Source organism: Macadamia integrifolia, chromosome 5 (genome assembly GCF_013358625.1).
Source record: "Macadamia integrifolia cultivar HAES 741 chromosome 5, SCU_Mint_v3, whole genome shotgun sequence".
In the NCBI taxonomy this organism is placed as follows: Eukaryota; Viridiplantae; Streptophyta; class Magnoliopsida; order Proteales; family Proteaceae; genus Macadamia; species Macadamia integrifolia.
In genome coordinates, this window is record NC_056561.1 from 42006269 (window position 1) to 42078357 (window position 72089).

The 72089-nt window shown below is 37.7% G+C and overlaps 1 protein-coding gene, 1 non-coding gene and 1 pseudogene across 2 annotated transcripts; 1 reads left to right on the forward strand and 2 right to left on the reverse strand.

Moving 5' to 3' along the window:
- Positions 1 to 2284: 2284 nt before the first annotated feature.
- Positions 2285 to 2391, reverse strand: LOC122080418. Its single transcript, XR_006140714.1, has one exon. It is a non-coding gene; the product is annotated as a small nucleolar RNA R71 (small nucleolar RNA).
- Positions 2392 to 12716: 10325 nt separating this feature from the next.
- Positions 12717 to 28999, forward strand: LOC122078085 (annotated as a pseudogene).
- A 6764-nt stretch (positions 29000 to 35763) lies between these two features.
- On the reverse strand, positions 35764 to 38432 carry LOC122078086 (putative disease resistance protein RGA4). The gene is made up of 2 exons (XM_042643950.1): positions 35866 to 38432; positions 35764 to 35815 (listed from the first exon to the last, which is right to left on the reverse strand). The coding sequence occupies exons 1-2, from the start codon at positions 38430 to 38432 to the stop codon at positions 35764 to 35766; spliced, it is 2619 nt and encodes an 872-aa protein (XP_042499884.1).
- Between the last annotated feature and the right edge of the window lie 33657 nt (positions 38433 to 72089).

Sequence of the window (72089 nt, forward strand, 5' to 3'; positions counted from 1 at the left end):
AAAATTCTCTTGCTCACCAAGAGGTCTCAAGTTCGAATCTTATGGTTGTTTTTTTTAGAAGATTTTGTTGAAGATTTCCTGCTTTTCACTCAAAAATCGTGGAAGGGATGGAGAGGATAAAAAGAAAAAAAAAGAGAAGCAAAATCGTGGAAGCAAGAAGAGAAGAAAAAAAAAGGAAAGAGAAAAAAATGGGAGAACCAAAAATTGTCCAAATCTTCTCTCTCCTCCACATCATCACCAAAGATTGTCCAAATCACACAAAGGAAGAAAAAAAAAGTCGTCCCTAGGAGAGAGAAAAAAAAAGAAGAAAAATAAATTAGAAGAAAAAGGAAAGAAAATAAGCAAAAAAATTTTAGGAAATTTCTCAAAATTTATTTCTCTCTTCTCTCTCCTCCATCTTAGCACTTTTGGACTCAAAAGATCTCACAATCAATTGTGGGTTTCTCTCTTTTAGGAAAGAGAAAATTGTTACCCTACCTCTCCATTCCCTATAAATACAACTCATGTAAGAGGAGGGGAGACAATTCATTCTTCTTCTAGTTTTTTTTTTAGTTGCTCTCTCTCTCCCTCTCTCACTCTTTGGTTTTAGTTCTTCTCTATTTTTCTTTAATCACTTTTGTAATAGTTTTTTTTTTTTCAATTAATGCAAGTACTCTTTTATTTTTATTCAGTTCTTTTTATGTTTATGATTTATGCAATTGAGTTGTAATTTTTTAAGTTATAGTTCTAGGCTTAGATCTAGGTGACAAGATCATGAGCCGTGGAGCAATTTTTTTTCAAGTTCAAGCATTGATTCAAGTAAGTAGGCTCCTTTAGTAGTCTTCTCTCCCCCCTCTCATTCCCTCTTCTGACTACCATTTCTTTCTTAATTTAGGATTTTTATTCAGTCATTACATTATTGCTATCCCTCTCCCCCAAGGTTCATGGCTAGTGTATGTGTTGGCTTTGCCCCTCCTAGCCATAGAACCATCAATTTATTGCTTTTATTTTAATTGTCTCCCTTTCCCTAAAGCCAAGTAGAGAAACCCTTGTAAGAGTAACTCTCTGGTCAAGTAGGGAAGCTCATATTATGATGCATCCCTCGGGCTAAGTAGAGAAACCTGCTTGTGAGTCTCTCTCTAGCTTTATCCCCTTTCTTTTACTTTATTTTTATTTCAGCATTTTTTTCCTTTATTTATTATTTTATTTTTTTTTAATTGCGTGGGTTGTTTATTTTTAGTTATTTATTTATTTAATTTTAATTGCGTGGCTTGCGTCTTTAAATTCTTAGATGACGAATGGTTAGGACGTTATTTTTAGGACGGTAATTAGAATTAGATCACAACCTTTAATCAGTTCACTTTCGCATTATTAAAAGAAATAAAAAATAAAGTGACTGCTCTCCCTGTGTTCGACCCGTAGCTACACTGATCCGTACGCTTGCGGTTACATTTTAAATCTCAACAAGTTTTTGGCGCCGTTGCCGGGGAGACAGTTCCATGTTATTTTTCACTTTCTTTTGGTAAATCGGAGTGCTTTATTTGCTTTGCTTTATATTTTTCCTTTTCTTTTATTGAATTCCTGAGAAGAACAACTTGCAATAATAGTTGTATCAGTGGAGGTCACCATGCCTCACAGTATGATAAAGACAGGTTTCGCCCTGTAGCAGTACCTCAGGAATTGACCTGAGCAACCCCGGATCCCTGCCGGTAAACTCCCAAAAAGCAAAAAAAAAAATAAAAAAAATCATCAAAAAAAAGTTTTGCTATCCATTCTTTTGTGCTTGTCTTACTTTAGTTGTGGAAAGTTTTTCTGTTGCATGAGTGTTAAGTGGGTACGTAATACTAAGAATCGGTTAGAAAGAAGAGATCCAACAAGTAGTGACCCTATACGTTTGCTCTCTTTAAAACCCTTCAATATGGGAGACCAACAGCAAAACCCTTCACCTAAATCTCTGAAAGATAGGTTCTACCCTGCTAGAACAGCCCAACCTTCCTGTATAGTTCTACCACAAGCCCAGGGCAATAATTTTGAACTCAAATCTCAATACATCACTATGTTGCCCCACTTCCATGGGTTGACCTCTGAGGATGCATACCTATTTCTAAGGGAATTTGAAGAGGTATGTGTTCTAATTAAGATCCAACAGCTTTCTGATGATGCTGTTAAGCTTAGGTTTATCACTTTTGCATTGAAAGACCAAGCTAAGAAGTGGTTGTATGGATTACCCACAAATTCCATAACCTCATGGGAACAGTTCACAGTTGTCTTCCTTAAGAAGTTTTTCCCAACTCACAAGACCAATAAGCTTAGAAGTGATATCCTTCAGTTTAGGCAAAAGTCTAGTGAGTCATTTTCCAAACTTATAGAGAGATTCAAGGATCTACTCTAAGAATGCCCTCACCATGGCCTAGACCTATGGCATTTATGTCAAATAATTTATGAGGGTATTGATTACCCAACTAAACAAATGATAGAATCTATGTGCCCTGAGGGATTCACATCCTTTACAGATGAAGAAAAGGCATGGGAATTCTTACTTGACTTAGCTGACAAAACCCGTGAATGGGAATCAACCCAAGAGAGTGAAAGAACCATAAGAGGAAAAGGATATTTTGTGGATGGGATAGTAGCCAAGGAAGCCCATTTGGATAGCCTAATCAAGAGGATTGAGGCTATTGTTCCTAGAGAGTCATAGAAGAATGCCCTAACACCTCTGGGGGCACTTCTAATGATAGTGTTAATGCCTTATACCAGAATAATCCATATAGTAACACATACAATCCAGGATGGAGAAATCACCCAAATTTCTCTTGGAATCAGGGCAACCAAGCAGGACCTTCCAATTTCTATAATCAAGGTCAACCTGGACCCCAAAGGCCTCCCTTTGCACAACAATCTTTTTCTCAAAATACTTTTCCTAGGTCAAATGTAGGACCTCAGGCGAGTTTTCCTAGGGCCCCTCTTCTATCATCTTATCAGCAACCCCCTGGGTTTACCAACACTGGAGAGGCAAGTAGAATAAATGACTTGGAAAAAAATATGGCCCTCCTCATGACAAGCCATCAAAATCTTACGAGAGAACTTACCCAAGTTGTCTCAATTATGCATGAGAGGAAGAAGGGAACTTTACCCAGTCAACCAGAGCCTAACCCTAGGCATCATCAACCTGTTAGTTTACAAGGACCAACTAATGCACCACTGAATATAGTACAAGGTCAGACTCAACAAGGGCCCTCTAACCAATGTAATGTTGTTTATGCCCTTAGGAGTGGTAGAGAGTACCTACAGAGCGTTCCTAAATCTTCCCCATCTATTACTCCTGTTAACTCTTCTTCAGTTGAGGACACAAATGTGCCTCTTGCTCCAGGTTCGTCTGATGAACCTAAAGATTTTTCTGAAACTAAAGATGATTTGGTTGAGGAAACCAAAAATGATTCTTCTGAACAGGGGCAAATCCCTAACAGTCCTTATGTTCATCCTGTCCCATTTCCTAATCGCTTGGTAAACAAAAAGAAGACTGCTTCCATGGACAAAATTTTAGAAGTCTTCAAAAAGGTAGAAATAAACATCCCTCTTTTGGATGCCATATCCCAGATCCCCACCTATGCAAAGGTACTGAAAGATTTGTGTACTCACAAACGTATCACTAGTGTGCCCAAAAAGGCGTTCTTGGCAGGTAACATTAGTTCCATAATTACTCAGCCTATAGCAGCCAAGTATAAGGATCCAGGGAGCCCTACCATATCTTGTGTCATAGGCAACACCTATATTGAGCATGCCTTACTTGACCTTGGCGCAAGTGTGAATCTTTTACCTTACCATGTGTACAAGCAACTAGGATTGGGAGAATTAAAAGCCACTGGAACTACTCTTCAGTTGGCAGATAGATCTGTTAAGATTCCTAAAGGGATGGTTGAGGATGTCTTACTAAAGGTGGGGGAATTTATTTTCCCTATTGATTTCATTGTGTTAGATACTAAGCCCTTCTCAACCAAGGATGAGATCCCAATAATTCTAGGAAGACCATTCTTGGCTACCAGTAATGCATTAATCAATTGCCGGAATGATTTCCTAAGATTATCTTTTGGTAACCAAACTGTTGAGTTTAACATGTTTAGGATTGGCAAGCAACCACATATGGAAGAAGAGATCAATATGCTTGAGGATTTTTTGGATTTTTCTGATGATTTAGTTACCAACTTTGATATTGATTTTGATTCAGAATTCCAACAGTATATGGATGAGTTGGATGATAAGAGTGAAAATTTCTTTTCTGAAGTCTTGAGTCTTCACACACTTGTGGAGCCCTTAGGACCCCTTTCCAATTCCATTCCCAAACCTTCCATAGTTGAGCCCCCTAAGCTAGATCTTAAGGAGTTGCCATCTAATTTGAGATATGCTTTCTTAGGGCCTGACCAGACTCTTCCTGTAATAATTTCTTCAAATTTGACTTCTAGCCAGGAAGAGGAGTTACTTAAAGTGTTAAAAGATAATAAGGAAGCCCTAGGTTGGACCATGGCTGATATCAAGGGTATAAGCCCTTCCATTGTGCAACATCATATACATTTTATGGAGGATTCCAAACCATCCACGGAACCCCAAAGAAGAGCTAACCCAGTGATGATGGAAGCTATTAAGAAAGAGATCCTAAAGTGCTTGGATCATGGAATAATTTATCCTATTTCTGACAGCCAATGGGTAAGCCCAGTTCACGTAGTGCCTAAGAAGTCTAGTGTGACTGTAGTTCCTAATGCCAATAATGAGTTGATCCCTACCCGTGTCCAAACAGGATGGCGTGTGTGCATTGACTACAGGAAATTAAATGCGGCAACCTGGAAGGACCACTTCCCATTGCCATTCATGGACCAGATGTTAGAGAGGTTAGCTGGACATGAATACTATTGCTTTCTTGATGGATATTCCGGCTATAACCAAATCCCAATTGCTTTAGAGGACCAACATAAGACCACTTTGACATGCCCATATGGAACATTTTCTTACAGGCGTATGCCCTTTGGGCTTTGCAATGCCCCTGCTACGTTCCAACGATGCATGATGAGCATTTTTTCTGACATGGTCGAAAAATTCTTAGAAGTATTTATGGATGACTTTTCAATTCATGGGAATTCCTATTCTGAATGTCTTCATCATCTTTTCCTAGTTTTGAAAAGGTGCATATCTAAGAATTTGGTTTTGAATTGGGAGAAATTGTCATTTTATGGTTAAATCTGGTATTGTTTTAGGCCATGTAATATCCAAGGAGGGAATTAAGGTAGATAGAGCCAAAGTGGATTTAATTGATAATTTACCACCTCCTCAATCTGTTAAGGATGTTCGGTCTTTTCTAGGGCATGCAGGCTTCTACAGAAGGTTTATTAAGAACTTTAGTCAGTTAGCCCGACCTCTCACCTCATTACTTGTCAAAGATCAGACTTTTGAGTTTTCCAAAGAGTGCCTAGAATCCTTCAAGAAAACTTAAGAAGGAGTTGACCAATGCACCCATTGTTCAACCACCTATTTGCACTGAACCTTTTGAACTGATGTGTGATGCTTCAGATTTTGCCATAGGAGCAGTTTTAGGTCAAAGGATTAATAAGTTACCCACTGTCATTTACTATGCTAGTAGGACCTTAAATGATGCACAACTCAATTATACAACCACTGAAAAAGAATTTTTAGCTGTTGTGTTTGCATTAGAAAAGTTTCGGTCTTACTTAGTTGGCTCACATGTGGTGGTGTATACTGATCATTCTGCCCTCAGATACCTAGTTCAGAAGAAGGATGCCAAAGCCCGTCTCATTAGGTGGGTTTTACTTTTGCAAGAGTTTGATTTAGAAATTAGGGATAAGAAAGGAGTTGAAAACCTAGTTGCAGACCATTTATCCCGGCTTCCCAATTCCTTGACTGTTGATTCTCCAGTCAACGAGAACTTTCCAGATGAACAATTATTTGCAATGTCCAGTGAACCAAGGTTTGCTGACATTGTCAACTTCTTAGTTTCAGGTGTGACTCCGGATCACTGGTCCACCCAAGATAAGTATAGGTATCATTCCCAAGTTAAACACTTTTTCTGGGATGATCCTTATTTGTTTAAGATATGTCCAGATCAGATTATCCGACGATGTGTTCCTGATAATGAGCAACATTCCATTCTCTCTTTTTGTCATGATCATGCATGTGGTGGACACTTTGGACCTAAGAAGACTGCCGCAAAGGTTCTCCAATGCGGATTTTATTGGCCCACTCTTTTTAGAGATGCTTTTGATTTTTGCAAGGCTTGCCCTGCCTGCCAGTCTTTTGGCCGTATCAATAAAAGGAACATGATGCCCCTCAACCCTATTTTGGTAGTTGAGATCTTTGATGTATGGGGCATCGATTTTATGGGACCATTCCCTAATTCCTTTGGGAATTTGTACATACTTTTGGCCGTTGATTATGTTTCTAAATGGATAGAGGCCATACCTTGTAAAACTAATGACCACAAAGTGGTGGTCCAGTTTCTCAAAGAGAACATTTTTTCCCGCTTTGGTGCACCACGTGCAATAATTAGTGATAGGGGTACTCATTTTTGTAATCGGCCTTTTGAGACCCTAATGAAAAAGTATGGGATCACTCATAAGTTATCTACCCCTTATCACCCCCAAACTAGTGGCCAAGTGGAGGTGTCTAATAGGCAGATCAAACAAATCTTGGAGAAAACTGTTAATCCCAACCGTAAGGATTGGTCCCTTAGGCTCATTGATGCCTTGTGGGCCCATCGGACTGCATTCAAGACTGACCTTGGCCAGTCTCCCTACCGTTTGGTGTATGGAAAAGCTTGTCACTTACCAGTTGAGTTGGAGCATAAGGCCTTTTGGGCCATTAAGAAGCTTAACTATGATTTGTCTGATGCAGGAATTCATCGTAGGCTCCAACTATCTGAGTTGGAGGAACTTAGGAATGAAGCCTATGAAAGTTCTAGAATTTACAAGGAAAAGACCAAAGCTTTCCATGATAAACACATTCTGCGTAAATCTTTTGCAATTGGTGATAAGGTCTTATTGTACAACTCTCGATTGCATCTTTTTCCTGGTAAGCTTAGATCCCGATGGGATGGCCCATTTATTGTCCATAACGTATATCCCCATGGGGCTGTGGAGATTTTGAATCCAGGAACAGGGGTAATTTCAAAGGTTAATGGTCAGCGTTTGAAACCGTTCCTCGAGTTTCCTAATACTAGTAGTGAAGAGGTCATGGATCTCCATGAACCTCTTTACACTGATGACTAATTTTTAATCAGGTATGACCCCCTTGCATTGTCTTTGCTTTTAATTTTTTCCATGCATTGAGGACATTGCATGACTTAAGTGTGGGGGAGGGAAACCAGTTTTTGTTTTTTTTTCTTTCACTTTATTTTGTTTGTTTTTCTTTTTATTTTTGAGTTGCTAAGGATGAAGTCCTACTTTGGTTTTTGGCTAATGATCATACCATTCGGTTGCTTGATGTATGAAAATAAAATTTTTGATTAAGGTACCCATTTTGAACGTATAAAAACCCTGTTGAGAAGAAAGAAACAAGCATGTGTCTTGAGATGGGACTTTCTTTTGAAAAATAAGAGACCCCTGTTTTATGGTGATGGACCATATGTAAGTCTGTGGGTTCCTTGTACTTTTGATTTGGAGTTGAGACCTTCTTTTTAATTTGGCATGGGTTGACAAATGCACAATTTTAAATGAAATGAGAAATGTGGTATAAAGAAGAATAAGAGTTGATTCCCTTGGAACTAGACAGGGCATTGCGCCTCAGGAAGCGTGGTGTCTTGATCGAAATTCCTTGGGAGGAAACTTCTGAAGTAACTCTAGCATCACTGCCTTTGTGTACATATGCAAAAAGCGAAGCTACATAGTAACTTGGGTGTCTGGTGTTTGCTCCACCATGTCATTCAGGCCAAAAGTAGTGGAGTAGAATAGAGTTTATTAAGAAAAAAAAAAGAGAAAAAAAATGTGCAAATGTCATTATTGCTTGGTAACATGTTTGGTCAAAAACACTCCAACGCCTTAGTCATTGGTTCCCTATTTCTTCACAAGTGGTTTTACCTTAAGATAAGGATGTTTTGGAAGAGACGAGGTGAGTTCCAAATTAAGAAATATGCTAGTGCCTGGAATTGATAAAGGGTAATAAAAGTTCAAGTGTGGGGTCCCTTGTAAGAGAAATTATCTTTGCTCCGGATAGGTATGAGCCTTACCTTTAGCCAAAGTTGGGATTTGTTTATTCTGAATTTTGGGTGTATATTCACTGCAAACACCCACGAGACACAACTCGTCCACTAGCGGTGACCTAGGGGTTTAAAGACTTGTTGCACATGCTAAGTGCAACCGTGATTCCTACGAAAGTGAGTTAGGTTTTTTTTATCTTTATTCTTTTCTTTTTGTTTTGCTCGAGGACTAGCAAAGTCTAAGTGTGGGGGAATTCTGATGAGCACATTTATGTGTGAAATCTAGGGTAGTAAAACATGCATTTTACATATTTAGAATGGAGCTACCTTGGGTTTTACTCTCTTTTTGCAGGTTTTATATTTTCAAGGCCTTAAGGACTATCGGGAACTATATCTTCAATTTTACACGTAAAGAGGTCCTATTTCTTTCCATGGTTGCGAAGAGGATGAAATTCTGAGCAAGATGGACGTGTTCAATTAAAAGTACACATTCGTTTGGTCACCCGTACAAATGATTATTCTTTTTCGGGTCAGAAAAAGAATAATGGATCAGAACTGAACCGAGATGCAGAACCAGCCCGTTTGCAATTGTCCCAGAGGTACAAGGAATACTCCAAATGCCAACAAGGATCGATGGACCACATCCTTAAGTGATTAAAGATTTGTTTTTGGTAACAACAGCTACCTAGCTTAGTTGGTGAGCTATGGTGTACAAAATTCCCTTGCTCACCAAGAGGTCTCAAGTTCGAATCTCATGGTTGTTTTTTTTAGAGGATTTTGTTGAAGATTTCCTGCTTTTCACTCACTTAAAGCACTAAGGGCATGGAGGGGATTTCCACATCAAGTTAGAAGCAAGCAAAATCGTGGAAGCAAGAAGAGAAGAAAAAAAAAAGGAAAGAAAAAAAAGGGAGAACCAAAGATTGTCCAAATCTTCTCTCTCCTCCACATCATCACCAAACCTCCACATCATCACCAAAGATTGTCCAAATCACACAAAGGAAGAAAAAAAAATCGTCCCTAGGAGAGAGAAAAAAAGAAGAAAAATAAATTAGAAAAAAAAAAGGAAAGAAAATAAGCAAAAAATTTTAGGAAATTTCTCAAAATTTATTTCTCTCTTCTCTCTCCTCCATCTTAGCACTTTTGGACTCAAAAGATCTCACAATCAATTGTGGGTTTCTCTCTTTTAGGAAAGAGAAAATTGTTACCCTACCTCTCCATTCCCTATAAATACAACTCATGTAAGAGGAGGAGACACAATTCATTCTTCTTCTAGTTTTTTTTAGTTGCTCTCTCTCTCTCTTCTCTCTCTCTTTAGTTCTAGTTCTTCTCTATTTTTGCTTTAATCACTTTTGTAATAGTTTTTTTTATGTCAATTAATGCAAGCACTCTTTTATTTTTATTCAGTTCTTTTTATGTTTATGATTTATGCAATTGAGTTGTAATTTTTTAAGTTATAGTTCTAGGCTTAGATCTAGGTGACAAGATCACGAGCCGTGGAGCAATTTTTTTTCAAGTTCAAGCATTGATTCAAGTAAGTAGGCTCCTTCAGTAGTCTTCTCTCCCCCCTCTCATTCCCTCTTCTGACTACCCTTTCTTTCTTAATTTAGGATTTTTATTTTCAGTCGTTACATTATTGCTATCCCTCTCCCCCAAGGTTCATGGCTAGTGTATGTGTTGGCTTTGCCCCTCCTGGCCATAGAACCATCAATTTATTGCTTTTATTTTAATTGTCTCCCTTTCCCTAAAGCCAAGTAGAGTAACCCTTGTAAGAGTGACTCTCTGGTCAAGTAGGGAAGCTCATATTATGATGCATCCCTCGGGCTAAGTAGAGAAACCTACTTGTGAGTCTCTCTCTAGCTTTATCCCCTTTCTTTTACTTTATTTTTATTTCAACATTTTTTTCCTTTATTTATTTATTTTTAATTGCGTGGGTTGTTTATTTTCAGTTATTTAATTATTTAATTTTAATTGCGTGGCTTGCGTCTTTAAATTCTTAGATGACGAATGGTTAGGACGTTATGTTAGGACGTTATTTTTAGGACGGTAATTAGAATTAGATCACAACCATTAATCAGTTCACTTTCGCATTATTAAAAGAAATAAAAAAATAAAGTGGCTGCTCTCCCTGTGTTCGACCCGTAGCTACACTGATCCGTACGCTTGCGGTTACATTTTAAATCTCAAACAATTACCTTTCCTTTCCCCATAATAGGGGCACTATGGAAATTTTTCATGAATACCTTTTCGTCTCCCATACTCATGGAATAAGAAGAGAACATATTTAGATCACCACAAATATGCCTTATAGCACCAGTATCCCATACCCAATCCTTTGATTTTTCAACCAAATTTACTTCTATGACCATAGCTACAAAGACGTCTTCAACTAGGTTCACATTTTCAGATTTTTTCTTCTTGAATCGGTAATCTTTCTTGAAGTGCCCTGGCTTACTGCACATATAACAAGTGAGTTTCTTCTTCTTAAAAGAAGGCTCATCATTATATTGACAGTTCTTCCTTTTCTTGTCATGTTTGTTGGTTTCTACCAAGTTCACTTTTAAGCGTTTCTCCCCAAGGTCTTTTTCACCCTTGTCTTTGTTCCGATTCTTTTCCTCAATTTTGATCTTTACAACCAACTGGTCCAAAGTCAACTCCGTCTTCTTGTGTTTCATTGACAACTTGAAAGTATCCCAAGAAGATGGAAGCTTTTCAATTAAGGCACCAGTCACAAATTCTTCTGGTAGAACCATTTTTTCCTTTGCTAGCTTTCCAACCAAGATTTGAAATTGATCAATTTGGTTTAAAATGGTGGCACTATTTTTCATAGTAAAATTTAGAAAGTTAGCCACCAAGTACTTCTTTGAGCCAACATCCTCAAGAGAGTACTTATTTACCAAAGCATTCCAAATCAAATATGTATACTCCAATGAACTATACACATGGTATAGGTCATTGAGGAATTATGCATTCAAGATCCAATTTTTGCATTGGTAATCCACTCGAATCCAAACCACCCTTTTGCCCTTCTTTGTAGGATCATTGCTTTTTTCTAGCATAAGTTCAGTCAAGGTAAATACCATCCCAATTTGGGCTAATTCAAACAACATCATTTGCCTCCACCGTTTGAAGTTTTGACCTCCAAACTGCTCAATTTTGTCAAATTCAATGACAATCTTCATCTTACCCAAATCCGGGATAAGATCAGTTACTGACGGGATAACATTGGTGGAAATTGAATCAATGGTGGGTAAATAAAGAACCCCCTTACCATTGTGGCTAACATGAACCCTGCCTCCTTGGTTGTTGATTGTACCTTCAACATTGATGTTTGAGGGATCTCCTCCATTGGTAGTTCCATTTACGACACTATTGTTTGAAACATCACCTATGATAATGATTGAAGGACCATCATTATTGTTGGAGTCATCACCTCTGTTGAGGCTTGCATCTCCAAGATCAGCCATGAAATCTTACAACTATCAATTACCTTAAACTTGTTAGGTAATTGTATTATAATTTCTTACAAAAATAAAATAAATTACAATACAAAGTTCTTGCAGTAGAAACTACTATAATGTTGTAGTATTGATCCTTGACTGAAATGAGACGGAGATAAAATTCAAATAGATGTTAAATCACTACCACAGCAACTGAAGAAGCTTCGATCAGAATTGAGGTTGAGTCACACTTGTAGTGCTGCCTTTAAGGTAATTGATGCCATCTACTACCAAGATTTGTTCTGTATCTCTACCTCCAAGATAAAACAACCTTCCACTAGAAGATGGGACAGTTCTTCTAGTCCCTTATAGGAGCAAAAAGCTATAGCACAGCAGCCCCCTCTAACCTTACACAAGACTTAGAGAAAATAGAAGAAAGAGAAAGACTTGTATGATTGCAAAGAGTAAAAATAGATGGAGTGTCAATATGTGAATATGTATCTTTGCAAGGTATTTTGTTGGGTTTATATAGACCCAAAACCAACCCTTGCACCATCTTGGATTCCCCAAGAGTAACCTCCAACTAATGGCAAGTTAATTGGAGAATAATGTCATATGGACATGAATTGGGAATTAATTCAATAAATTGAATTAATCTTAATCAATTCCTTAGCCCACCTCCCACTCTCGGTAATGGCCATGAATGAAATTTATAGCTCTCATAGGGTGTTATTGATAATTTTCTAGCCCACCTCCCCACTCATGGTAGTGACCGTGAATGGACTTTAGGGCACCCACATAATGACATTGATCATTTACCTCCATTTGGCAATAACCTATGGCATAAATTAAGAATTAATTTCGTAAATGAAATTAATCCCAATCAATTTTCTTTGCCCACCTCTCCACTCATGGTAATGGTTATGAATGGAATTTAGGGCACCCATACGGTGTTATTGCCCTTTTTCCACTACCTTGACCCTAAGGGTCCCACACCATTACAAGTCATAAAACACATAAAAGAAAAACCTCATTTTGAAACTTAATTATAATAAAATAAATATAAATTCTAACAAGAAAGGCTTGAATTCTATCCCTCTTACATGGATATGACTCTTGGGGCTTCGACTGAGAGGGCTTTGACTGAGAGGGCTTCGGTGAGTAGTGACGGTTAAAAAGGAAAGTCGCCTTTGTCTTCTCGGTGAGCGGAGATGGTGAGCAGCGACGGGAGAGTCGCCTTTGTCTTCTCAGTGAGCGGCGATGGTGAGTAGTGACGGAGCAGCAATAGTCAAGTTCTTCTCGTTGGAGGAAGACTAGGTTGTAAGAGAGACTGGCTCCCTCTTCTTTCTTTTCATTGATTTATTAGAGGGGTAGTTTGGGTATTTGAAAAAAATTATTAGGCACTTAACAGTAGAAACTAACACTCACTAATGAGTGATAGAATCTTCTGATTTGAGGGGAGGGGAGTGAATTACTTCAAAACCGCAAGGGAACTTGATATTTCCCCAAAGTTCAGGGGAGGGGAGTGATAATTCCTCGTATATATATAATATATCAATTCCAAATATACATTATGTCTCGTGGGTAGGAACCATTTTATTAGAATGGCACATGACTTTCACTTTGGAATTTTATAATGAAATTCCAGCTTAAGCCTTGAACTGATTGTCCACCTTTTTTTTTTTTCCTGCTAGAAGATTCAAAATTTCATTAAAATAGAAGAAAAAGAAATACAAACTATCACTCTCTATACTTGAATCTGTCAAATCACACACTTATTATACACCTACATATATGGTTATCGAATACCCATGGAGAAGCACATTATAGCACATGTATGCTTTTAGTTAGAATCTTATTAAAAATGAGTTGATTTGGTTCAATATGGTATTATTACCCCATGGTCATTCGTGAATGATAGTAGGCACAATGCAAATAATCTATGTAACTTAAAAGTTCAGCTTTTAAGAATCAGCTCAAGTACTCTCTTATAGGATGGGTTTGTGATATTAATTAAGTATATTACGTCCTAGGATGAAGGTGGCCTTACAACTCGAAGGATAAGTGATGTTAATAAAGTTTGCCTTAGTAAGCTTGTTTGACAGATAAAGCATGAAAACATTGCTATGACTAGATTTTTCTAGAGCCCGATTTGTTAATAGAGATAGGTTGCTCAAAGATTATCATCCTTCATAAGTTTGGCCATGTCTTAAGAAAATGTGGGATTTTGTCTCATCAAAGTAATTAAATGTGGCGGGTGGGTAATGGAGAAATCATTCTTTTCTGGTCGGATAAATGGTTGAGATTCCACGATAGCGAAAATGTCTATTTTTTTTTTTTTTCAAGATAAGAAGCTACAGGTTTCTAAATTCGTTTCAGGCTATCAATGGGCCTTCCCTCACATGGAATTAATAATAATAATAACAATAATAATAATAATAATAATAAATAAATAAATAAAAAAATAAAAAGAGATTTTCTCTTTGACTATGTTTGGTTGTAAGGGGAATTAAAGGGAAAGAAAGTGAAATTTTCATACTTAAAAGAGAAATATATGTAATCATTACCCATGTGACTTTAACATTAACTTCAAATCATTTCATATTTGGTTATAAAATTTCACTTTACTTTGCATCCAAAACCCTTTGCTATAATATGTAAAATAAAAATTATATGTAAAATATATCATTACTAAATATGATTAAAAACATTAAGTAGTTTATACAATCATATGGAGTAATGATTATAAACATTTTTTTTTAAAGTATGAAAATTTCACTTGCCTTCCCTTTAAATTCCCATTGCAACCAAACGGAACCTTTAGTATCAGGTATTGAAATCACTTCATTTCGTGTGGATGATGCCCGCTACATTGGAGTTTGTCATTTTATAGGTTCTTCTCTATCAAATCAGCTTGGGAAGCTTTGAGAGATGAAGCCAAAGGTGAGTGGTCCAAGTTAGTCTAGGGTAATCATCTTTCGCTTTGTCAAGAAAATTTTTGATGGAATTTATTTCATGGCAAGCTATCAACTGATGAGTAGGTGCATAGTAAAGGAATTTTTTGGATGTCTGGATGCAATTTTTGCTGCAAAGAAAAGGAATTAACGACGCATATTTTCTTGAAGTGTGACTTCGAGAGGTACATGTGGAATTCCTTTTCTAGCTGTTTTGGTGTGGCTTGGGTGTCCCAAGATGGTTTTGTTGCTTTGAAGGGGTGGAAGAAGCAAAAGGCTAGATTTTTTGCTCTTAAGGAAGCATGGCTTTGCCATCTGGTGGTAATCCCATATATTTATGATTTGAGCGCAATGCTAGGCGTCATGATGGAGTATCGAGAAACCCCCATCAGGATTTCATCTTGTGTCTGAGAGAAAATCAGATCTTTGTCTTCCAATTTCAAAGTGGGAATATCTTCTATGGTTGATCTAAGTTGTGCTAGAAATTTGGGTGTGTCCATTTCCTTCTCATTGGATGCTTTGTCTATCAGAGATTTTTTGGAGCTCTCCCCAAAGTAACTGGATTAAGTTCAATGTTGACGGGTGCTCCTGGAAAATCTAGGTAAATCAGGTGTTAAAAAAAGAGTCTTTAGAGGTGCCCAAGCAAAGGATTGTTTCTTCATTTGGATTTTTCCTGGGTGTGAAAACAAATTATCAAGCTGAGATTCAGGCTCTAAGCATGGGTTTGAAAGCGGGGAGGCTATATTGTCATCTTGAAAAGAATTGTTCCATGCTTCATTTCACATAAATGGATTGCCCTGTAGTCTTACCTTGCTTCCATCGAATGGAAGATCTCACATTGTTACTGTGAGGCTAACCCGGATGCAGACTTCCTTGAAAATCAGCTGTCAAGTATGAAACGTGCAATCCTCTCGTCTCTTGACCTATTCTGATAAAGAATGAGCTTCTACTGGATACCCAGGGAAGATCTTGATTTCAGTTCAGATGGTATTTTTATTCTTCTTTTGCCCCTTTTCTAGTAGGGAACGCTGGTCTCTCTCTTGTTGATGGCAATGCCAAAGTTGGATTAGGTTTGCTTTGCATTTCTTCTTTTTTGACGGAGCGTCAGCATTGGACTTTTTTGTAGGTACATTCTTTTTCTTTTCTTTTTTTTCTCATCTTTTAATATAAATGATATTTTAGTGGGAAGAAAAAAATAAAAATAAATAATCAAATCATTGTCTTCAAACTTCGGTCCATATTCTCCAAGGCATTCATTACTCAAAAAATCTATTAAGGTGGAAGAAGTTCATGTTGTTGATGAATCTCAAAATCGTTTTATCATCAAATTAATTTGAGAAATATGTGTTGTATTCTTCTTGCTAAAACCTTGGATTTATTAAGGTCATTCGCTTCTTCTTTGTCCTTTGAACCCTGAAGTTTCACCCACAAAATTCATTTTTCCAATATGCAATTATTTGGGTACAACTTCATAAACTCCATTGGATGTTCTACAAGTACGATATTTTGGCTGCTATCTTCTCAAGGTTGGGTATCTGTCTCAAGATTTGGGTGTCGCCAAGGTTCACGTAGTTCAACCAATGTAACAGCTGCTCGTATATTCATACAACTCTCCCACTAAGTTGTCTTTTTGTTTCAGGTTGAACTGGGAAACTTAGAAACCACAAGAGTTCAGTTCAGTTAGTAGAGATTGCCTCATTTAATTTGTCATAAATTTATTAAATTTTGTAATCAAGGCTTCGAATGTCCTTAGCAACCTAGATTTGGGTTCTTGCATGGAATCTCATGAAGAGCATGCATAGGAAGCCATTCCTCCTAGGCGGAGTCACTTCCAGAGGTCTAACAAATCTACAATGATCTCTTCATCATGGAGCCTTAACAAGTGGCTGTTTCTAAGGTGAAAACAAATCCTTCTTCATTTTCCATTGCTGGTAATAATCAAGCTTCAAACCCGTATCAAGACCAACAGTTCGATTCATCTCCATTGAATGAGTCATGGAGTCATACAATATTGTTTTATGCTGGTCCTAGACCAAAATTTTAGGTGGCAACTCTTACGATTTTCCTTCTTTTTTCTTTCCCCTTGAGAGAGGATTGAGGTAGAGGACGGGTGGTGATGTAAGGTAACGACTGTGATTCGGATCCTCTTTTTGGGCATCTGCAGGGCTCAGACGCTGCATCCCCGCTTGGAGATACGTAGGGGTCTATTTTGCAAATGACCTCTTTCCCTTAGGGGTTTTAAAATGAATATTAATAATGTAATATAGGCGGTTGAGAAACATAAGATTTGTAGTTGCCACCTAGGGTTAGGGCCTAGGACCCTCTAGGTAGGTCCAATCCATAAGGAAATGGCACAAAAATTGATCTGATCCAGAGATGGGGGTAAGTGCCAAGTTTTGGAGTTGGGAATGTGTTAGGCACCCACTCCACCCGGTTGAACCAGTCTTCCTACTAGACGCGTAAAAATGAATATTCTCCTTGAATTAGTATTATACTGCATGCTTGGCTAGAATATTTCTATGCTACTATTTACACTACCACATATGGATTAAGAGTGTATATCGTGGCTATTGAGTTAAAAAGAATATACTTGAGTTTGACCCCTGTTATTGATCGAGAGGGGAGAGCCCCTGTTGTGTTGGACACGAACTTCGGTGACTCCCCCCCTAACTCAGGCAGGGGTAGATTTGATCTTCTGCTTTCCTTCTTCAGAGAATCTGTTCTTCTTATGAACTTTCACAACTTTGGAGAATTTTTAAGAATTTTTGAGAAGTTTTTGGCAAAGTTCTAGGAGAAATCTTAGAGAATCTGAAGAATCTTAAGATTAGTAGGGCTTTAATGGAGCATGTCATTCAGAAATTAGGAGAGCATTTAATGGAGTATGTCACACTATTATAGGGAGGGAAACATGGTAGCTGATAGATTGGCTAAACGCGCTACATCAACTCGATTAACAAGAAGCTAGAATTCTACGCCATCATTTTTTTCCATGACATAAGTTGGGACTTGCAAATGAGGTTGTGATATAGATTTTGTTAATCAATTATATTTCTTTGTTGATTGGGTTACCTCTTTGTTGATGGCAAAGCTGAAGGTGGAGTGGTAACTCAATGACTTATTTTTCTCTCATTCTTTGTGGTTGTAATTCTTCAATTTTATCCATATATTCTTTCACTAACTTTTTGAAAGGAAAAAAAAAAGAAAAAGGCTTTACTCGTATCTAGACGTCATTTTTATCCTGTTTATCTTGCACAAAATTTCTATTGTTTTTATGGAATCTCAAAGATTGGTGATTGTGATAAATATGATTCCTTATTTATTTTAATTTTTTATAATTTTAGGATTTATTTTGATATTTCTATGCATTTTATGTGATTTACGCTTATAGAGATATTTATATATTGAAGACGTTATAATTTTATTTTATAACTCTTTGTTCATGTTCTGATCTAATTTTATATGCTCATGTATGATATGATATGTTTATGTTATTTAATCCATTCTTCTAGTTAGAGTTTATGTTAAGTTTGTCTCGAATTCTTGACCCGCTTTGAAGATTGACCCGATCCGACATATTTTGGTGGCGACCCGAATGGAAATTTTTCTGAGATCTGTGATGGAAGCAGAGGGCTTGGGCCAATGGGTTGAACCGCTATTTGGAGTATATATATAATGTACTGTTGCTTGTTGAGAGTCATTGTATTCTAGGGTTTTCACGAAGCTAGGGTTTCAGGGCGAGTTCTTCCTCGCCGCTGCTAGGGTGTAATCTCTCTTCTGCATAGTGAATCATCTTCTTCTTCGCCCGAGGACGTAGCACACCACCCTGGTGTGTGAACCTCGTTAAATCTCTGTGTCGTACGGATCTATTGTCTCTTCTTTATTCGTGTTTCTTGGCGTTTGATCTAACAAAATGGTATCAGAGCTCTTGGTTACTTTGATCCATGGCTTCAACGAAATACGATATTGATAGGTTTGACAGCAACATCAGTTTTAGTTTATGGCAGGTTCGAATGATGGCTGTTCTCACGCAGCAGGGTTTTAAGAAAACCCTATTTGGGAAGGCGAAGAAACCTGCAACTATGTCCGATGATGATTGGAGCGATTTGGATGATAAAGCCCTTTCAGTTATTCATTTGTGTCTTTCGAATGATGTTCTACAGGAAGTTCTCTCAGAGAAAACGGCTGCAGAGTTATGGGTGAAGTTAGAGAACCTCTACCTCACCAAATCCCTCACCAATAGGTTGAGATTGAAGCAACAACTGTATACCCTTCATATGGGTGAAGGTACTTCTATTAAATCCCATATATCTGAGTTCAATTCTATTGTTACTGATTTGAAAAGGATAGATGTTAAAATAGACGATGAAGATTTGGCCCTATTATTGTTATGTTCTCTGCCTCCATCTTATAAGCATTTTAGGGATACCATGATTTATGGTAGAGAGAAAATCTCTATTGAGGATGTCAAAACGAATCTGCAAAGCAAGCAGAAGATTGATGATGAGTTGACAACTACCAATAAATCTGATGGTGTTGGTTTGGTAGCTAGAGGGAGAACGAATGAAAGGGGTTCATATGGTGACAAAAAGAAGGCTATATCAAAATCTAAGTACAAGAATTTAACCTGCAATTACTGTAAGAAAAAGGGGCATATTAAATCTGAATGCTATAAGCTTTTAAATAAGCAGAAGGCAGGTGGTGGTGCTCAAAATCAACAGAAAAGAGATGATTCTGCAGAAGCCAGTATTGCTGAAGATGAGAGTGAGTCTGATATGCTTTTGGTGACTGATGATAAAGTTAGATCACAGGATGAATGGATTCTTGACTCTGGTTGTTCCTACCATATGTGTCCCAATCGTGAATGGTTCTCCACATACGTATCAGTTCGAGGTGGAGTTGTGTTGATGGGAAATAATGCTTCTTGTAAGACTATTGGAATGGGAACGATAAATATCAAGATGTATGATGGCATTGTCAGAACCTTGTCCAATGTCAGGCATGTCCCTGATTTGAAGAAGAATCTCATCAGTTTAGGCACTCTTGATTCAAATGGGTGCAAGTATACAGCTGAAGGTGGAGTCATGAAGATCAGCGAGGTTGTTCTCTTATTGATGAGAGGAATCAAGGTTGGCAGTTTGTATGTGTTGCAGAGTACTACAGTCACTGGGTCTGTTGCAGCAGCTTCATCATCTATGTCTGAATCAGATGTCACAAATTTATGGCACATGAGGTTAGGCCATATGAGTGAAAGAGGGATGGCATCATTAAGTAAAAGGGATTTGTTGTGTGGTCAGAGTACAGGAGCAATGGAGTTCTGTGAGCATTGTGTGTTTGGGAAGCAGAAAAGAGTTAGTTTCAGTACTGCTATTCACAGGACCAAGGGAACTTTGGACTACATTCATTCAGACCTATGGGGGCCCTCCAGGGTTGCTTCAAAGGGGGCTGGTGCAAGATACTTGCTTACTTTCATTGACGATTTCTCTAGAAAGGTTTGGGTCTATTTCTTGAAGCACAAAAATGAAGTATTTGTCACTTTCAAACAGTGGAAGAATTTGCTTGAGAAGCAGACCGGGAAACAAATTAAAAGGTTGAGAACCGATAATGGCCTAGAGTTTTGTGAAGGTGACTTTAATGAGTTCTGCAAAAATGAAGGTATTGCAAGACACCATACAGTTGTTAAAACACCCCAGCAGAATGGAGTGGCGGAGTGTATGAATAGAACCTTGTTAGAAAAGGCAAGGTGTATGTTATCAAATGCAGGATTGGGCAAGGAGTTCTGGGCAGAAGCAGTTAACACAGCAACTTTGTTGGTGAATCGATCTCCTTGCACAGCTATTGAGTGCAAGACTCCAGAAGAAGTTTGGTCAGGTAAACCTGCAGACTACTCAAATTTAAAAGTATTTGGATGTCCTGCTTATGCACATGTAAATGAAGGGAAGTTGGAACCTAGGGCTAAGAAATGCATTTTTCTTGGGTATGGATCTGGAGTGAAAGGATACAGGTTGTGGTGTTCTGATCCAAAGTCTCCAAAATTTCTTATTAGCAGAGATGTTACTTTTGATGAATCTGCCATGTTGCATCTTAGGAAAGAAGTTCCTATTCATTGTGATGAAGGTCAAGAAAAATCTAGAGAGAAGGTGGAGTTTGAAATTGGTAGTTCATCTTCAAACAAAGCACAATCTACTTTAGTCCAGTTACCTATTTTTACTGAAGGAGATGATGCTCAAGAGAATCAAGAAGAAGAGCGGTACAACATTGCCAAGGATAGACCAAGGAGGAATATTAGACAACCACAAAAGTATGGGCATGCTGAATTTGTTGTTTATGCATTGTCTGTTGCAGATACAATTGAAAATAGTGAGCCTGCAACATATTCTGAAGCTGTTGCTTCAATTGATTCTACAAAATGGTTGATTGCCATGAATGAGGAGATCGAATCTCTTCATAAAAATCAGACTTGGGAGCTTGTGAAGCCGAGAACAGGGAAGAAAATTGTTGGTTACAAATGGGTCTTCAAGAAGAAGGAATCTGCCTCAGATGTTGAAGATGCTAGGTACAAGGCACGTTTAGTTGCAAAGGGCTACAGTCAGGTACAAGGAATTGATTTTAATGATGTTTTCTCACCTGTTGTTAAGCATAGTTCTATTCGTGTCCTACTTGCTTTAGTTGCTATGCATGATTTGGAGTTGGAGCAACTTGATGTGAAAACAGCATTCTTGCATGGTGAACTAGAAGAACAAATTTATATGCACCAACCTGAAGGGTTTGTTATTGAAGGTAAGGAGGACCATGTATGTTTGTTGAAGAAGTCCCTATATGGTTTGAAACAGTCTCCTAGACAGTGGTATAAAAGGTTTGATTCAGTTATGGCTAGTTTTGGATACTCCAGGTGTCAATATGACTGTTGTGTTTATTTCAGAAAGCTCTCTGATGGGTCATTCATATATTTGTTGCTTTATGTTGATGATATGTTGATTGCAGCAAAAGATAGGAATGAGGTCAATAGGTTGAAGGAACAATTAAGTTCTGAATTTGAGATGAAAGATTTGGGGGCAGCAAGGAAGATCCTTGGTATGGAGATCAAGAGGGATAGAAAAGTAGGGAAGCTGTGGCTATCTCAACAAAAGTACACTGAGAAGGTATTGAATCGTTTTGGCATGAAAGATGCCAAACCTGTAACTACTCCTCTTGCATCTCATTTTAGACTTTCAACTGCTCTATCACCTAAGACAGATGAAGAGGTGGAGTACATGTCACGTGTTCCATACTCTAGTGCAGTTGGCTCCGTTATGTATGCTATGGTTTGCACTCGTCCTGACATTTCACAAGCTGTCAGTGTGGTGAGCAGATATTTGTCATGTCCAGGTAAAGCTCATTGGGAAGCAGTGAAGTGGATACTTAGGTACTTGAAAGGGACCTCTGGTATTTGTTTGGAGTTTGGGAGGAATGATGATAGTTTATCTGGTTATGTTGATTCAGATTATGCAGGTGATCTTGACAAGAGAAGGTCACTCACAGGCTATGTATTTACTCTTGGAGGAAGTACGGTTAGTTGGAAAGCTACTTTACAAGCTACAGTTGCATTATCTACCACTGAAGCAGAGTATATGGCAGTGACTGAGGCAATTAAAGAAGCTATTTGGCTTAGAGGTTTGTTGGGAGAACTCAGCATGGATCATGGGGTGACTGTTGTCCATTGTGATAGCCAGAGTGCTATTCACTTGACTAAAGATTCAATGTATCATGAGAGGACAAAGCACATTGATGTTCGGTATCATTTCATAAAAGAGATAATTGCTCAAGGTAATATTCAAGTGTTGAAGATTGGTACTGAAGACAATCCAGCTGATATGTTGACTAAGCCTTTATGTGTTGGTAAGTTCGAGCATTGCTTGAACTTACTTGGTGTTTGTCATGTTTGAGTTCAGCCCTTTGGAGGGCTATTGGAGAAGATGAAGATATTAGCTATTTGTTTATCTGTTGGAGGAGAATTCAAGCCAAGGTGGAGATTTGTTAAGTTTGTCTCGAATTCTTGACCCGTTTTGAAGATTGACCCGATCCGACATACTTTGGTGGCGACCCGAATGGGAAATTTTCTGAGATCTGTGATGGAAGCAGAGGGCTTGGGCCGATAGGGTATGGTTCGACCCGATCGACCACGACCCGATGGGTCGAACCGCTATTTGGAGTATATATATAATGTACTGTTGCTTGTTGAGAGTCATTGTATTCTAGGGTTTTCACGAAGCTAGGGTTTCAGGGCGAGTTCTTCCTCGCCGCTGCTAGGGTGTAATCTTTCTTCTGCATAGTGAATCATCTTCTTCTTCGCCCGAGGATGTAGCACACCACCCTGGTGTGTGAACCTCGTTAAATCTCTATGTCGTACGGATCTATTGTCTCTCTTTATTCGTGTTTCTTGGTGTTTGATCTAACAACTTATCGTGGGAAATGACATGAAAATGATGACTCAAACTAAATCCGATTTAAGTGCCAATTTTGAGATGAAGAATATGGGCTAAGTAGCGATGCACCTCAATTTGACTTTTCAGGCAGGTGATCTAGAAATTTATGGTTACTCCAATGCGGATTTCGAAGTGTATGGGGATGATGGAAAATCCTCTTCTAGACATATCTTCTTGTTTGGAGGCGCAAAAGTTTCTTGGTCTAGTAAGAAACAGAGATGTATTGCTAGGCACACTTAGAAAGCTATTTATGTAACTTGTAGCATGGATGCTCTTCACATTGTCTAGATTGGATGAGCTTCAAAAGTTTAGTAAGGTACACCATTAGCACTATTTTTGCCCAAGTTGTAGTAAAGCCGTTTTTTGCATGGTTCTTAAAACTAGATCAGACAAGTATTTGGCTGCCTTTTTTTTTTTTGTGTGTTAATTAGAATGTAGAATCATAATATTTTTTTTTTCCTTTTCCCAAAAACGGATAGGTTCGGTTCTCAATTTATTTATTTATATAAAAAATAATAAGTTCCAACTTTGCATTGAAGTAGAGTTATTTTTTCTTTTGTGTGTTTTACATTAAAATAAACAATAAGAAAATATATTTTTATATGAATTGTTTACAATCTACATGGTGCACGATGCTCTTGCATATGTGAGGTCCGAGGGGCGAGAACTATGTGACCTTACCCTAAAAAAGTCTAGTGGTTGTTTTGGCCGCTTGATCACCATATCGCAACATTCGTACTATACCATTGGACCATGTATGCCAATTTGAGATTAAAATTTTTGGTTCCTACGAAGTTTTTCATCATTTGTTTGTTTTATTTTTAATTGAAAATAATATTTCATTAGAAAGAATAAAAAAATAAAAATAAAATCCAACCGAAGAGGACATAAGCTACAAAGTAAATAAATTATTATTATTATTATAAATTGAATTGTGGCAAATTGCAGAGAAGTCATACCTTAGAAATTACTTGTTTATTTTCGAATACATCACCTCCTATACAACTCCAAGAGTCAACCCCAACATCCATGGTATTGCGTCAACAAATATTAAATAATTTTGAGGTTCTTAAAGATTCAATAGGTTTTAGAGAATGAGAAAATAGTCGAGACAACAGAGAGACATGGATTGAGAATGAATCATATATGTTAGGGCAGCAAGGACGAGTTACACCAGTCAGAGATGTAAACAGATAGTTAAAAATCTGAATTTGAATTACAGCCGTATCCATATAGGGCTATCCAAATCTGATCAAATCCAATTCACATTCAATCTTTTTACATCCCTAATTATATTTAGGTTGATGAAACGTATTCCACCAAATCTTTAAGAACCCTCAAAATTTTCATTACACAAGGCATGGGAGTACTTCTCTTCCTTATGGAACATTCAACAACACTAATTCTCCAGATTTAGCATGTTGTGCAAGTGTAGGCATTCTAGCAATGGGAATCTTTTATCCCTTTGCCTTCATCATATTTTTCCCTATCTTGGTAGAAAGACCTCCATAGCAACTCTTTAAAAATTTCATCTCCAACATCTTCTAGTTCCATATTGCCTTTAGATGGAATAATTAACCATCCAGAGATGAACTAACTATTTCTTCTGAATGCTATAATCCTTAGTAAATATGAATCAATAACCAAAACATTGCCTCAAATGTAAGGGTAGACTGATGATTGTAACTCAGATTCTAGGCTGGAAAATGGTATTTTCAATAGGGGGAAAGACTTGGGGGAGAGAAAATGTTAGGGAAAAAAAATCAATGTTTCCATTATCTCATAGTTCTAATTTTTACTTCCTTCTGTCACAATGAAAAATTTTGTGGACCATTAAGATAAAGCTTATCTTGCCAAAGATGTGATGAGGCATTGTTCCCATTAGCTTAACATTACATAGATACTACATTAAGCACATAAGGTTTGCATACCTTTTTGGGCAATGTCACATCCAAGGCAAGAACTTAAACAGTCCAACATGAAGACCTTGAAGAAGCAGAGCACTGAGCCCCAAGAACATAAAACCCAAGGTCTACCCCAAAACATGAAACAAACCTTACATTCAATTCAAAACACTTAAATAAATAAAATATGGAAATCCCAATGAATAATTTTTTTTTATTTATTGGCTCCTTTTATTACGTGGAGCTGAGTAGGAAAGGTATCAAAAGTCTTTAACTTTTGTAACACTTAACATAAAACAAGTGATTAATCAAATTTAAATTGTTAACTGAATATCATTTAGGAATATTAGGACATATTTGTTTGCTATGGATAAGATTACCTCATATTTTGATCATTCTATAAGTATTGTTCTTGCCTTTTTATCTTACGTAACAAGAATTTGCTATTTAGATGAATTTTCTACAATCCATACATGTTATCATGCTTGAATTCTTGTATACCTCCATAGGGTTAGATGATCTTTAATGGAATTGTGGATGGGATGATAGCTCTTTTATGAATATGTTAGAACAAACATCAAGAAATACGATAAACAAATAGACAAAAGATTCGGATAACACAGAGATTTAACGAGGTTCACACACCAGGGTGGTGTGCTACGTCCTCGGGTGAAGAAGAAGATGTTTCTTTATGCAGAAGAGAGATTACACCCAAGCAGCGGCGAGAAATCTAGCCCTGAAACTCTAATTCAAAAAACCCCCAAAATACAATGACTTTCTCAACAAGACAACAGTACATTATATATGCTTCAAGTCGCAGGTCCACCCATTGGGTCCCGATCGACCCGGTCGAACCATACCTATGCCCCCGCACCCCCATACTAGATCATTGCTGGGCTCCGGGCTTGGGCCTATCAGCCCATCCCCTCTGTTTCCATCACAAATCTTAGAAAACTTCCCATTTGGATCGTCACCAAAATATGTTGGATCGGGTCAATCTTCGAAGCGGGTCAAGAATTCGAGGCAAACTTAACAGAATGCATTTCTGATTAAATTCCTATAGTTCATATATAAAATTATGCTTGAATTCTTGTATGCCTTTATGGATTTAGATGATTCTTTAATGGAATTATGGATGGATGATAGCTTGTCTTTATGAATGAATTTTTTATGAAATTCCTGCCATCTATATGTAGAACCATGTTTAAATTCTTATATTCTTTCATGGATTTAGATGTCTCTTTAATGGAATTAAAGATGAAATGCTACCTTGTCATTATGGATACATTTTTTATGGAATTTCTTAATTTCCATAAGCTTTTAGGCTAAGCATATCATGGAATAATTCTTCCAAATTTCTTAGCATTATTTTTCAAATCCACTCATTGAGATTCTCCCTAGCCCCTTTAATTCTATTGAGCTAAGAATGGTTTCAGTTTCTTATAATGGCATTGTTTACTCTCTTTAACTTCTTGAAGATCTTTTTTGAACTCATTTATTGCCAAAAGATTTGCCTGACTTTTTCTAGAGCTAAAGAAAAAGTTCTAATTCAATGATGGCATGACATGATTTCCTCAACCTCTTGAGAGCTAAAGAAAAAGTTCTAATTCAATGATGGCATGACATGATTTCCTCAACCTCTTGAAGATTATTTCTTGAATTCATTTATTGGACAAATCTTGTCTAATTCAATAGTCTCATGACATCTTAAATTTTACAATGTTCATTTCATGACAATTCATGACATCCTTTCAAATTTAGAATAACATTATGATCCGATGTCCCCCCATTATTGAGTAAGGCCTTTATTCTTCTTATCCTCCATTTTTTCTTTTATGTTTGTGAGGGTTTCATATGGTTACACGCCAGGTAGACTGAATTTAGATTAATCCACATTCTCATTCCTGTGGCGAAAAAGAAAAAGCATTTTTTTATAATTGTGTATTGTATGAGTTGGTCGTGAAACCCATTTTTGTCAATAGTATGAATTTGAAAATGCTCTTGTTTTGGTCGTGTGCTATGTAAATTTATTTTGGAATCCACTTTCATGATTAAATGATTAAGAACGATGTTTTTGCTATGGCATCATAGGTTGGTGACTTAAATTTAGATTTCAAAATAATAAATAGGTTTCACTTGGAATTTTTAAACCAATGGTTCACTCCACTTTATTTCTTCGCTCTTTTGGTAGAAAGTCATGGATGGCATGTACATATATCTTTAAAGTCGGTTCACACTCCACACTACAAAAAGAACAGAGGAAAAATTACATAATTATCCACTTTAGGGTTTTCCTTTACAAAATTACACACAAAAAGTTTTCATTAACAAAAATACCCAAAATTAGGTTTGGATTTACCAAACTACCCATCCAAAGTTTTAGTTAACAAAAATACTGAAAATCAGAGTCTGGGTTTACAAAACTACCCAAAGTAGTGAGTCTTCATCTTTCACGTATAATAATGTATTTTTTTTATTAGTGAAACTTCAAGTGGGTAGCTTTGTAAACCCAAACTCAATTTTGAGTATTTTTGCTAGCTTAAACTTTATTTTGCTTTTATTCCACCCCCTCCCGTGTTTTCAAAAATTCCACATACCTCTTCCGTATTTTGAAAATTTTGACAAAAAGTGTGACTCCGTCATATTATGTCTGTTAAGATTTCAAAATATTTTTTAAATACCCAAATCACCCCTGTAGAATGTAAATGGACCATTATACCCATCAAAAGATAAAAGGTTCTTAATCTTCACTTTCGTCTCTGATTTGTAGAGGCTGAAGCAGCGGCTAGCGGCAGCAAGTGGCGCTGAGCGATCGACGGAACCTCGTTCGCCTTAGGGGTTGGTGTGTTCATGAAGATCAATTGCTTCTTGTATATGATTACATGCCTAATCTCAGCCTCGATCGGATTCTCTTCAAACGTTCTGATTGCCCTGCGTCGCCGATTCTCAATTGGGAACGGAGATGGCGAATTATGGCGGGTCTTGTGGCTGCTCTGTTCTATCCACATGAGCAATTGGAGACACAAATCATCCACCGAGATGTCAGGACTAGTAATGTTATGTTAGATTCCAATTATAATGCTCGGTTGGGCGATTTCAGATTAGCACAGTGGCTAGAGCATGAACTTGAATTTGCAGCACCATCTTTTGATAGCAATTATGAGTTCAGGATGGTGGAGACAACCAGAATTGGTGGCACAATTGGGTACTTGCCACCGGAGAGTTTCCAGAAAAAAAAAAAAAAAAAAAAAGCATTGCTACTGCAAAATCTGATGTTTTTAGCTTTGGGATTGTTGTTTTGGAGGTGGCGAGTGGTCGGCGAGAAATCGATCTCGCCTGCCAAGATGAGCAGATTGTCCTGCTTGATTGGGATTGATGGCTATCCGATGAAGGTAAGTGTTTACAAGCTGGATATACTCAGTTACCAGATGGGTCTTATAAGCTTCCTGAGATGGAGCTTTTAATCAATCTCGGCCTCCTCTGTACTTTGGGTGATCCACAAGTAAGGCCTAGTATGAAATGGGTTGTCGAAGTTCTTGCGAGTAATATTGTCGGCAAATTGCCGGCGTTGCCGTCGTTGCCATCGTTTAAGGCCTAGCCTCAATACATCTCCTATTCATCTTCCACTGCCACCACAATCATAATAATTTCAACAATAATAGGAACATCAACAACAACAACAACAACAAATGCATCTCAATGGTCTAATTTAACATCTGGTTATGCAACTGCTGTTGGTGACACCATTTTTATGATAGCCATGGATGGGGAAACTAACAGCAATGGCCATGATGGGGAAACTAACAATAACAGTCATATCAGTGGCATTATTCGGAGCAAAATTCTTTCTGTTGACACACCACGAGAGATACCTTTCAAGGCAATCATTGCTGCTACGAATGATTTCTCGGAAGCTAGAAGAGTTGCAGAGCTGGACTTTGGTATTGCCTACCGTGGCTACCTAGAGAACCGTCATCATGTATCTCCATTGCCGTTTGAGTCCAAAAACCTCCCTGTCGTGGTGATGGGGGTGAGTGGAATGTGGAATGTGGAATGTGGAATGTGAGGGTTTCATATTAGGGGTTAGGAGAATAGGGATTAGGGTAAAATTGGCAAATAAAATTTTGTTAAAGGCAGATGGGTAGAATCATATTTTAACATCCACAACTAACAGTTTACTAATAGAGTTATCTGACAGGGGAGGTCTGTGGAATTTTTGAAAACACAGGGGAGGGGTGGAATAAAAGCAAAATACAGGGGAGGGGATGTAATTTACTCTAAACTTTAAGTGGGTAATTTGGTAAAGGAAAACCTAATTTTGGGTATATTTGTTAATTGAAACTTTTTGTGGGTAATTTTGTAAAGGGAAACCCAAAAGTGGGTAATCACGTAATTTTCCCAAGAATAGATTAGGCTGGGCTTAGGCTGGACCCATACTTTTTATTGAAATTAATAGTTAAGAAGTTACGAAATGATATGAAAACCATTGTGGAAAGTTTCAATGGAATATCTAAGATTTTGTTTGGTTGCAAGGGACATTACAATAAAGGAAAGTGAAGTTTTCAAACTTATAGAATAAACTTTTGTAATCATTACCTCATTTGATTATATCATTAACTTAAAATTATTCTATATTTGGTTATTAAAATTCATTTTATTTTGCATCCAAATCTCTTTGGTAAGAAAAAAAAAAACAAAATGTATCATTACTATGTATGGCAAGAAATTTAAATAGTTTATAAAATAATATGGGTAGTGATTATAAAATTTTACTTTTAAAGTTTAAAACTTTTCACTCCACTCCCCTTCAATTCCCATTGCAACCAACCGTAACTTAAAGTTTGTTACACAAAGCATATTGAAGAATGAAAATGAGTAGTATTGGTTACATTCCCATAAGACCAGTCTTAAATAAATGGTATATTTAACTTATACTTTTAAGGAAAAAGAAGCTTAAAAGGCAGTGTAACCCCTACGCAAGACATAGAGAGGGCCAAATGACCACCCTGTATCTCATGAAAGGCTGAAATCTCATTAGACCCCATGTTGACACATGAGCCATGCGGCATCTACGAGAACCCTCTCCCAGATTTTTAATACTTCTTAAATGAATGCTCTTTCTAAGAATTTCTTGTCTTTTATGTTCACTAAAAATTATTACTAGAAAATATACCATTTCAAACTCAACTCAAAGATTAATTCACTCTAGAAAAAAAAGAAAAAAAAGAAAAAAAAAACAATTTATTAGTCAGTGAATTTAGAACAATTTCCATGGAAACTTGTATTTTCTCCACTGCTGCTAGAATTTGTCAACTTTGACTTATCAATTGGGTAAGGGTAGGGGTGTCAATTCGTGGCCCGAACCGACTAAACCGACCGTTTATAGATCGGCCTGGCCCGGACCGTTTATTAAACGTGTCGAGCTTGAGCCCGGCCTGTTTATAAACGGTCGGTCTTGGTTTTGCTACTTGGACCGTCGGGCGCCCGACCGAGACCGACTGTTTAACACCTGACCGAGACCGGCCTATTGTGCACCGGCCTAGCCCGACCCTTTAATGATTGTAGAATACCTATTTTACCCCCCAAATTAAAAAGTAAAAACTAAAAAGTAAAAACATGTTCACATTTTAAATAATGGTTATATTTGGTATCATTTATTAATTAATTGTCATTTTTTTGGGCTTGCATGAGTGGGCTGGAATATAAGAGCACATTTTAAAGAGGGCCCGTTTAAAAACCGGTTAAAGCCCGTTTAACATTAAACATGTCCGTAGCTTGGTTAAGGCCCGACTAAAGCCCGATTAAGGTGGCCCGATTATAGCCCGAGGCCGACCGACCGAATATAAAACGTACCATGCCCTCAATAACTAAGCCCGATTAGTTAAATGGGCGGACACGGTGTAGCCTTTGAAAGTCTTCAAGCCCGATTAAGCCCGAACGAAACCGAACCGGCCCAACCGGTTGACACTCCTAGGTAAGGGTACTCTTTTAAAAATAAAATATTGAATTCCTAACCTTCAAATTTTCAACCACATTTTTTTTTTTTTTTAAAGAAGCTACATAGTTTATGAGCTCCCAATTCCTCATCAAGTTCATCTCATTTACTTACTTCAAGTAAAGTGTAAGCTTTTACCCAAAAAAAAAAAAAAAGCAAAATGTAAACGGTAAATCAAATCCATTCATCGAAACTAAATCAAACCCTTAAAACTAAAATCGATTTATTATCAATTTGGTTTCAAATTTAAGCAGTAAAATAGTCTAAACCATCGATCTGGCCCGCCCTTATTCCTGGGCTTAGGTGGGTGTTGGTATTAGTCACCTCGAGTCGCTTCTACTAATAATTTATGTTTCTCTTCCCTTCAAGGTTGTTAGTTTCAGGTATTAATATTTCTAATGCCTTAGTATGTAAGCACTAAGGTGGCAATGCCGAAGGTGGTCCTCAATTGAGGTGGCGTTTGTTCATTTCTCCTCAGCTGATGGCTTTGTTGAAGGTGGGTGGAGCTTGGTAATGCTGTTCATTTTAATTTTGTATCCGTCTAGGAATGCCTAGACATTAACCCTGTACTCTATTTATTTTCTTTTTAATACATATACTTGCTAACTTTTAGCAAAAAATAGTGTGTAAGCACTTGAGGGCGAGGGGGAGGGGGGAGCCCACATCCTCTATAGTGAGCGGTGAGGTGCGTGAACATCGGACAGCTGAGAGCATCTGGGCATACGCCCAAGGGGCTCCCAGCCACCTGATGCTCACTGCACCAGTCCAACGACTGCAAACGATTTTCACATGGGTGGGGGAGCGGGTGAAGGGGCGGTTTACATACAGCCAGGACAAAGTGGTTTACGATTGAGTCTCAAGGGCATTCTTATCATTGATTTTGAACCAAATAGAATTGGCATGCTATTGAACTGATTATATATATTAAATCAATATTAAAAAAAGGAAAATTTTCTTGTATCACCCCTAAAAATATCTGGGATCGGCTTACTGCCTGGGGTTAGGGACCCCTTCTATTCACTCTTCAGTCACTCTACTCCTTGTGACTACATTAGCTTGACCAATTCGTTTCCACATCGAGACGAAACACAAAGATGTATTCTCTCTCTCACGGAAAAAAAAAAAATCTCCTCTCTTGCACATAGAGTATTCAATATTCATGGATCTCAAATCTCAATTGAAAACCCCACCACAAAAATTGGAGAAATAAGAATATTGAAGGAAAAACTTAAGAGTCTTTCTCTCTCTATCATTAATCGTTTAATGAGTTATTACTGCAAAAATTACTCGTATCTTTCATTGTCTCTTCATTTGTAAGCAGCAACAGATTGATCTTCTACATCTCTCTTTCACTCCCATCGAACTCAACTCAAGCCCCATGTTCTCTTCTCGATAGTGGAGGTCTCTTTACCTCCATCCCTAATCGATCCATCGATCTTTCTGATTCCTTAGTTCAATCTCTCCGAAACTAAGAGAGGAGGAGCAGCCTTTGTTATGCTGGCATCGTCGTCGTCGAGCAGCCATGGAGAGCAGCAAGGAGAAAAGAGAAGCCCTAAGCCCAAATCTGGTTTTCATGGTTCTATTTGGGGCTCTACAATGAAAGGTAAAACAATAAATTTACCTTTCTTCAAGGATTAGTTTGTTCATTTAGTAAATATTAACCCCATGATGTTATCACTTACGATTTCCAGCTAACGGAATGGACTTATGTGTAATTTACTTATGAAAATGAGGGACGTACGAGATCTTTTTTTACATCAAGACAAGAAATAAACATTATTCTGCAACTTATTCTGATCTTGTGAATCCTAACTCTTCATATTTAGCCTAATCGGTTTGTTTTGATGTCCTCTAAAAATGACAATTGGAAAAGTAGTTTATTGCCATTTGATAAGCATGTCTGGACTCAATCAAGTTTAGTTTCATGGATAAGATCAAATTCATGGTATAATAACTTCTGTTCTAGTACTCGTTACATGAAATAGGCCATTCAGATCTAGGTTAAAGAAACTAAGAATAGTTTAGCCAAGGCTTAATGCTATCTCATAGCTTTTTGTCAAATTTATTTCTAAGAAATTAGTATACGATAAGGAAGCCGTTGAGGAAAATTTAAATGGATCGCCAAAGTTTGTTTAGCATAAAGATATTGAAAATGAGCATTATAAGTTGCACTATCATCTATTTCTATAATGGAAAACATTTATGATTAAATATGTAATTGAGAAGCTCTATCCTTTTTAGTGAAACCTAAAAGGTTATAAAGTTTGGCCACACCATTTAGCTTTTCAAATACCAAAATAAAACATTGAAAATTATGAGACTACCGAATAAGTGTATAGATCATGGGGACGGGGCTTCTTGGACATATGTCAGAACGTAAGGTTGCAATTCCTTGTTGAATACCAATGAAGTAGAGTTGCAGGAAAAAGAAGGTGACACTGGAAACAACAGATGGCCAGAGGTAGAGCACTACCGTTGATGAAAATATGGTCTAAGATAGATGCCGAGTTTACGGATGAAAATCCCCAAGGGGTCTCTCTAAAAAATTTGTAAATTTCCATCTCACAATATTGATTCGATAAGAGAAGGTGTTCACATGTATATGAGGAAAATGATTTTTCCACTCAGAATTGATGTGGGACTAACAAGACTAACAAAATTGTATCCAGGTTAGAATTCTTCTTCAAAACCATGGCTATGGTTATGAGATGGTGATGACCGATTTCTCATTTTAGTGAAGAGAAAAGTGTTTTTTTTTTTTTCCAAAAAACTCTATAGTCCTAATATTTTAGTTTACAAGTTACATACTTAATAACAAGAGTATTAAACTAAAAAAATAAAGTCCTAGATGGAAAATAGTATTCCGAAGCTACCAAGGCCATGTAGTGACAACCTCCTCAATGTAGAAGGTTGGCTGCAACTGATTTGTCTCAGTTGGCAGTTTAGTGTGATACTCCTTACAACTTCCTTTATTTGTAACCACTGCTCCTTCTCAACTGAGTGACAGCACCTCCGGCCGTTACCAAATCCTACGGCATAAAAGAAATTAAAATAAGCATTTGGCCTTCATTTCACCTAGAAATGTCATTTCTTATTGAATGATGTCACCAAGGTGTTCACAAATCGATTGTATAATATTGTATGTTTATTTTTTGTGGAGAGAAGATAACATATTTACATTAAAATTTGAAAAATGAGAGGTATCACGTCAAAGGCAAGAACATGAACTGATCAACTTGAAGAAAGTGAACAAACAGGGCACCAAGCTCCAAGAACATAATAATACTCACGACCTAAACCAAAACAGGAAAGAGATCTTATGTGTAAGTCAAAAAACCCTAAAAGCTAAATGAAGCATAAAATGAGCTTCAAAAACTGTTCAGAAGGGGATACCATTGGCATCATTCTTGCTCAAGTGCTTGTCGAATGGTTTGTAGCATAAATTTTTAAAACTGGATCTGACAAATAGTTGGTGGATTAAAGGGGAGACCATTGAAATCATTCTCTTTGGGTTGAGTTAAGATATAGAATCATAATCTTTTATATACCAAAAACCAATACTTTCAGAGCTTCAATGGAAAATAGTTGGAAAATAAAATTTTTCTATAAAATAGGATTTTCTACTATTTTTTAGGCCTTATCTATTCATTAGAAAAAATTTCAACTGTTTCAATATCTTTATTTTGTGATTATTTTAAAATAAATAATAGAAAATCATATTTCACAAGGAAAATTTTCCTTTCCACCATTTTAGTAATTTATATTAAAAATTTTAGTACCTATAAAGTTTTAGCATCATTTTTTTTTTAATTTAAAATAATATTTCATAAAAAATGATATAAAGGGTAAAAAAAGAATTCAAGAACAGAGGACAGAAGTTGCAAAGTAAATAAATTTATTATATAGAAAAAAGTTAGATTGGTGGCAAATTGCAGAGAGAGGTCAAACCTTAGATGATGCATCACCTCCTCCTCCTCGACTTCAAGAGACGATCCCAACATCGACGGTTTTGTCTCATGAGTACTGGTGATGGCCGTGATCTGAAGATGACATTTGGAATGTGGGATATCTTGTGCCAGTCTTCTCCTCCTTCTCTGTATCGTGTCTCTAATACAGGGCAATTATCAATTATAAGAGTTTGGAGGGCTGTCATATGTTGAAAACTGTCTGGCAAGAAACTAAGATTTTGACAACTAAAAATGTCAATAATTCGAAGAGACGGGAGATTGTGGATCCACTCTGGCAAGGCAGTCAGTCCTGTGCAGCAACTGATATGTAGACGTCGCAGCATTGTAGTGTGTTTCAAGTTCTCTGGCCAAGAGATCGACTCACACATGTTGACAATCTCTATTTCTTGAAGGGAAGTGAGGTGTCGAAAATCCTCCAATTTGGAGAGTTCCAGCTTTCGGCAATTATCAATCCTTAAGTTCTCGAGAGATGTTATATATCTCATTCCTGACACAGTTTCTAATCTGTCACAAGGTCCAATCCTCAATGCCTTTAAAGAACTCAACCCCTTGAATTGGTTCTCATCCTCCCACAAAGATTTCATAGCACCGCACCCATAGACCTCAAATTCTTTGAGAGAGCTAAAGCCTAATTCCCCAGGCCTAATCGACAATCTTGGCAATGTGACGAGGTTGGGGGAATAGTAAAATCTCAAACTCTCAAGAGCGGGGAGGTTTTGGTTTTGTAGCAGCCCTTCTGGAATGTTTTCATTTTCCGTTTGTAGATCTAAATATTCAAGAGACGGGAGCAATGGGAGAGTTAGCTTATCACAAAGACGAATGGTCATTGACACAAGGCAAGGAAGCAATGGGAGGGTTGTCAACTTTTCACAAGCTGTAATAGTCATTGACACAAGGCAAGGGAAAACCTCTCTTCCTTCTGCAACATTCAATAACAATTCTTCCAAATTTAGCATGTCATGTAAGTACAGTTTTTCCAACAACGGGAATTCTTTACCCAAGCCATCACCATTATCGGACTCAACACCTAATAAGAATCGTACAGAATCCATTCCACTTACATAAAGAAACTTCAGGAATGGCAGATGCCCAAGAGGTGGGAAATTTTCACATCTGCTACAATCTCTCAATTCAACATCAACCAAATTTTGGAGCGACAAATCCTCCATCCATCTTGGAAACTTCATGCCTCGGTACCTTTCCATTTTCAATCTTTTTATGCTTGCTGGGGGCTGGAGGCCTTCTAGCACCTCATCAACATTTTCTTGGATGTGAGTTTGATCATTATGTGGAGACCAAGACAAGGTTAACCAGTTAAGGTTTCTCTTTTCCATCAAATTGGCTTCTTTGGCATCCACTGAATTCTTTACGTTCTCAAGATCTCTTATGTGTAATTGTCCTCTGAGGTTCAGTCCTTTTAATTCATTGATACCATATCCAGTCTTCTTCCCCACGATGAACGTGCTTAATGTCTGTAGGTGAATCAACTTCCCTATTCCGATTGGCATTTGCCTTAGTGACTCACATCCCCAAATATCCAGGTGCCTGAGGCTGCTCATGGTACTCATGTGTGCAGGCAACTTTTGAAGACATGGACAATCGTGTACTAGCAATGTCTGCAAATGTTTTAGGTTGCTCAAAGATTCAGGTAATGTGCTAATACTCATAAAGGAGAGCTTCAGGTACCTCAAGTGTATGAAATACCTCAAGTGTGTCAAATAGGCAGCTGACGATGGTCGCCGACTTACAGAACTGAAACTCAGTTCTAATGCTCGTAAGCATCTACGATTTGAAATATTGAAATTTTGAAATTTCAAATAGGCAGCTGAAAATGGCCTGTAATATACGTCTAAACGATTTACCAGCAAAGTACGAATGGTTTGAAATTTACGCAAAGACTCATTAGTGGATGCTACCAACATTTGTAAGTCGTCAGACGAATGCATGTTCTCAAGCTCCAATGATAGGTGTCGAATCCCTTTTGGAACAATTATTTCCTCGCTAGTCTTTAAGGTCAGACATTCCTTACCCATGATAGAACATGCAAGATCATGGACTAGATCATGCATCTTACAAATCACTACATTCAAATAATCATTTTTTTCTACGTCTCCGAAGAAAGACCTCCACACTAACTCGTTGAAAATTTCATTACCAATATCTTCCAACTCCATTTTACCCTTGGATGGAATAAAACCATTAGCCATCCATAGATGGACCAACTGTTCCTTCTGGATCCTATGATCCTTTGGAAATATAGAGCAATAAGCGAAACATTGCCTCAAATGTGAGGGCAGATGATTGTAGCTAAGTCTCAAGGCCGGCAAAATGGTATTTTCTTCATCTTCTGGTAGATCCCATATTTCACTGTCTTTCACAAATAGCCATTCAGTCTCTGTGTTTTTGAAGCGCATTAAACTCCCTAGAGCCTTTGCTGCCAGAGGAACACCTCCACACTTCTTCACAATCTCCTTTCCAATCACTACCAAGTTTGCAATCTCTTCTCTGCCATCGCCAAATGCACGTTGCTTGAACAAAGCCCAACAATCGTCCTTTGAGAGTCCTTTTAAGTGGTGAGCAGGAAATGTGCCCATGATTGATGCTACTTTTTCAAGACGAGTGGTTACAAGAATTGAACATCCTTGAATTCCACATGTCAATGAAAATTTCAACTTATCCCACTTGTCCTGATTTTCATTCCAAACATCATCTAGAACAAGCAAAAATCTCCTCCTACTCAACATCTCACGAAGGCGGCTTTGCATTGATTCCAACTCTGTGAGATCAGATGCAGTTCCACCCATAGTTTCTATGATTGCTTTAGTAAGCCTTTTTACATCAAAATCATCAGATACACAAACCCAATTTCTGGTCTCAAATTGATTTTTCACTCTTTCATCATTGTAGACTAGTTGAGCAAGTGTGGTCTTCCCTAGACCACCGATTCCAATTATTGGATAAACCAGTAACTCTGGGTTGTTAATGTTGTCCACCAATATCTTAACTATTTCTTCTCTGTCCTCATCTCTCCCATAAACGCGAGGTTCAGTTAGAATGGACGTAGTCTCTCTTTCACTGGTCTCAAAAGTCCATTCCACTGCATTTCCCCGAGGGTTCAAATGAAATTTGGACCTCGCATCAGCAATATCATCAAATCTCTCTCTAATATCTTTTATTCTCTGTCCAATCTTGCGACGAAACATAAGTTTTTCAAAATTGAACCAAGATAAGAAAGAGTTGCTTACCTGGTTGGTGCAGTTTCTCTTCTGGGTTTCTTCTAATTGAAGTGCTTTGGCAGCACACTCATCTAAGATGTCGTCTGCATCATAAGCTGCATCCTTGAGTTTCTTTAGCCAACATTTGATAGCCTTATCCTTGAATTGCTTCATCTCAGCATCTTCCAATACATCTCTAATTGTGTCTAAGGTGTCAGAAAGCCTTCTCATCTCTCGATCGACTCCCCATACCAAACCAAACTCTTGCTGAAGTAGGGAGTTAATGTTCTGAAGAACAACTCGAAGAACTGCATCAACCATCTTGTTTGCAGCTTAATTGTCTACTTGATCAAAGTTGCTTAAATCTTTGAATTGAAAAGAAATTCTGAATCTCTCTAAAGGTACAAAGGAATGATCTTCAAAAGAGTAAATTAAAGAGCCTCCCTCTGTATTTCCTCTTTCCTTGTGTTAACAACTAGAGTCATAAATTCATAATGGGTAAAGTAAGGAGCTTGACTATACTGCTGCTAGTCTTTTTTATTTTGGTAAGGACTGTTGCTAGTCATGTTTGCAAAAGTCCGTAAAAGCTAGGAAAGAAAATATTTTCAATTATTGAGACAGAAGTCTGAACTCGTTCCTTCCCATAGTTAGCAAATTCGGATTCGGGAATTATTCGGCCGAAGAATTATTCGGAATAATTCGTTTGGTTAATTTAAGGGTTCGGTCAAAAAAGCGGAAAAAAAAGCGGACAAAATAAAAATCGGATTCGGATTCGGATTCGAGAATTATTCGAGTATCAAAATAAAAGTAGGGCAAAAAATTCGGATGTTATTTTTTATAATTTATTATATCTATTTTATTTATTAAGTAATTAACTTGATATGTACACCTAAGAAGAGAAAATTATTGTAGTTCAAATATACAATACAGTAAAAAAACTAGAAAAAATTTGTCATTGAGTGATGAAAGCAATGGTTACAGTAATTCAATTTCTAATGCATGTTTTAATGCTTCTACCAATTATCCTGTAGGGACATAAAAGTTCAAAATGACTTCATTCAATCCATGAGTCTATGACTCACATAATTCCATCATTCATGCTTAAAAGGAAAAGCTATTCTAACTAAAGCAAAACATCCACAAAAGCATAACAATAGTTATTACATCACCATAACTTAAGTACTCAACTAAATCATTATATACTATCTGGGGGTTGAGTCTCGCTCTCAGTAAAACTAGCACTTGCACCAAATATCAAGTCTTCAGCAATGCTATCATCCACATCATCCAACAATCTCTCTAACTCTTTATCAACGTCCTCAATGCGCTGATCAAAATCATTGACACTAATATTGTCAAGATTAATGGATAACATGTTTTTCTGTTCAAGTTCACCCCTTTTTTCCATCATCAACGAATTCATTCTCACATAGACTAAATCATCTAACATTGCTGCTGACAATCTATTCCTCCTTTTGGTTTGTGCTGCATCCCAGGCACTCCAATTTCTCTCACAAGCTGAAGAACTACATGGTTGGCTCAATATTCGAATGGCATACTTCTGTAAGATAGGAATAGCATCACCTTATATATGCCACCAAACCCCTGTCATTGGCAAAAAAAAATATATATATAAATAAACAATTTTAAAAGACAAGTAATCTTTACATAAGAAACAATAAACTAAAAATTTTAAAAAGAAAATAATTATTACACTTACGAGGATGACTAGTTTCCATCATCATCTTGGCACTGGGAGTAAAAAGAGTGCTAGACTTCATATGGTATACTGCCAGCTGTCCATAATATTCTCTCCTCTCATCTTGTGGAACCACTGTTTCACCAATGAAATCTGTTGCATCTTTCATTTGAGGAATCTTTTTGAATCTTTCACTAAAAAAATAAATGGGGTTGAAAACAGCAGCTGCATAGTGAATGATTCCCAAAATATTTTCATCTCTTCTCTTATCAAAGATTTTCAAAATTTGGTCATACCGGTGGTTTTCCTCATAATGCTTCTCCAATACCTCTCTTGCTCTTTCCATTGCTTCATACAAATACCCTGATGTAGCTCTATCACCATCAACCAAACGGAGAACTCGAATGATTGGTTCCATAAATCTCAAAATCTCTTTTGAATCATTCCAAAACGACTCCCTTTGAATGGTGTCCACTACTCGTTCTGCTTCTAAAGATCTCAAATTCTCTTAAACTCCTCCACTCAGCTGATGCAACTAGGAGTCTAAGCTTCTCTTCCACTTCAACAATTGACTGAAGCATTAAAAAGTTTGAAGCAAATCTAGTTTTGCAAGGATATTTTAGATCATTGTTTGTGAAATTCCTCATCAACTGTAAGACAATTATTGACTTGTACAAGTAGTCAATAATTCTTTTCGCCTCATCAAAAATTTCTTAAACCCAAAAAACCTTTTCATAGATATCCTTCAACATTAGATTGATACCATGGGCTGCACATCGAGTCTTAAACAACCAACGATACTTTCCAGTAAGCATATCAAGTGCACTTGAATAATTGGATGCATTGTCTGAAATTAGCTGAACCACTAAATTTGGGCCAATACTTTCAATCTCTTTCTCAAGAATATCAAATATATAAAAAGCAGTCAATTTAGCATGAGAACACTCCTCTGACTTCAAAAAGAGAGCACCACCTGGGGAATAAGCAATCACATTAAGAAAATACCGCTTCTTCAAGTCAGTCCATGAATCAGACATGAATGTACAACCAGTTTGCTTCTAAGAAAATTTTACTTCTTCAGCATATTTTTCAAGGTCCTTTCTTGCTTCAGGAATTATTCTTCCACGAAGGGTTTCATAACTTGGAATAGGAACACTAGGACCATAACGGGCTGTGCACTTCACAAAATTGATGAAAACATCCGATTGAACAACATTGAAAGAAATGTTATTTTTAATAAAAAGATCACGAAGAGATTTCTCACAAGTTGATTTGTCCATCTTAGGGATCATTTCCTCCATTGTGGACTGCCTTTGACTAGTTATAGCTAAAGGAGAAGAACCAACTATACTCTCACCACTGGTACAACTCTTCCGCTTTTTGCTACTTGATTCAGAATTAATAGCAAGAAGAGCTTCTGCTTGGACATCATCTGATACTTTCTCACAAGAGGCAACATCATGACCACTAACCTTAGTTAAATGATACTTGAGTCGAGTGACCCCTCCATAAACTTGTTTTTCACAAAATTTGCAATTGAAATGTGAACTATCAAGTTGCTCAGCATGTTGCCAAAACTTTTCTTTTTGTCTTCCCATTTTTCCTATTTGTTAAAAGTTGAAACACAAAAAAAAAAAAAAAACAACATAAATCATTTCATATAAACAAACAAATACATCTGATATTAATAACTACATTACATAAGCAAATAGCCTCTGAATAATTAAAGAATCAAGTTTTCAAGTCCCACTAACATGCATAGCCTTTTACAATGCATGACCAAAGGTACAATACAATCAACAGAGAAAAATAAGCATCAAACAGCTCTTCACTCAAAATTGCATTCTTTCCTTTAATTTTCCAACCCAAAGCTGTCAAAATAGTAGACCCAACCCCTATGCCACATTCAATCTGCCCCTATTTTTTGTACAATGGCATGGAGATATTACTAGATTCACCCAGTTTGTACTGGCAAAGGGAAAGCACAAGAATGCAAATAGAGAGAAGTGCAACAGGTGCTAACAACAGTAAATTATCTTGCATTTACTGCCATCTTTCAATAGAAGAAACAACAGTAAACAGATAGAGACTTCTACTGCCATCTTTCAATAGAAGAAACAACAGGTTCAAAACAACAGGTGCAAACAACAGTAAAGTTGGGATAACAGGTTCAGCACTAACCAGTCCTCTCAAAGGAAAAATGTTCAGAATTTTTCAAAGAACGCAGTTCGGCACCCGTCGGCCGCCGCACCCTGGCCCTGAGTCCCTGTCTCCCTGACCTCACGAGGCAGGGAATGATGAACAAATGCTACAGTGACGTTAAGTTCTGCAGAAAAATTCTGTATCATCTACTCGTTGAAAAAACAAACAAAGAAACTCAAGATTGGTACCCAAACAAAGACTTATAATTTTGCAATGCTCACCTGAGAGATGACACCAAGTACTCCGAAGGACACTTGTGTGGCACTAAGATCATCAGGTTGAGTAGTGTCGATTACTCGGAGCTTAGCGTAGTTGTCATTAGGTCCCGCGGGGGTGACGATTCGAAGTTCGACGACATAGTCATGGACAGCACTTCCCTTCCCCCACAAGGAGCTACCGTGGGCGCCGGTGGCCAAAAGTCCACCCACTGTTAATCCCCACCAGTAGGGCGAGTAAGGTTGTATGACGGCCAAGATCCCAATCTATTCGATAATTTCGCCGCTGTCGCACAGAGGGTCGGCGTTTACACGGCTGGTGAGTGGTGACTATGCAGACATTCTGGATTTCCTGGTTGGGCAGTGGAAGCTGGAGAAACTAGAGGGTCTCAACTCTCAACTCACGAGTCACCTACCCTCGAACTCACGAAGTCACTGGAGACATGGATTGGAAGAGACATCAAGTGACTGATAGAGTCGCCGGTCGGAGTCTCGGAGATGGAGAGGATGAGGGTTTGGGGGAAGAAACAGAAAGAAACGAAAGTTCAGAAACCCTCTTTTTGGCTTTTGTAATTCGTTGTTTTTTTTTTTTTTAATAAAGTGTGTTTGAACCGAATTATTCGGTTTAAAACGGTTCGGTCCGATATAATCGCGATTTTAAATCTAATTAGAAAAAGGCGCGATTTTTAAAGAATTTTATTTATAATTCGGATTCGGTCAGAATTTTTCGTTTAATTCGGAAAAATTCTGTTCGCGCGAATTATTCGCGAATAATTCGGCGAATTTAATAACTCTGTTCCTTCCTATCTACCAAAAAGAAACTTCATGCCCCTTTCCTCTTGGACTATGAAGCGTTGGCCAACATGGTTTGGCCCCGTTTGTAGAACGCAGGCCAGGCCTGAGCTCTGACGTCTTCCCCACCACCACCGATTGGTAAGGTAGGCCCCACATATAGGGCGCCAAATCTTGGCCCCAATATTATATATATATATATATATAAATTATGTAAGAATAAAAATATATTTTTGAAGAATACTATGATTTTTTTTTTAATGAAAAATATATTAAAACAGGAAAGAAAACAAATACAACAAGCAAAGTCAAATTGGCTAGACCAGGGTGAAAACCTTACCAAGCCTAATAGAGATGGGCCTGAAGCCCCCTAAGAGAAGGGACAAACCCAAAAAAGGGGGGGGGGGTGGTGAAACAAGCCAAAGAAGGGAAAGAAACATAAAAAGGGGGGGAGGGGAAAAAACAAGCAAAGAAGGGAGGGAGGGATACAAAAAAATTGGGGAGGTGGGAAAGAAACAATAAAAAGGAGAATGATACAAGAAAATGGGGGAGGGGGAATAGAAGAGAGGAAGGTCCCAAGAATATGCCAAATCTAAGAGGGTGGAAGAAAGGAAGGTCCCATGAAGAAGCCAAGAACCAATTTCTATTTGTATCTAGGCAAACAACAAAATTATGAAGAATTTTATTCTTCACATTAAAAGAAATAACATCTCTAATCTGCTCCAGTGAACGAGAATTATAGTCCATCTTCTTTTATTCCTTTCCCACCAAATATGAGATAATGTTGCACTGAATGCCAACTTGCCAAGATGATCAGAAAGGGTTTTACAATTAAAAGCATTTAAAATCCATTTTCATCCTTTTTCAAATGGAAGAATAATTCTAGGACTCGACCAAAGCTTGCGAAGACTACTTCCCCAAACCGACTTAGAGAAAGGACAATAAAAAAACAAGTGCTCAAGACTTTCAAACAAATTCCAACATAGGCAAGAATTAGAGATAGAAATATTTCTATGCATAAGAAATTCGTGAATACTATGATTATTGTTGCTGCCAAAAACCCCGTATGAATTGGTCCTGCACAAGCACAGACGGCAGAGGCCTGGAGCTTTGTCCGGGGTTAGTCCTCCGACGCTCAAGTTAGGGTCGGCCGCACAGTTCTCAGTAAGGGAGTAATGGCAAGGGTATTGATGCTTACCTTCTTCCTTCTTCTCGGCCCTCTTATATGGTTCCTAGGGTCTAGGGTTTCAGCTTAATTTTCTACTTACGTCATTCATAAATGACCTTTTCAATATCATGGTAATGATAAACTAATGTAGAAACTTTTATAAATAGAAATATAATTTTGAAGTCATTCTGGAACAAAGACAGAACACTACAAATGTTTCAGAATAGTTCTGAATTTCATCATTCCACCGGTCAAACCGTATAAACAGTACAAAGTAATGTGATAAACCAATCAATTTCCATTTAATAACATAAACCACATGCCTACGGTCTATAGACCGTTTCTGTTTGGCTTTAAATAGGTAAGATAACAACCACATAATGCATTAATAATGTATGTTACTTTTACAATTGCATGTTATCAATACAGTGAGATGTAGGTGCATATTAGCATCACATCCATTTACATATGGTTTCCAGAACTATATTGTCATGATAACAACCAAAACTCAAAACCAATGACAACTTTCATAATCAGGTTTAAAATAATAATAATAATTTCAATAATTAAACCAAAACTAGATGATTCCAGACTGCCTTTTATAAGCAGTTTAAGTCTTATCTATTTGTATGGTTTCACAATTGGGTTTCATTAAAATTGTAAAATAAGTAGTTAATTCACCCCCAATTTATGAGTCAAAGCTCAAAACAATTTAAAATCAACTTTAAAACTCATTACTTTGGTTTACAATAAAATTCATTGAATACTATTTTAATGTAAGCCCATAACACACTGAATTCCAACCTTGTAATCCAAATCCAAGTCCAAGTCCAAGTTTACCATCATAACCAAAAAACCCAAACGTCTCAAAAATATGGGTCACTGGATCGGGTTGAAACCTGACCCGATCGGTTCGGCTCGATTCTAAACTAGTTCAATCATGTGTGGCCTCCATCTGATTTGATCATGGTTCGGTTTGGTTTGGTCCATAATTTAAGTGAACCCCATTATTCCTTTAAATAAATGAAATCTTCAATGGTTCATGACTTAATAGTTTTTAATAGACTTAAATATGAAAAACTTCATTGGACATTATCTGAAAACTGTCCATTACCAAAAAGACTCATTTATTTCAGTGCATTTCCATCAAAATTACCTTTATCATAAATAGACTATAGACTAGATGTCACAGACTATATAGTATTGAAGAACCCGTCAAAATAACTGGGGTTGGTTCAAGAAAATCACAAAACAACAAGTTTATGCCATATAAATAAATCAATATATAGATAATATTAGATTTATCTATCAACTGTAGTAGGACAAAATTTTATCCTACAAAATATAATGGGATTATAGAATTTGTAATCTCAGGTGTGACAGTATTCTGTCCTCTCAAGTGGCATAATAAATACCCATCATAAGAGTCAATAACCATTTCATTTTGAATCGAATCAAAACTGTTTCAAATTAAGACAATACCTTAGTGATTACTATTTAAAGACTTTAGTATAAACCATAAATTGAGACGGATTGAGATTTTAAAACGCAAAAGAGCCCACTTTACAAATCCCATTTGATACATAAATATATATATATATATATATTTATATCAATAGATCAAGCCCATGGGTCTAAGCCCATAACAGTGTAAATGAAACAATAAACTTTTTTTTTTTTTTTATGAAATAAATAAACATAAACAAAAGACAAAAGTGAGAAACAAGTCAAAAAAGGTTTTGTTTCGGTAAACTACTGCCATAAATGGCAGTCGATCCCGATAGCCAATGACACCAAGAGTCCCGGCAACGGAACCAACTACCGCTTATCGAAATCATGACATTAATAGCCATTGTGAACAATTTCCAAAACACTGATCAGACTTGATTATAAACACAGCTTAAGAATCGTTGCTCGCATAAGACGGCTTGGCACCATAGACTTCCACATAAGGCAAAGTAGTTGGAAACCCTCTTCGACCTTACTGCTGTCCATATCAGATTATCAGTCGAGGGCCCGATAGATCGCTTCTCAGCTGGCAGAGGTGTTGGAGCTCAACAATTCGGTATCTTTGCAGGGGCAATGTGATGAGCCTTTATCGGGTCTTGGCTTTATTGAGGGAGGCAGGATCGAAGTGGTTATTCCGATCAATCAGCCAGAGGATGTGCAGGTTCTGGTATCTGATCAGAATATGGCGAATGTTATTGATGAAGCTGATACAACTCCAATGACTGTCACCAGCATTGACAATGGTAGAACTGCAATTGTCTTATATGAATCCCCTAGTCAAGGGGGAAGTGGGAGGACGAGTGAGGTCCCATTCATTCCTATTTCCAGAAGACGACCTCGTGAAAATCAAGATGGTGGGGCGGAATCAAGTAGACAGGGTTCTAATCGAAATTATATTAGAAGGCAGGAGCTGGCCATGGTTGATGGCATCATCTGCCAGCCACGTTTGCATGGGGCTGTCACTCGCAGCTCAGTTCGAAACTCTTCTTCTAGTTAATTATGAAGTTCCTCTTTTGGAATATTAGAGGAGTTGGCAACGTCCGTGCTCGTGAGGTGTTGCGTTCAGTTATTTGAGAAAATGATCCATTAGTTGTGTGTTTGGCAGAACCGAAGGTAGATCCTAACAAGTGCCCCAAAGCATTTTTTAACTCATTGGGATATGATTTTCTTTTTATTTACAATCAGACACAAGATGCTGTCCCAAATATTTGGTGTTTCTGGAAATCATTTCTCAAGCGGCCTGTAGTGGTGCTATCCTCTGATCAGCAGGTATCTCTCTTGATGGAGAGTGGAGGTGTGCGCTTTTTCCTGTCTGTAATTCAAGCAAATTGTTTAAAGGTTACCAAAAGAGATCTGTGTGTGACCTATTGACTATTTCTGGTACGGGGCTTCCTTGGATGATTTTTGGTGTTTTCAACTTTTACCTTTTCGCTCATGAAAAGAGGGGTCCGGGAAGATTTAATGTGGGATCGTCAGAAGAGTTTGCAGCAATGATTGACTCCGCTCCCCTAGTTCGTGTTCCTTGTTCAGGATTCAAGTTCACTTGGTCTAATAACAGACGGTCAGGAAATGTACGAGCAGTGTTGGATCGAAGTCTGTGCAATGAAGAGTGGTTGGACAAGTTTCCGGACTGCTCCCATCGCGTATTAACGAGAAGCTACTCAGACCATGCTCCTATTGTTGTTTCATGTGAGGAGTTACCTCGTCCGATGAATACCCCATTCAGAATGATGCCCTTTTGGACAGAGCATGCGGATTTCAGGGATGTGGTTAGTGCCTCTTGGGCGGAGCCTATTAGTGGAACCCCTATGTTTGTGGTGACTGGTAAATTGAAACGGTTAAAGGTTCGGCTCAGGTCTTGGGCAAAGGTTGTTTTCCCTCATGTGGATAAGGAGGTGGAAATGGCTAGATCTAATTTAGACCAAATTCAGAATCAGATTGAGGTGGAGGGAATTAATGAGTTGTTGTTTGAGCAGGAAATAGCGGCTAAGATTTGTCATGTTAATGCAATTGCATTGCAGGCAAAAGTTTGGGCAGAAAAATCAAGAATTAAGTGGCTGAAGGAGAGTGACCGGTGTTCTAAGTTCTTTCATCTCTCTGCCAAAATTAAAAGAGGGTGAAATGCTATTTGGGAGCTTCAGACAGATGATGGGGTTACTATCACTGATCCTGTAGTGATAGGTGAACATATTGCTAGTCACTATGAGGAACCACAATCGTGGAGTGATAACTCGGAAGGAGGAATTGTTGGCAGTCATCCCAAATCTGATTTCTCATGAGGATAACTCTATTCTGGACGACGATTCCATCTACTGAGGAGATTCGCAATGCAGTTTTTGAGCTTGACCCTACTAGTGCACCTGGTCCAGATGAATTCCCAGGTACATTCTTTCAGAGTTGCTGGGATATAGTTGGCATGGACACTTGTAGGGCCATAAATTTTTTTTTCTCTGAATGTATTATTACAAAAGAAATTAATAGCAATTTTTTGGCCTTAATTCCTAAAGTAGAGAATGCAAGGAGAGTGGGTCAATTTTGTCCAATATGTCTTGGAAAATTTTTCTTTAAATTAATTCCAAAGATATTGGCGTCCCGCCTTTCCCCTCTACTTCCTAGACTAATTTTTGAAGAACAAGGTGCCTTCTAAAAAGGAAAGGTCATTCTCTCAAACATTGGTGTAGCGTCTGAACTCACTAATATGTTGTTCTCAAAACGTTATGGTGGGTGCCTGGGTCTGAAGTTAGATGTTCAAAAAGTCTACAATACCCTGGATTGGGATTTTTTATTTGATGTTCTTCGAAAGTTTGGCTTTTCTCAGGTGTAGATTGATTGGGTACATCAAATTCTGGTTTCTACCAAATTATCTGTGATGGTCAATGGTGGTCCGGTGGGCTTCTTTGGAGTGGAAAGAGGTCTTAGACAGGGAGATCCTCTTTCTCCGCTTCTTTTTATATTGGCAGAGGAGGTTCTTTGGCATGGCCTTCAAGAGCTTCGGGACAAATACTTGGGGAAAGGGATTTCAGGCCCTCGACATATTAATACTCCTTCTCACCTCCTATATGCAGATAACCTATTTATTTTTATTAATGCTGGGCTACGAGGAGTGAGGAATTTGAAGAAGTTTATTGATTCTTATCAAGACTATTATGGTCAAAAGATAAATCTTGATGAAAGCAAGATATTCTTGGGGTCGATCTCCTCTGTGAGGAAAATAAATAATAAAGGATGTATTGGGTATTCCGGAGTGTGTCTTCCCAACTCGATACCTTGGGGTGGAGATATTTAAAGGCCGTGTGAAAAAGAATTTTATTCTTCCAATTATGGACAAATTTAAGGCATGACTTATGGGCTGGAAAGACAAGCTCTTATCGATGGCTGGGAGAATAAAGCTAGTTAAATCAATCATGTGTAGTATGCCAATCCACAATTTCTCGGTCTATTTATGGCCATTTGCTTCTGTGTCTTTGATGGAAAAGTGGCTTCGTAACTTTATTTGGAGTGGGATGCACGTTCAACCAAAGCAATAACGGTCAAATGGAGCACTCCTTGTAAGCCAAAACAAGAGGGAGGCCTTGGGATTTGTTGGTTGAGGGATATGAACCTTGCTTTAATTTCAAAATTAGGCTGGTTTATTAAGAATGATTCCTCTAGGTTTGCAATTTTTCTCAGGGGAAGATTTTTGGGTAAAGATGGTTCATTGCGCCACTCTAATATTACTTCCTTTATTCTTCCTGGGATCCATCAAGTGTGGGATTTTGTTAATTCCTCGGAAAGATGGGTGATTGCTGATGGCCAATCAATCGATTTCTGGAAAGATAATTGGCTGAGTGATAATAATATCCTTGATATGATTCCAGTTAACTCGGTGGCATCATACAGTTTAAAGGCTCAAGTGGCAGACTTTATAGAAGGCCATCAGTGGATTCTCCCTGAGCTAATTTCTCCAGTTCTTCAAGATTTATGTGATAGTATAAGAGACATCCCTCTCCCAATTCCAGCTGTTCGAGACCGCAGGATTTGGTCTCATTCAGATACAAGATCTTTCACAGTAGCATTTGCATGGGATAAATTGAGATAAGGAGGGTGTGAGCAATCTTGGGCACACTTAGTGTGGAGCAAAGGTCTACTTCCAAGATCTTCTATATTTGGATGGAGGTTGATTCACAATGGTTTTCCTACAGATGAAAATGTGGCCAAACTTTCTATTCCAATGGTCTCATAGTGCAAGCTCTGTTATTGTAAGTGCGAATCTTCTAGCCATATTTTTTTAGAATGTGATTTCTCAATTAAGATTTGGTCCGAAGTTTTGAGCCTCTTCAACCAAAGATGGGAGGGTTTCCCTTCTATAGAAGAGCTTTTTTCTTGGTGGAAGAGAAAGGCTGAGGTTGTTCCTCTAAAGGATTTGTGGATTCCAATGGTTATTTTGGTTCCTAATCAAATTTTGGTGGAAAGAAAAAACGCCGTTATGAGAACCTATCTCGCGGTCCTTCTCAGGTGGTGAAGGTGATAATTCGTGAACTCCAGGAGGTCTCCTCCACTATTTCGGTTACTATCTCATCAATAACTGATCTGATTACCTCAAGGAAAATCTAGGTGTCTTCAATGAGATCCTCGACAAAGAAGATCGATGAGATATATTGGTGTTACCCTCCAATAGATTTTATAAAACTGAATATTGATGGCAGTTCTCTAGGTAATCCAGGTCCCTATGGGGCTGGAAGAATTTTTAGGGATAGTAAAGGACCTACTACAAGATGTTATTCAAAATTTGAAGGTCTGGGAACAAATTACAAGGCTGAGTTTGAGGCATTTTTTGAAGGTCTACATCATGCATATGACTTGGGGATTACTAAACTCTAGATAGAGAGTGACTCTCAATCTATGATGAGTTGTATGAAAAATAGTAGAATTCCATGGAATTTCAGCAGAAATGGATATTCTATGCAATTTATTTGGAGAGCATTGTTTGGTTCATTTCACATAATTACAAGGAAGTCAATGTAGTTGCAGACAGGTTGGCAAAGCATGCAGCTACAAAGAGAATGTCTTCTTGATGGAACTTCCCTCCAATTTTTTTCAAGTGATGTATGTTGCGATTCTCAAATGAGGCCCAGGTTTAGATTTTGTTAATCTTTAATTATCTTGTAGATTGAAGTGTCTTCCTGCTGATGGCAATGCCGAAGGTGGGAAGATTCTTCAATGGTGTTTTGTTCTTTCATTGCTTGTATCTATTATATTTTTCTAATATATTCTTTCGCTCATCATTTGCAAAAACAAATTAGCACCATAAAATGTAATAATTTATGGGAGAAGGTTTTCTAACAGGCAGAGTGGGCCTTTTGCCGACAGGAGGATGAATGTGAGTGTATGCGGAAGCATCAATAGGGATGAAATTTTCACCTTTCATGAGGGGCTGGGTAGTCATTTCGTCCCCTTTGTGTCAAGACACAAGACACAGGGGCTAAGTTGCTTTTCCATCTTCTATTTCACTGAGTTTACTAAAAAAGGAAAGCCCACACCAACTCACCTCTATTGCCTCCGGAAACTACCCACTCCCACTCCCACCCCACCGCACCCCACCACCACCACCACCACCACCAACTCCTAACCCCATTCCCTCCCCTGTACCCCTTCCTAGCCACCTCCATCCACAAGAAACCCCACCTCCCGCCCCCCTCTTCCTAGCCACCCCCATCTCTGCGCCCCTTGCATGATGTATTGACAACGCCATAGGTCTTTGTAATTTCTTCCAGGATGCAAAGACGATAGGGAAAGCTTCTACTCTTCAAAAAAGGAGTGAAATTCTTTTAAGTTCAATAGAATCACTAAGCAATTTTCTTTCAAAACTTACAATCACAAGCTTCATAGCTAGGCCTTTTATAGGCAAATAAAATCATAACATCAAAGTTTCTACCGTACAATGCTCACTTTAGCAAGAACTTAAGAAAGAAGAAAAATAAAAATAAATGAAAGATAATTCTCACTTATTAGTCTCTCCTTTATACTTTTCTTGTTGATACTCCACTCAACTTTAATGGCTTCCACTTTGCTTTAATAGTTCTTAAAAACTACTTTCTCGTTGACCAAGAAAAGCTTTCAATAATGAAGAGAAGACTCTAAGGGGGTGTTTGATTCGGTAAATCAAATGGTGTATGTATCGAATATGAATGTTAATCTTTTGATAGATATTCTTCTGAATTATGTTTCTTTCTAAAAAATCGTTTGGTTGCCTTGAGGCTAGTACATGTTTATCGCGGGTTGAGATATTGGCTTTCGTAGAGAACATCTTTCCTCTTTCTCCTTTTATACTAGGTGGTAAAAAGGTTGCTCAAATATGAGTTTAAGTGTTGAGGTAAACTCAAATTTGAAACACATCCTTTGTAATATGGTCATTCATGGGAAGTAGGATGCTCACTTATGAGGGTCATCCTAGTGGAGCCAAAAAACTCAAAAAATTAAGAATTATCATTCTAAAGAATGTCATCCCAAAGATTTACCGAACCAAACACCGCCTAAAATAATTAGTGGAGGCTGAGGTGGAATCTTTGTCCTAGCATTCAAGATTAATGAATGACCAAAATGGTTTAGTACTAATCATTAAATGCCTACTGATCATGAATGACAGCTAATTCATGGACATGTAGGCATAAGGGGAAAGAATATAAAGCATGGCATTTTTTTATTTTTGCATGAGTATAATTCATGCTGATTTATACTTTTACATTAGACCTTCTATCTTTTCGTACTTGATTTGTGACATGTAATTAAAAAATTGGGTTGCAGTTGATGAGTTCTTTCTAAAACTAATACAGTCCTTGATTGTGAAGACCGACATGGTTTTGTGGACCTCCTTCCCTCTAGAATGAACGAGCAATTTGGTTCCAATGGTCTCTATTGATTGGGACTCTTCACCTAGATTAGGGTCAAGAGTCAAGACCATCTAATTGAAATTTGAAACTGAAGTGATTAATCTGACCTGTCTAACTATGGGTTAGGATCATGGTTTAAAGTATCTTCGATACTGATACGATACCTTCCGATATATATCTTAAATTTAGCTGATATCGATACGATACATGGAATTTTTAAAATCCTTTCATATCGATATATATCCCACTATACATATCGATATGCATCAATACACCACCGATACACATCGATACGATACAATATGCACCGATACGACATTATGGAAAATATAAAATCGAGGTGAAATATACGTTTCGGTATGTATCGGTACGTGTCGGTATGTATCGAGTATGTATCGATCGATACGTATAGATGAGTATCGGTATGTACCGAACCGACTGATTGACACTCCTACGTTAGGATTTGTGTCAGGTTACAGCCCTAGGAAGGGGTTAGGCATCTCGGTCCATCAAGTAAAATCAGACTTCAACCCTAGGCCATTCACTTGTTATCGAATGATCCATCTAAGTTTGTGTGTATACATGCATCAATATCACATATGCATTGAAAGGAAAACATTACCAAATATAAGGTAAAAGTTCAAATCCAAGTACTTGTATCTAATTGTTCTATGTTAGTATACTGAATGTAAAGAAAACATATGATATCATACAGAACATGCATGTAAACCTTACGATCTTGCATTTGACATGTTGGATATAGATATAGGGAGAGGGATTGAAATGGACATACTCATATCCAACATTTCTGAAGGGTTAGTATACAGAACGTAAAGCAAAAATAATGTATAATTGAGAAATCAAGACAAAAACTAATTTAGCATTCATCTCATAAAGCATGGTAATACGATATTATGGACATGAAGATGGGGATTATGGATTATAACCATTAGATACACGCTCTACAACAAAGTTGAAAATTATTGAATTAAAAGGAAATTCTAAAGATGCAAGTATGTTGTAAAAAGGGGGTTAAACACGAGAAAACCATCGGTAGAAATTAAAATAGAAATAAAAAAAATCATGAAAAATTAACTTAAATAGAAAACGACGAGGTAAAAATTTTTGAAAGAGATAAGCAAGGATTAAAGTATCGGTATCGATCGTCGTATCGATCGGCCAAAATTAAGATACGTATCGGAGGGTATCGTATCGTATCGGAGATACGCTAAGATACGCTAAAGATATGCACATAAATGGATAGGAAACACTTTTTTATACACTTTTGCATATAAAAAAATTGTTAAAAAAAGTTATATATAACATGTATTATGCAAAAACAGTAAATTGAGAGTATCGCACTAAGAATCCAAGGTTTGTAATTGTCCCATAAATGTAAAATCCTTGTTCCCAACCTTGATTTCCACTTTAGTTAGAGAGAAAAATGGTTGACAGCAATTTTGGAACAAAAACACCTCAAAAAATTGTGTTTTTCTAAAAAATTACCCATTTTTGCCATTTTATGACCATATCGGTACGTATTGGTGTGTATCGTTCGATACATACCGATACGCACCGATACGTACCGATACATACCGAAACGTACATTTCACTTCAATTTTGAATTTTTCATAGAGTATTGGTACGTATCGGTGAGTATCGGTGCGTATCGTAGGATACGTATCGATACATAAGGGTTTTAAATTTTTTATGTATCGTATCGGTATGTATCGTGCCGATGCCTACCGATATGGATACGTATCGGCCGATACGGCACGATACGCACCGATACTTAAAACCATGGAGATAAGTTTTGTAAAAAATTGAAGGAAAATTCCTTTAGCAGGTCTGCAATATGAGATTCCATTGAACAAGAATCTCAGCTTTTGCACGGAACAACAAGGGAATAAATAATATAGAAATAGTAAAATAAATCTAAAAATTATAAAAATTTCATAGTAAATATATCATGACTTAATCTATAACGTTTAAGCAGGAACATCTATAAAAAAATCCTTATGAAAAATCATGCAACTGATTGCACTTCATTGTTGCCCACTGAGGACAATAGTGAGTTATGCTCAATAAAAATATGATAACAGGGAGCAGAAAAACTTCAACTGCGAAGCTATAAAAAGGAAAGAGAAGAAGACTTAACCCATATAACTTCTGTGAACGGTTTTTTGTGGTTAGAAGGGTGCAGGCGTAGGTGTTGTTAATATAAGCTCAAACTGCTACAAAGTACTACACAACAGCTCCTTATGATTCCAGTGTGCGAATCTCAGGGCTTGGACTATGGCAGGATTTTAATGTCGTGTGTAATTATTTGTGTGGGATCCCCAAAACATAGGAGGGGTCATGTATTTATAGTTTGGAGACCTCTTGGCCAACTAAGGCAAATGATGAATACTTCCAAATAAGGTATGATCTCGTTCCTCGTTGAAGATAGATCTTGGGTCTATATCTGGGAAGTATATATTCCTCAGAGTCTTCTACGTGTCCTAGAGGTTTTAGTGTGTGTCTAAGTGTATGTCCTAGTTGGCAAGTACAAGATTAGAAGAAGATATGGCCAAAAATTCATCAAATCCCTAGAATTTCACAAAACTCGGCACAAAACACTCTTTGACCGACATAATTATCAATTAATCAACGTCAACCTGAATGCAAATAGCGTATACCAGAGTGCATCTGACATCGACTTGAGTCAGTACAACTCTGACTCAAGTGGACTCAGTGGGTGTGGTCCAATTGGTTTTTGGCTCAATTTAAGACCAATCTATGGTTTTTTGGGTGGTTTTGATCAATTCTAAATATGTCAAAACCAATTTCTAATTTTGAATTTTTTTTACTCAATTAATTAACTATCCTATGCCAGCATGGAAGTATGAATATATTGCCCAAGTCTGAGAGAATATTTCAGCTAGGGGTGTCAATTCTGAGCCCGCATAGGTAGGCCCGACACGTTTATGGCCCAACCTAGACTAGCTTGATTAATAAACGTGTGCTTGAGCCCGACACATTAATTAAACCGGCGTTCACAGTGCAAGTAGCCCGTCGGGTGCCTGACCGAACCGACAAGTTTATACGCCTAGCTTGAACCGACTCATTGTAACCCGACCCAATCCGACCCCTTTACTACTACGTAAAATTCCTATTTTTTCATCACTAGTAAGAAAATAATTAAACTTTCTTATCCTTTGCTTTGTAATAGGATTTGATTTAATTAACCTTTGTTTTGTAAGTTGTAATAGTCATAATCTCTTTATTTTTTGAAAGAACAACCATAATCTCATATCACTTCTCTTCTTTACTAAAGATTTATGTCACATATTCTCGGCCTTCAACCCCCTTAAGAAAATAAATTTAGGGTGAGCACATTTAAAGTCCATTTAGAACCCGTTTAGACTTAAATAGGTCCGCAGCCCGGTTAAGACCCAGTTAAGTCCATTTAAGGAAGCCCGATTAAAGCTCGATACTGATTGGCCCAATTATAAACCATACCATGCCCGCTAAAGCTAATCCCGTTTACTTAAATGGGCATTCACGGTGCAAGGCTTCCCAGTGGTCAAGCCCGACTAGGCTTGACCGCGACCGAGACCAGCCTGGCCCGACCAGTTGACACCCCTAATTTCAGCCATAAATACATGATCACTGTATGTCTCAGGGATTTCACAACTATCATTGTTTAGTCGTTTCAGGGGTGTCAAAATGCAGTGTCTGCAATGAGCAATATCAATATTGCCTCATGGGAGCTTCCCACATATAGATTCAAAGGATCAACAAATATCCAAGTTAATTTGCATAAGCCAATTTATGAACTTATATGTGTTAGATCCTATTAGATGGGTTCATTGTGGAATAAACAGTATATCAAGTATAATAATAATAATAATACATTACGCTTTGCACTTTCATTCACCATAATAAGTTTTTCGTAATTTACATTTTTATTTTATTGTTCTTTAAATTCAATAGCTTCAAATTGGAAATGACCTCATCCCATAACTTGGATGCAAGTTGCTTAAGGTTGTCCCATGTTTATTCTTTGGGTTTTATTAACAACTGTTCTATTAAGTTTTTAACATTTGTGCAAACTTAATTAATACTGCTTTGCTTATGGAATTTTTTTTTTATTATTATTAATCATGATTCAAAAGCAAATCATGGCGGAGAAATTCTAAATACCATATGATGGAATGTGCTTCATAACTTAATTGTTCATGTATTTAGATGATATATTCAAAACTAAAGCATGTTTCTCTTAGGAGTATGAACCTAAGGAAGTTATAAATTTGAAATTTAGCCACAATAATTCTATCAAAATTAGGTTCATCGTGACTGGAGAATTGTTGCACAAGAGATAATTACGACTGACAAACTCCATGGCGCAAACTATGATATGTGGAAGCGCTACATAGAGATTGCACTCATTAGTGACCGATTTAATCACGTCATGAATGGTGACAAGCCTGAATTAATCCACACCCGCTAAGGTTGAAAAGAAAGCCAAAGAAAAGTGGAAGCATGATGACAAGGTAGCTCATTCTATTTTACTCTTGTTGTCCCATGTTTATTCTTTGGGTTTTTGAAGAATACAAGACGAACAAGGAAATGTTAAGGAAGATCAAGGAAAAGTTGTCATTCAATCAAATATCAACATTCAACTTCTCTTCAACACAGGTACAACACACACGTGCAATATGGAGTTATTCTAGTTAGATGTAAAGACAACAATCTTAAATGGTGAGTTGAAGGAAACGATCCACATGCGACTGCCTAAGAAGCTTTGAGGTAGTGGGACAGTAGAATGAAATATATAAATTGAAGAAATGTTAAACGGATTGAAACAATCTTCTAAGCAATGGTATTTGAAATTCCATAGCATTGGTCTCAAACTCGGGTATATATCTAATGAATTAGATAATTGTGTTTTTCATAAAGATTAGGGGTAGGGTTTACAATATTATCCCTATATGTGGATGATATACTTATCGTGGGAAATGACATGAAAATGATGACTCAGACGAAATCCGATTTAAGTGCCAACTTTGAGATGAAGAATATGGGCTAAGTAGCCGTGCACCTCAAGTTGACTTTCCAGGCAGGTGATCTAGAAATTTATGGTTACTCCAATGCGGATTTCGAAGTGTATGGGGATGATGGAAAATCTTCTTCTAAACATATCTTCTTGTTTGGAGGCGCAAAACATGAAATAAACCTTACATTCAATTCAAAACACTTAACCCTATTAACATCATCTTGCTCAAGTGCATGTAAAGACGTATATAGCATAACTTATAAAACTGGATCCGACATATAGTTAGAGGATTAGGATGTAGAATCATAATACTCTGTTTTCCAAACACCAATAGGTTTTTCCTTAAAAATGCTTGTTTCCTATTGAATGCATCACCTCCTCTTCAACTCCAAGAGACGACCCCAACCAAAGATTTGTAGATGTTGCGGCAGTGTAACATGTTTTAAGTTCTCTGGCAAAGAAATCATCAACTTAGGTGGTGATACAATATGTAGTTCTTGAAGGGAAGTGAGGTTCCGAAAATCCTCCAATTGGGAGAGTTCAAACTCTGGACAACCATCAAATACTCAGAAAGCTGTTAAATATCCCATCCCTGATAGAGATGCAAGTCTGTCACAATGTTGAATCATCAATCCCTTTATAGAGCTCAACCCCTGAAATTGGGTCTCATCCTGCCACAAAGATTTCATATCAAAAAAATTCTTTAAGAGAGGTAAAGCCTAATTCCCCAGGCTTAATAAACAACCTTGGCAATATGGATTCAAAAATGTATACCATCTTTAATCGTTCTTAGAAAAATTTATTCATGTTTTTATCAAAAGTTCCCAAACAAAAAGACCTTCTTTAAATAAATAAATAAATAAATAAAAATGTTAGATTAAACCTCAGGACAGCAATTGATCCCCAATAAAATGGAAGCCTATATTAGGCCAATAAAATTCCCAAAATTTAGTAAAACCTGGAGTTTCAACATTGACACATATCAGATGCCAAACACAAGATGAAAGAGAAGCAAATCCAAGGCACAGTTAGACATAAATGTGCAGGCAGGCAGGGTAGACCCTCATCAACTCATCCAATTGTCATCCCCAATATTTGATGCAACCTAAGAAAAATAAAAATAAAGAAATGTAATTGATGTTAATGCTCTGTTTGCTAATTCATAGTTAAAATCAGTAAAACAAGATTTACATCTCTTACAAAAATTTCTTGCAAGTGATTTGTACTTTGAACGAAATATGCCTAAATTTAAATTCAGTGATAATAGATAGTGCTATCATATTTAAAATGAGATAAAAAATTAATAGAAAACACAAAAGTACCTTGACAAATTATGGGAAAAAATATTCTTAACTGGGCATATCATGGTAGGTACCTAAGTACCTATTTGAGTGCATCAGCTCCTCTTCAACTCCACGGTGACATCTGGAATGTGGGACATCTTGTGCCAGTCTTCTCCTCCTTCTTGACATCGTGTCTCTAAGATGGGGCATCTGCCATTGTAAGAGTTTGGAGGGTTGTTAATTGTCGAAGACCATCTGGTAAGAAAGTGAGATTTTGATACATTTGAATCTCTATGCTTCGAAGTGACGTGAGATATTTTATGCACTCTGGCAAAGACAGAAACTCTGGACAATCATGAATATTTTAATTGCATTCATATTGGTTTGGTTGGGCATTTACATTGTTTTATTTCATGATTTGTTGTGGATGTTTAAGTGCACCCCTCATTGGGCTTCATGGAAACTCACTCCTGTTGTTGCCCCGTTTTTAGATGTGGATTCAGAAACCATACAGGGACCGTGGCTGAGGAGCCCGCCTTCTACGGAGGTGACATTTGGGACGAGGAGCTGGTCATGCACCAGGATGGTTGTGTATGCGATGATTGTGCTTTCGGAGCACGCTGAGGATGAAAGTATCATCTTCCCTTTTGATTATTTTGTTTACATATCAGATTTAGCCCTAGGGGCATAACTGTAATTTATATTCCGCTGCAAAAACATTTTGGTAAATATGGTAAATATTATTAGACTTTACCAGTTATGTATATTTTACAATTATTATTATCTCGTGATCGTAGAATCATTTCATAATTTTATGCACTTAAAGTACTGGATCGTGGATCTTGGATGGATTGTGGACACGTGTGCATGTCCATGTCACCAACCTTCAAGTGAGTGGAGGCGGGGTGTGACAGCAGCAATTACTCGTATCTTTCAATGTCTCTTCATCTATAAGCAGCAACAGATTGATCTTCTATATCTCTCCTTCAGTCCCATCGAACCTCAACTCGAACCCCCTGTTCTCTTCTCGATAATAGCTGTCTCCTTACCTCCATCCCTAATCAATCCATCGATCTCTTTGATTACTCATTTTGATCTCTCTGGCACTAAGACAGTTGGAGTAGCCTCTGTTACCCTGGCATCGTCATCGTCGAGCAGCCATGGAGCGCCATCATTGAGAAGCAAGGAGAAAAGATAAGCACTAAGCCCAAATCTGGTTTTTATCAATCTATTTAGGGCAACAAACAAGGGTAAAACGGTAAGTTTACGCTTCTTCAAGGGTAGTTTGGTCATTTAGTAAATATTAACCTCGTGACATCATCACTTAACGATTTTCAACTAACATAATAGACTTTTATGTGTAATTTATTTACGAAAGTGAGTGACATAAGAGATCTTTTTTCAAATCTTAGAGGTTGCAGGAAATAAACGTTATTCTGCAACTTATTCTGATCTTGTGAACCCCGACTCTTCATATTTAGCCTAATCTGTTTGTTTTGATGTCCTTCTCTAAAAATGACAATTAGAAAAGTAGTTTATTGCCACTTGATAAGCATGTCAGGACTCGATCAAGTTTAGTTTCATGGATAAGATCAAATTCATGGTATAATACCTTCTGTTCTAGTACTCGTTACATGAAATAGGCCATTCAGATCTAGGTTAAAGAAACTTATCCCAAGCCCAACCCACCCTACAAAAAGAATAGATTAGCCAAGGCTTAATGCTATCTCATAGCTTTTTGTCAAATTTATTTGTAAGAAATTAGTATACGATATGGAAGCCGTTGAGGAAAATTTAAATGGATCGCCAAAGTTTGTTTAGCATAAAGATATTGAAGATGAGCATTATAAGTTGCACTATCATCTATTTCCATAATGGAAAGCATTTATGATTAAATATGTAATTGAGAAGCTCTATTTTTTTTGGTGAAACCTAAGAGGTTATAAGGTTTGCCCACACCATTTAGCTTTTCAAATAGCAAAATAAAGCATTGGAAATTATGAGACTACCAGATAAGTGTATAGATCATTGGGATGGGGCTTCTTGGACTTATGTTAGAAGGTATGCCAGTGTATAGGGTTATATGGATGATTTTGGGTTTGAAATCTGACGTATGACCTAAGGTAAGGTTGCAATTCCTTGTTGAATACCAATGAAGTAGAGTTGCAGGAAAAAGAAGGTGACAGTGGAAACAGATGGCCAGAGGTAGAGCACTACCGTTGATGGAAATATGGTCTAAGATAGACGCTGAGTTTAGGGATGAAAATCCCCACGGGGTCTCTCTGAAAAATTTGTAAATTTCCATCAAAGTGATTTTTCACTTGTTCATCATTGTAGACTAGTTGAGCAATTGTGGTCTTCCCAAGACCACCCATTCCGATTATCGGATAAACCAGTAATTCTGGGTTGCTAATATTGTCCATCAATACTTTTACTATCTTTTCTTTGTCCTCATCTCTCCCATAAACATGGGATTCAGTTAGAATGGAGCTAGTCTCTCGTTCACTTGTCTCAACAGTCCATTCCATTGCATTTCCCCGAGGGTTCAAATGAAATTTGGATCTTTCATCAGCAATATCATCAAATCTCTCTCTAATATCTTTTATTCTCTGTCCAATCTTGCGACGAAACATAAGTTTTTCAAAATTGAACCAAGGTAAGAAAGAGTTGCTTACCATAAGTTGGTGCAGTTTCTCTTCTGGGCTTCTTCTAATTGGAGTGCTTTGGCAGCACACTCATCTAAGATGTCGTCTGCATCATAAGCTGCATCCTTGAGTTTCTTTAACCAACCTTTGATAGCTTTATCCTCGAATTGCTTCATCTCAGCATCTTCCAATACATCTCTAATTGTAGCTAAGGTGTTTGAAAGCCTTCTCATCTCTCGATCGACTCCCCATACCAAACCAAACTCCTCCTGAAGTAAAGAGTTGATGTTCTGAAGAACAACTCGAAGAATAACTGCATCAACCATATTTAGGTCTCTGAATGGAAAGCAAATTCCGAATGCTACAGGAATGATAAAATTTCAGAATTATGGTACTTAATTAAGAGTACAGGGTATTAATAGTTTCCTCTTTTCCTTCCGTCCAAAACTAAAGAAAATACGTGTAATACATAAAGTTAGGTAACAGAAAGTTCATGCCCCTTTGTTCTTGTATTTTTTTCAGTATTATAGGAATTTAGGTTCCAACTTGGAAAGACTATTCTGCAGCAATTTAAAATTAGTAATAGAAAACATGAGCATTAGCCCTTCTCTCTCTCTCTCTCTCTCTCTCTCTCTCTCTCTTCTTCTTCCTAACCTCATCTGATGTGATATAACAACAACCTTCTGATCAGATATAACAATAACCTTTATAAAAAATGAATGAAATATAAAAATCCTAGATGAATCAAATATTCTAAATCATTTGCTTCTTTATATATGTCTAGCCGAGTAGGTAAGGTATATGTTACCAAAAAACAAAAAAGAGTAGGTAAGGTATGGAAAGTCTTTAACTTGTGTAGCACTTATCCTAACTTAAACAAAGGAATCAAATTTAAATAGTTAATGGAAGATTATGATAGCAAGTGGTTTACCATACCTCTCACTTGAATACAATCAACAATACATATGACACAAGGTGGGTTGTTAGAAATTTTTGAACCATGAAGAATGTAATACTGAAATCTGGGCGTCTTGAAATATTATTTGGATGGCCAGGAACATTTCAATCTTCAATGCAACCCAAAGTCCTATTTTGGGATAAAGAAGAATTTCAGGAGGCATGGAGATGATGGGTGGAGGGTACTATGGCCAAGTCCCAACATATATTAAATAAGAGAATATCCTATACATGTTAGTAGGTTGTAATCTGATAGTTTCTTTTTTCTATATTTGAGAGGCATTTACTATTGCATTCGAGTTTTTTTTATGATAAATCACACTTGGTTCTAAAGTTTGGTCTAATTTCATAGTAGTTTGATTGGTTATCAAACCAATCAACTTTTTAGGACCATTTGATAATTTTCTAAACCTTTTTCTATCGATCACTTTGGAAGATTCTAAATAATAATTAGGGTAACACAAAACCTCTTAGGTTCAAAATAGAGGCTTATCACCCTATATGTTCAAGGGCATCCATTCATCATTGTTGCCTACAACTCTGAAGGCAACAAAGAGATGTCTGTGCATTCTAATAATAGAGTTTCTATAATAACAATTCATAATATAGATTGAGGCAAAGACAACTATAGGAGAAGATGGCGGAAGAGATTGCTCCGGAGGGAAGAACTGATGAAGAGAACGCTGATAATGGTGCAAGGGAATCTCTTGACCTTGGACCTCCATTGCAAGGGCAGGCAGGGGTTCCTCTCCAACCTCCTGCACCTAGACGATCTTATGCTAGGGCTTTAGGGCTTGCCTTTTGGCCTACTATTGATTCCTTGCCTGAACCGATTCAGGCAGGAAACATCACAAGGATTGTCATCCCACAACAAGATTATGAAGCAAAGAGGCAGATCTTTCGATTCGCGCTCATCGGTAGGGTGAACTTTCGACTAATCTCTTTGGATGATTTAAGTCAAGAGGCCATAAACAATTGGAATCTGAGACAAGGGGTGGTGATGCACCCCTTGGGGAAAGACTACGTGATTTTCCAATTTCACTGTGAAGGGGTTAAGGTGGCTGTTTGGAGAAGAAGCCCTCTGCGTGTGGGAGGGCAATTGATCAGATTCCAGCACTGGCAGCCGGATTTCAATATCCATGAGAAACAAAGTCTCACAAAATTGGTTTGGGTTTTCTACCCTGCCCTTCTCGGGGAAAAAAATACACCTGGGCCAATAACCGTAGAAGGGGTAATGTAATGGCTGTCCTTGACCGAAGCTTCTACAATGAACTATGGATTGACGAGTTCAAGAACATTTCTCAGTGTGTTCTTACATGCACTGCTTTGGACCATAACCCTCTGGTAATTTGGTATTGTGTGATTCCTAAGCCTTAAAACATCCCCTTTCAGTTTCATTCGTTCCGGATGGAGGATGCTACTTTCCTTTCTGTGGTGAAGAATGTATGGTCTCAGTCGATTAGTGAAAATCCAATTTTTAGACTGGCACAAAAGCTTAAAATTGTAAAAGTAGCTATCAAGGCTTGGCCTAAAATTATTTTTCCAAATCTTAATGTGGAGATGGAGAAAGCTATTTTAGAGTTAGAAAAAGTGCAGGCCATTATTGCAGAATCTGGAATGACTGATGCTCTATTTGGTGAAAAAGTTTATGCCAAAACTGCTCTTATGAATGCCTCTAAACTGCATGAGAAGATGTGGGCTGAGAAAGCCAAGATTAAATGGCTAAAGAATGGTGATCAGAACTTTAAATTTTTCCATCTCTCCGTTAAAATTAGAAGATCAAAAAATCAGATTACAACTCTACGTAGGGAGGATGGCTCTTGGATCTCGGATCAGCAAGTTCTTCCAATTATATGGTTGATTTTTACGAGATATTTCATTCTCATGAGCCAGTGACCCCTCATTATGAGCTGTTTGATCAAATTCCAAATCTCCTATCTGAATATGATAATTCCACCCTAGATGCCATCCCTACCAGAGAGGAAATCAAGCAGGCATTGTGGGACCTTGATGCTAACAGTTCTCTAGGGCCGGATGGCTTTTCAGATCAGTTTTTTAAAGGGTGTTGGGAGATTGTGGAGATGGATTTTGTGGACTGTTTTTTATTTTTTCCTGGAAGGGAAGATTTCCCAAGGGATAAATAATTGTTTTCTTACTTTGATCCCAAAAATTGATGGGGCATCCTCTTTAGATAAATTTCACCCCATTTGTATGGGGAATTTCTTTTGTAAGGTTTTATCTAAAATTACTGCTTCCAGATTAACCTCTTTTCTCCCAAGGTTAATTTCTGCAGAACAGGGTGCATTCCAGAAGGGGAAAGTCATCTCGGCTAATATTGGCTTAGCTTCAGAGCTAGGAAATTTGATGCACTCCACGGTTAGAGGTGGTGAAATGGGTCTAAAGTTGGATGTGCAAAAGGCTTACGACTCCCTCTCTTGGGAATTCTTGTTTGTCACATTGGAAAAATTTGGATTCTCCCCCAAATGGATTAATAGAATTCACCAACTGCTGGTTTCAACCAAGATCTCTATCTTATTGAATGGAGGTCCGGTAGGATTTTTTGGAGTAGGCAGAGGCTTGAGACAAGGGGACCCCATCTCCCCCATTTTATTCATTTTGGCTAAAGAAGTGCTTTGCAGGGGTCTCAAGAATATGCTTGAGTAGGGAAAGTTGAAGACTCTCTCGAGCCCGAGAGGGGTTGATACTCTTTCCCACCTTCTTTTCGTTGATGACATATTCATTTTTATGAATGGTTCAGCAATATATATGAAGCATCTCCATTACTTCCTTTCCAAATATTAGGAGTTCTCAGGTCAAAAAATTAACTTGGAGAAAAGCAAATTATTTTTTGGGAAGATCGTCCAGCATCGAAGACAATTTATTTCTGATTTTTTAGGAGTGGCAGCTGGTTCCCTCCCTACAAAATATCTGGGGGTGGAGATCTTTAAAGGAAGAGTGAAAAATTCCCATCTTCTTCCTCTTCTGGATAAGATAAAATGCAAGCTTGCAGGATGGAAAGGGAAACTCTTATCAATGGCGGCTCAGGTGGAGCTTATAAAATCAGTAATTCTGGAATTCCAATCTACAACTTCTCTGTGTATTGGTGGCCTGAAGGATCGGTGAAGCTAGTGGAACGTTGGATGCGCAATTTCATTTGGTCTGGAGATGTGGAGGTCTCAAAAAAAAAATTGTGGTTAAATGAGATAGGGTGTGCAAGCAGAGGAAGAAGGTGGTCTGGGTATCAAAAGATTGCGGGAATTGAATTTTGTGTGTTTGTGTAAATTGACATGGCAAATAAAGCACGAAGATTCTATTATGAGTAGATTCTTTAAGGGGAGATTTATTCATGAAGATGGGTCACTGAGACAGGGGTATAAATCCTCCTTCATTTGGCCTGGCCTGAAGAAGGTGTGGAATTTTGTTTATGACCATGAGCAATGAATAGTAGGAAATGGGGAAAAAATAAACTTTTGGCTTGATCGGTGGCTAAACTCAAAATCCTTAGCAGAGTACTCCAACCTGGACCCCTCCCTTTTCTCTGGGACTAAGATAAAAAGTAGCTGATTTTATTGTCAATTCATCTTGGGATCTCCCTCCAGTTGATTCATCTTTCCTTGCTCTAATGTGGTCCCAAGCCAAGAAAATTCTAATTCAGAACAAGGATGATTTTTGTGTCTGGCGATTAACATCTTCAGGGGTTTTTTCTATGAAATTGGCCTGGGATGAGTCTAGAAAAAAAAATCAGAAAATTAGTTGGTTCCAAATTATTTGGAATTCTAGTAATCAGCCAAGACAAGCTACTTTTGCTTGGCGATTAATCCAGAACTCATTGCCAACTAATGATAATGTCTGTAGAAGAGGATTTCCCCTTGCATCTCAATGCTCTTTGTGTCGCCAAGAGGAGGAGTCGTTGACTCATATTTTCTTCAAATGTAATTTTGCAACCTACCTGTAGAGAGAATTTTGTGATGGTTTTGGTGTGCAGTGGCCCCCATTTGTGGATGTGGACAACCTGTGCGTGTGGTGGAAGCAAATAGCAAGAAACTGTCATTTTAGATCGGTGTGGCTCAGTGGTTTTTCCCTTCTTCCATATTTTATATGGCAAGTCAGAAATGCCAAGTGCTTTGATGAAAAATCTATTCCAACCAAGCACTGCTTTGCTATGGTGAAAAACGAGATCAGTTTACAGACGATGGTGGCTTCTGGCTCTCCTATTACTTTTGAATCAATGCTCTGTGCTAGACGATTGAGTATTACCAGGATTCATTATAAGCCCAGGGAGATTTTAGAAGTTTTTTGGTGTCCTCCCCCTCGAGGATGGGTTAAGCTTAACTCTGACAGTTACTCGCTGGGTAATCCAGGAAAGGCAGGGGTGGGTGGAATCCTTCGGAATGAGAATGCAGAGGTGATTAGTTCTTTCAGGAATTTTTTGGGGGTTCACACAAATTTTAAGGCTAAAGTTTTAGCCGTCATTTATGGCCTGAAAATGGCAAGAGATTTGGGTGTAACTCATTTATGGATAGAGTGCGACTCAGTGGCGGTGGTCCTGCTAATCACCCTCTGGAAAGTCCCTTGGTGTGCCCTTCAGAGATGGATGAGCTTAGGCAATTTTCTTCGAAGCATTTCCTGGAAAATTACCCACTGCCTGCTTTAAGCCAACCCAGTGGCTGATTTCCTCGCTAAGTCGATTGCAAAATTTGTAGTCTCTTTGCCTATTACTGCTTGACCTTCTTTGATAGCTATGGAGCTTGATGTAGACAAGCAAAATCGGCCTAGATACCAATTTAAATAACGTGGATTTTTAGTCCAGTTTTTTTTTTTGGCTAGATCTTAGTTTTGATTTCTTCTCTGCTGATGGCAATGCCGAAGGTGGATTAGTTATCAGTTAATTCCTGGGTCTTCTTGTATTCGTTATGTACTAGATTTTTCCTCTTTTTTAATACATATGAATTTCTATGGAAAAAATTCATAATATACCTTTTATTACACCATGATCTTTTGATGTGATGGATTATGTTGATATTACTTATATATTCAACAATGACAATTCCATTCCATGTAGAGACTGATTGGAATCAGACGAGGGAAATTCATTCCTTCATATTTCGGACTGGCATGCAACCTTATTAGATGATCCCTCTCAAGAGAGGATTCGTTGTATTAGGCTTGCCCGTTATTTTCTTCGCTCAATCTAATGGAAAATCTGATACATTTTGAAAGATTGCAATGTATACTCATTATTGCTCATATTTTAAGAGATCCAGTTTTGATTATTCACCGGTTTCTTGGGTGGGTATTTTTATTCTCTCTCTTGTTTGTCCATGACTTAGTTCCTCTTGGTGGCATCTTTACCTTGTAATATTTTTTTATAATGATAAAAACTTTTTGACACTTGGATAAGTTGGATAGAGCCTTGGATTAGTGGACAAAAATCGTCTGAAATTCTCATCTTGTGCAATTCTGTACAATGCATCATATACGACCGGAGTTCGGAGAGGTTAAGTCAAGCACCTAACACGTTATACTCCATTACTGACTCCTTTGAGTATCATAATTCCACAATTCCATCATACTTGCAAGACAGATTCAGAGTTTCCTTCCAATTGATAGACCTAAACAACTTTGATCAACAAAGATGGTAAATGCCCTTATTCTTCGAGTTGTTCTTCAGAACATCAACTCCTTACTTTAGGAGGAGTTCGCTTTAGTATGGGGAGTCGATCGAGAGATGAGAAAGCTTTCTAACACCTTAGCTACAATTCAAGATGTATTGGAGGATGCTGAAGAGAAACAGTTGAAGGATAAGACGATCAAAAATTGGTTAAAGAAACTCAAGGAAGCGGCTTATGATGCAGACGACATCTTAGATGAGTGTGCGGCAAAAGCACTTCAGGTGAAAGCCCAGTTGGGAAACTGCAACAACTCTACTAACAAGGTAAGTCAATCTTTCTTATCTTGGTTCGATTTTAAACAACTTTTGTTTCGTCGCAATATTGGACACAGAATTAAAGATATTAGAGAGAGATTTGATGATATTGCTGATGAGAGGTCCAAATTTCATCTGAACCCGCGGGGAATTGTGGAATGGGTTGTTCTTACGCAGCAGGGTTTGAAGAAAACCTTATTTGGGAAGGCGAAAAAACCTGCAACTATGTTCGATGATGATTGGAGCGATTTGGATGATAAAGCCCTTTCAGCTATTCAGTTGTGTCTTTCGAATGATGTTCTACAGGAAGTTCTCTCAGAGAAAACGGCTGCAGAGTTATGGGTGAAGTTAGAGAACCTCTACCTCACCAAATCCTTCACCAATAGATTGAGATTGAAGCAACAACTGTATACCCTTCATATGGGCGAAGGTACTTCTATTAAATCCCATATATCTGAGTTCAATTCTATTGTTACTGATTTGAAAAGAATAGATGTTAAAATAGACGATGAAGATTTGGCCTTATTATTGTTATGTTCTCTGCCTCCATCTTATAAGCACTTTAGGGATACCATGATTTATGGTAGAGAAACAATCTCTATTGAGGATGTCAAAACGAATCTGCAAAGCAAGCAGAAGATTGATGATAAGTTGACAACTACCAATAAATCTAATGGTGTTGGTTTGGTAGCTAGAGGGAGAACGAATGAAAGGGGTTCATATGGTGACAAAAAGAAGGCTAGATCAAAATCTAAGCACAAGAATTTAACCTGCAATTACTGTAAGAAAAATGGGCATATTAAATCTGAATGCTATAAGCTTTTAAATAAGCAGAAGGCAGGTGGTGGTGCTCAAAATCAACAGAAAAGAGATGATTCTGCAGAAGCTAGTATTGCTGAAGATGAGAGTGAGTCTGATATGCTTTTGGTGACTGATGATAAAGTTAGATCACAGGATGAATGGATTCTTGACTCTGGTTGTTCCTACCATATGTGTCCCAATCGTGAATGGTTCTCCACATACGAATCAGTTTGAGGTAGAGTTGTGTTGATGGAAAATAATGCTTCTTGTAAGACTATTGGAATGGGAACGATCAATATCAAGATGTATGATGGCATTGTCAGAACCTTGTCCAATGTCAGGCATGTCCCTGATTTGAAGAAGAATCTCATCAGTTTAGGCACTCTTGATTCAAATGGGTGCAAGTATACAGCTGAAGGTGGAGTCATGAAGGTCAGCAAGGGTGTTCTCTTATTGATGAAAGGAATCAAGGTTGACAGTTTGTATGTGCTGCAGGGTACTACAGTCACTGGGTCTGTTGCAGCAGCTTCATCATCTATGTCTGAATCAGATGTCACAAATTTATGGCACATGAGGTTAGGCCATATGAGTGAAAGAGGGATGTCATCATTAAGTAAAAGGGGCTTGCTGTGTGGTCAGAGTACAGGAGCAATGGAGTTCTGTGAGCATTGTGTGTTTGGGAAGCAGAAAAGAGTTAGTTTCAGTACTGCTATTCACAGGACCAAGGGAACTTTGGACTACATTCATTCAGACCTATGGGGGCCCTCCAGGGTTGCTTCAAAGGGGGTTGGTGCAAGATACTTGCTTACTTTCATTGACGATTTCTCTAGGAAGGTTTGGGTCTATTTCTTGAAGCACAAAAATGAAGTATTTGTCACTTTCAAACAGTGGAAGAATTTGCTTGAGAAGCAGACCGGGAAACAAATTAAAAGGTTGAGAACCGATAATGGCCTAGAGTTTTGTGAAGGTGACTTTAATGAGTTCTGCAAAAATGAAGGTATTGCAAGACACCATACATTTGTTAAAATACCCCAGCAGAATGGAGTGGCAGAGCGTATGAATAGAACCTTGTTAGAAAAGGCAAGGTGTATGTTATCAAATGCAGGATTGGGCAAGGAGTTCTAGGCAGAAGCAGTTAACACAGCAACCTTGTTGGTGAATCGATCTCCTTGCACAGTTATTGAGTGCAAGACTTCAGAAGAAGTTTGGTCAGGTAAACCTGCAGACTACTCAAATTTAAAAGTATTTGGATGTCCTGTTTATGCACATGTAAATGAAGGGAAGTTGGAACCTAGGGCTAAGAAATGCATTTTTCTTGGATATGGATCTGGAGTGAAAGGATATAGGTTGTGGTGTTCTGATCCAAAGTCTCCAAAATTTCTTATTAGCAGAGATGTTACTTTTGATGAATCTGCTATGTTGCATCCTAGGAAAGAAGTTCCTATTCATTGTGATGAAGGTCAAGAAAAATCTAGAGAGAAGGTGGAGTTTGAAATTGGTAGTTCATCTTCAAACAAAGTACAATCTACTTTAGTCCAGTTGCCTATTTTTACTGAAGGAGATGATGCTCAAGAGAATCAAGAAGTAGAACGGTACAGCATTGCCAAGGATAGACCAAGGAGGAATATTAAACAACCACAAAAGTATGGGCATGCTGAATTTGTTGCTTATGCATTGTCTGTTGCAGATACAATTGAAAATAGTGAGCCTGCAACATATTCTGAAGCTGTTGCTTCAATTGATTCTACAAAATGGTTGATTGCCATGAATGAGGAGGTCGGATCTCTTCATAAAAATCAGACTTGGGAGCTTGTGAAGCCGAGAACAGGGAAGAAAATTGTTGGTTGCAAATGGGTCTTCAAGAAGAAGGAATCTGCCTCAGGTGTTGAAGATGCTAGGTACAAGGCACGTTTAGTTGCAAAGGGCTACAGTCAGGTACAAGGAATTGATTTTAATAATGTTTTCTCACCTGTTGTTAAGCATAGTTCTATTCGTGTCCTACTTGCTTTAGTCGCTATGCATGATTTGGAGTTGGAGCAACTTGATGTGAAAACAGCATTCTTGCATGGTGAACTAGAAGAACAGATTTATATGCATCAACCTGAAGGGTTTGTTATTGAAGGTAAGGAGGACCATGTATGTTTGTTGAAGAAGTCCCTATATGGTTTGAAACAGTCTCCTAGACAGTGGTATAAAAGGTTTGATTCAGTTATGGCTAGTTTTGGATACTCCAGGTGTCAATATGACTGTTGTGTTTATTTCAGAAAGCTCTCTGATGGGTCATTCATATATTTGTTGCTTTATGTTGATGATATGTTGATTGCAGCAAAAGATAGGAATGAGGTCAATAAGTTGAAGGAACAATTAAGTTCTGAATTTGAGATGAAAGATTTGGGGGCAGCAAGGAAGATCCTTGGTATGGAGATCAAGAGGGATAGAAAAGCAGGGAAGCTGTGGCTATCTCAACAAAAGTACACTGAGAAGGTATTGAATCGTTTTGGCATGAAAGATGCCAAACCTGTAACTACTCCTCTTGCATCTCATTTTAGACTTTCAACTGCTCTATCACCTAAGACAGATGAAGAGGTGGAGTACATGTCACTTGTTCCATACTCTAGTGCAGTTGGCTCTGTTATGTATGCTATGGTTTGCACTCGTCCTGACATTTCACAAGTTGTCAGTGTGGTGAGTAGATATTTGTCATGTCCAGGTAAAGCTCATTGGGAAGCAGTGAAGTGGATACTTAGGTACTTGAAAGGGACCTCTGGTGTTTGTTTGGAGTTTGGGAGGAATGGTGGTAGTTTATCTGGTTATGTTGATTCAGATTATGCAGGTGATCTTGACAAGAGAAGGTCACTCACAGGCTATGTATTT

Excerpts from the sequence above, each read along its gene's own strand:
- LOC122078086 (XM_042643950.1), bottom strand. The coding sequence starts at position 38,432 with ATGGTTGATGCAGTTCTTCGAGTTGTTCTTCAGAACATTAACTCCCTA. Across the intron at positions 35,816-35,865 it reads TTCCCGTTGTTGGAAAAACT|AAGGAAGAGAGGTTTTCCCT; the intron begins GTACTTACATGA and ends TGAATGTTGCAG.